The sequence below is a fragment of the Musa acuminata genome, chromosome BXJ2-11, assembly GCF_036884655.1.
Source record: "Musa acuminata AAA Group cultivar baxijiao chromosome BXJ2-11, Cavendish_Baxijiao_AAA, whole genome shotgun sequence".
Lineage (NCBI taxonomy): Eukaryota > Viridiplantae > Streptophyta > Magnoliopsida > Zingiberales > Musaceae > Musa > Musa acuminata.
The window spans coordinates 17,296,101-17,368,189 of NC_088348.1; the positions used below are offsets into that span (position 1 = coordinate 17,296,101).

Here is a 72,089-nt window from a genome sequence, read left to right on the forward strand (position 1 = left end):
ACCGAAGTTACGGTACATGCACTAGCCGGCTAGTCAAACCCGCAAACGATGAAAGTTGGAGGCCTTCTCAAATAACAACTAATCACTGTTCTCATCGACACGGGCAGTACTAATAACTTTCTAAACAGTAATGTTACTATCCAGATGGCCTTACCTATCGAGAATTGCAGTAGGTTTGACGTTAAGGTCGCCGATGGATGGATTTTGAAGTATGATCGTAGGCGCCCGCAAGTGAAACTTTTGCTGATCATAAGGCCTTACCAAGAGATAATTACATATTTCTTCCTTCTCCCTCTTGATGATCATGAGGCCATGCTCAGAATTAAATGGTTAACGACATTAGTGTAAGGATTGGAGCGGCACTAAGAGGGGGGGTGAATTAGTGCAGCGGATTAAAACTTCGGTTTTGATAAATCTTTCGTACGATGAAAAGCAATATCAATGGAAACCGATTTTAGAAAATTGATAACTTAGAAACATATGGAAGCATAGTAACTAAGTAGAGAAGTTTGTAGTATGTAAATGGCAAGAGTAGGATGCAAACCAAATAACACAAAAGTTTTTAAAGTGGTTCGGTCAAAATGACCTACATCCATCCACTTGCAAAGCCTTCTTCGAAAAGGCTTCCAACTTCCACTAGCAAATTTCTTGTAGGGGAAAGACTAATTCCCCTCTTACAACCTTTACAAGTGGTTCACACTCTTACAATTCTTTTCAACAAGATGGGAGCAGGTGAACACTTAAGCAATATGAAAAACAAGGCTTACAAAGACTATTCTAAGGCTCTTAACTTAAACTATTGTTTTTCAAAAGGTTGTGATCTCAGCTGAGATTTGAGGGGTATTTATAAGCCTCAAGAGGATTCGAATTTGGGCTCCAAAATTTGAATTCTCTTTGGTTCCCGATGCTGGCGGTGCCAACGCCCAGCTCTCGGGTTCTGAACGGTGCCACGGCCTGGCTCTCGGGTGCTAGGCGGTGCCACCGCCAAATCTAGCGGTGCCATCACCTACACTATTTCAGCTCACTAGTTGGCCTCCAAAATTGGCCCAAACCAGTCCGAACTAGAGCCCAATTGGCCCCTACTTGGTTTATAGGATTAACACCTAATCCTAACCCTAAGGAACGTGCTAACTACGAATTTAAAGACATTTTCTAAGCTATTATAAAGTCCGTAAGTCAAGACTTCTTCCGGCAAGCTTCCGACGAACTTCCGACGGTTTTCCGATAAACTCTCGGAAACCATTCTGCGGACTCCCGGCAAGCTCCTAGACTTCACGATTTGATCTTTGCGAGTTCCAACGAGCTTCTTCGGCAAGCTCCGCGAACTTCCAATGAACCTTCTGGCGAGCTTCTGAAAAACCCTTCGGCAAGCTCCCTACTCATTCTCGGCTAGTTCCGGCAGCATTCCCGACGAACCTTCGGACTTTCGTCGAACTCTCGAACTTGCAACAAATCCTTCACGCTTGACTCCGATACTTTATTTCGCTTTATGTCTTCATCGTTATAGTAGTTAATCCTGCACACATAAGCCAAAACTCTACTCCGATATAGACAATTATTACAAAGCGAATTGACATTCTGTTGCCCGACACGTCATTGGTTGGCGCTTCGTCCGATTCTTCGGCGCATCATCCTCTCTTGCGGCTTGTTGCCCAATCGGCGGTTGACCTTCGCAACCCCGATATCCTTGGCGCAATTCTGCTCTTGGCCCAATGCCCGACGTCCGAAGCCTTCTGCCATCCAATGTCCTAACGTGATCTCCTCCGGCACAACGTCAATTCCTCCTGCGTTAACTGTCTAATCCTGATCGAGTAGACCTGCATCACTCAAAATGCTTTTAAACATCTAAACACAATCAATTAGTTTCATCATCAAAATCCAAGATTCAACAATCTCCCCCTTTTTTATGATGACAACTAATTGATGACTAATGGAGTGAACCTTAACTCTCCGGAGTTTAACTAAACTCCCCCTATCAATATGCCATTGATAGAACACTTGGATTATCCCAAATCTAAGTAACATTCATCACATGTTATGAAAAACATTTAAACCATCATGCAAATATATATAAAATATTCAATTCAATGCATGAAGTCATCAATATATTTCTCCCCCTATGTCATCAACAAAAAGGAGAAGTAGCTCTAACTATTTTAAAAGATATTCAAGTTTTTGTAACATGAAGCTAGATTTTCATCACAACATATAAGCACAAAAGCATAGTAAGATTCTTAAGTTCAATCATGGCAATTCAACACTTGCTTCTTGTGCAAGATTGTACTTTGCTTTTCTTTGCATGTTCTAACTAGCAAAAGCTTTCTCCCCTTTGTTTTTGTCGAAAAGAAGGGAAGAGTACAAGCTAGCCAGCATTTGCCTTGAGCTAGCAATCTTTCTCCCCCTATGTCATTGCCGAAAAGAAGGAGAGGAACCAATGATTTAGACTTTTACATAAATTATGAATTTGCATCAATCAATATTTCAATCATCACATGATATATACAAAGACAAAAATGCAAAGAAATCATGTCATGAAAGACATTAATTATTAAACATGATACGATAATAGTCTCAAAAATTTTAATTTGCGATACATGTGATACATTGCGATACTAAAAAATTTAATGCGATGCTTTTAAGGATATCAACCTATTTTTGATACAAAGCATGGCAAGAGCAATTTTGTTGCAAGTTTTCGAAGTTTTGCACTTTTTGCTTCTTTCGATAGGCAAGATCTTTCTTCTCTTTTTGAGAAGTGCAAGCTTGCAAGTTTTACTTCCTTAGCATGCTAGGAAGTTTACTTTCATTTTCAATGCACAAGCTAGCAAAAACCTTCTCCCCTTTATCAAAGTTAAAAAAAAAAGGGGAGGACTCAATGGCTAAAAATTTCAACCACAAGCTAAATATGCAAAAAATTCATGAAATATATCAATAAAGATCAATTCATGAACACCAAAGATATGATTCAATGGTTCATTAAAATTCTTCTTAATAAGTTCACGATCAAGATTCATTTGAAAAGATATAGCACAAAAAGCAACTTGAAACATTCTTATCAAGATCACATTTTAAAATATTCCAAGTATCAAGAGGAATTAATTGGGTGATGAGATAAATATTTCACGAATACATGGAATTGTATAAAAAAAATCATATCATATGTGTTTCATACATTCATATCATCACATGAAGGAATATAAACAAAAATTAGTGATGAGATATTACTTCATGAATACAATAAAATTCATATAGCATATCATGGTTTATTAGAATTAGTCTTCCTTTTGGTGAATAGCAAAAAGAATAGTAGGAGAGCAAGATCTCAATTCATGCACATCAAATATTCAATCATCAAAATCATGATTCATCTAGAAAATTCTCCTCTTTAAATATTCAAAGAGAGAATCATGATGAACATTCTTGGTTTACATAAAGTTTCAAAACATAATTATTAAGATCATGAATACTAAAAGACTATGAAACATTTCGACGAATCTCCTTTTAAATAGAAAACAATCTTGATTCATAAAGGATTTCATGTTATAAATTTCAAGAGATCAAGATCGTGATTTCGATAAAAATTTATTCAAATTTAAATCATCAAAATCATTATCAAAATCCAAGAGATTCATAAGATGATACAAATGGATTCATCAAAATCAATAAGATCGAGCAAAATAATTTTCAAGAATGTTTCCCTCTTTTCAATTGTTTCAAAACATATGATTTTGTTTCATTTATGCCAAATAAAAACATGTATCATGTTTAAAACCGAAAGAGTAAGATTTATTACAACAAAGATTAATAAGGTACTTTTATTATGGTAAAAATCAATAATCCATAAATCGTAAGATTCATCATTCATAATTTTGAGATTTATTAAGCATGATCAATATGCATGACACTAAAACATGGTTTCAAAATGTTTAATATTTTTATTACATAATTTCATCATTATGCATCATTATATATAACTTTACAATGTCATGCATAAAATCATCAAATCATAGTATTAAAATATTAATATTTTCATTACAACTTTATGCATCATTAAGTATACAATTGTCAAGCAAGACACTTCACTATTTCATATAAGCATGCCTATTTCATTTATGTCAAATCAAAACATACATCATTTTTAAAGCCACTTTTATGTCAAATCAAAAAATGCATTATTAAGCGTGATCATTATGCATTACTTCAAATCAAACATAATTTCATTTATTTTCAAAATATTTATAATGATAGAGCATATAAGCCAAAGAAACTATTAAACATAAAGCATATTCATCAATGATGGTTTCATTGGGCATAAGGCATTTTCAAACAAAATTATTTTGTTATTTGTTGTAGTCATACATTTTTCTTTTTAGGTGAATCTATCTTTTCATGCTTAAATTTTTTAATTTTTCAAAGATGCTAAAAGAAAAACATGATATAATTTTTGAAAAACAATTTTTTATTTTCTATTCCTACTATCTAAATTAAACACTCATGAATAACTTCAAGTAATTTCAAAATAATTCAAGAGAGTTGAGTTACTTACCTTATAGTCGAAGCCCGTCAAAGCTCAATTCGCCGTTTCACCTTTGGAAGTTCTTGATTCATCCTTAGGTGCCTTCCTCTTCTTTGGCCTCTTCCTCCGTTTAAGTTCATTGTTTATTTTAGATTTTTGTTTAATAAACTTATTAAGATTTAGTGTTCGAAGTTCTAGTTTAACATTGTCCTCATCACTTGAGTCATCGCTCAAGTGGTATTCATTTGTCCGGAGTTCCAAATCCTTCCTGTTCTTTGGAAGGTGATTTTGTTCATCATGTTCATCATGTGTATTGTGAACCATTTCATATGTCATCAATGAACCAATTAGTTCTTCAAGTGGAAAAATATTTAAATCTTTTATTTCTTGTATTGCGGTTATTTTAGGATCCCACCTTTTTGGAAGGAATCTTAAGATCTTGCTCACAAGATCAAAATTCGAAAAAGATTTACCAAGAACACTTAGATTATTGACGACATCCGTGAAACGGGTGTACATGTCGCCTATAGTCTCGCTTGGTTGCATTCGAAAAAGCTCAAAATCATGCAATAAAATGTTAACTTTCCAGTCTTTGACTCTACTAGTTCCCTCGTGCGTGATTTCAAGTGTTCACCAAATATCAAAAGCCGTTTCATACGTTGAAATCCGATTGAACTCAGTTTTGTCCAAAGCGCAAAATAAGGCATTCATAGCCTTTGCGTTTAAAGAAAAATACTTCTTCTCCAAATCCGACCATTCGTTAATCGGTTTAGAGGGAAGTTGAAAACTATTTTCAATGATATTCCATAAATCCAAATTTATAGAAATCAAGAAAACTCTCATTCGAGTTTTCCAATAAGTGTAGTCCAATCCGTTAAACAACGGTGGACGAAAAACCGATAAGCCCTCTTGAAAGCCATGAAGAGCCATTTCTCTCAGGTGTAAATCCGAAATGAGAAATACCGAGCTCTGATACCAATTGTAAGGATTGGAGCGGCACTAAGAGGGGGGGGTGAATTAGTGCAACAGATTAAAACTTCGATTTTGATAAATCTTTCGTACGATGAAAAGCAATATCAATGGAAACCGATTTTAGAAGCTTGATAACTTAGAAACGTATGGAAGCATAGTAACTAAGTAGAGAAGTTTGCAGTATGTAAATGGCAAGAGTAGGATGCAAACCAGATAACGCAGCATTTTTTAAAGTGGTTCGGTCAAAATGACCTACATCCACTTGCAAAGCCTTCTTCGAAGAGGCTTCCAACTTCCACTAGCAAATTTCTTGTAGGGGAAGGACTAATACCCCTCTTACAACCTTTACAACTGGTTCACACTCTTACAATTCTTTTCAACAAGATGGGAGCAGGTGAACACTTAAGCAATATGAAAAACAAGGCTTGCAAAGACTATTCTAAGGCTCTTAACTCAAACTATTGTTTTTCAAAAGGTTGTGATCTCAGCTGAGATTTGAGGGGTATTTATAGGCCTCAAGAGGATTCAAATTTGGGCTCCAAAATTTGAATTCTCTTTGGTTCCCGATGCTTGCGGTGCCACCGCCCAGCCAAGCGGTGCCACCGCCCAGCTCTCAGGTGCTGGGCAGTGCCACCGCCTGGCTCTCGGGTGCTGGGCGGTGCCACCGCCTACACTATTTCAGCTCATTGTTTGGGCACCAAAATTGGCCCAAACCAGTCCGAACTAGAGCCCAATTGGCCCCTACTTAGTTTATAGGATTAACACCTAATCCTAACCCTAAGTAACATGCTAACTACGAATTTAAAGACATTTTCTAAGCTATTATAAAGTCCGTAAGTCAAGACTTCTTCCGGCGAGCTTCCGGCGAACTTCCGACGGTTTTCCGATAAACTCTTGGAAACCATTCTGCGGACTCCCGGCAAGCTCCTAGACTTCACAATTTGATCTTGGCGAGTTCCAATGAGCTTCTTCGGTAAGCTCCGATCTTTCTCGGTGAGCTCCGCGAACTTCCAACGAACCTTCTGGCAAGCTTCCGAAAAACCCTTCGGCAAGCTCCCTACTCATTCTCGACTAGTTCCGGCAGCATTCCCGACGAACCTTCGGACTTTCGTCGAACTCTCGAACTTGCAACAAATCCTTCACGCTTGACTCCGATACTTTATTTCGCTTTATGTCTTCATCGTTATCGTAGATAATCCTGCACACACAAGCCAAAACTCTACTCTGATCTAGACAATTATTACAAGGAGAATTGACATTCTGTTGCTTGGCACGTCATTGGTTGGCGCTTCGTCCGATTCTTCGGCGCATCGTCCTCTCTTGCGACTTGTTGCCCAATCGGCGGTTGACCTTCGCAACCCCAATATCCTTGGCGCAATTCCGCTCTTGGCCCGATGCCCGACGTCCGAAGCCTTTTGCCATCCAATGTCCTAACGTGATCTCCTCCGGCGCAACGTCAATTCCTCCTGCGTTAACTGTCTAATCCTGATCGAGTAGACCTACATCACTCAAAATACTTTTAAACATCTAAATACAATCAATTAGTTTCATCATCAAAATCCGAGATTCAACAATTAGGTGATATTTCTTGGAATTTTATGCAACTAATTATGAAATTTTACAGTAAGGAGAAACAGGTGACACTAAACGGGAAACGTGGAGGCGACGTAACGACGATTTGCACACAATAAATGGAGAAGGTTTTGCATAAAGCATACAGTGGCCTTTTGGTACAACTTGAGCAGCAAACTAAGGGAGAGCCAATAGAATTTGAAGATCTAAACCTACTTCCTTTGTTTGCTGAATTTTCAGATATATTTGATGAATCGCACAACCTATCTCTTATCCGTCGGCATGATCATTATATAACGATTCTTTCAAGCAAACCTCCAGCAAATACTTGACCATATCAGTATCTACATCTCCAGAAGGATGAAATAGAAAAGATTGTAAAAGAGATGCTCGAAACAGGAGTTATTTAGCCAAGTTGCAACCTCTACTCTTCACCGATGCTACTTGTACGCAAGAAGGACGGAACATGGCGAATATGCGTTGATTACCGAGCTTTCAATGGCATAACCATCAAGGACAAATACCTTATTCCAATAGCAGATGAATTGCTAGATGAAAGAGAGCACAAATCTTCACAAAGCTGGACCTTTGATCCGAGTATTATCAAATACGAGTGTGCGAAGAAGACATACCGAAAACCACTTTTTGAAGACACAACAACCACTACGAATTTTTGCTTTCTTCAACAGAAGGTGGAATATCTTGGGCATATCATATCAGAAGAAGGTGTGGCAGTGGACCCCTTCAAAATTGGAGCAATGTAAAACTGGCCGACCCCGAGAAACATAAAATTGTCATATGGCTTTCTGGGTTTAACGGGCTACTACCGCAAATTCGTGAAAAACTATGGAAAGATCAGTGCACCACTTACTTCCTTACTGGAAAAAGATGTCTTCCAATGGTTGGACAGAACCTCCACTGCCTTCGACAAACTTAAGGTAGCCATGACGACGACGCTAGTGCTAACACTACCAGATTTCAACCGACCCTTCATTATTGAAGCCGACGTATCTGGAGTCAGAATTGGAGCCATTCTCATACAAGATGGTCGACCACGCGCATACACTAGCAAGGCATTATCTCCCTCCCATCAAAATAAGTCAACATATGATAAGGTGATGCTCACCATTGTGCGCGCAACAACGAGGTGGAGGCCCTACTTGATTGGTCGATGATTTCAAATTAAAACCGACCATAAAAGTCTCAAGTACGTTTTGGAGCGAAAGATATCATCCCCTGAGCAGCAAAAATGGGTAACAAAACTTCTTAGATTTGATTATGAAATAACTTACAAAAAGGGGAAAGAGAATGTTCTTGCAGATACGCTTTCACATTTACCCGAGCAAGCTGAAGTTTCGGTTGTTTCACTTCTGACCAGCGACTTCCTTGCGGATATTAAGATGGAATGACAGGAAGATTTGGAGATCAGTAAGATCATAAAAATATTAGAGGAAGCATCAAGCTCCGTGGCTCATTACAATTGGGACTCAAAAGAATTACACTATTGTTGAATCTCATATTTTGATGATGAAACCAATTGATAATTATGTTTATGTTTAATTGTATTTTGAGTGATGTAGGTCTACTCGATCAGGATTAGACAATTAAGGCAGGAGGAATTGACGTTGCGCCAAAGGAGATCACGTTAGGATATTGGATGGCAGAAGGCTTCGGACGTCGGGCATCGGGCCAAGAGCGGAATTGCGCCATGGATATCGGGGTTGCGGAGGTCAACCACCGATTGGGCAACAAGCTGCAAGAGAGGACGATGCGCTAAAGAATCGGACGAAGCGCCAACCAATGACATGCCGAACGGAACGTCAATTCGCGTTGTAATAATTGTCTAGATCGGAGTAGAGTTTTGGCTTGTGTGTGCAGGATTAACTACGATAACGACGAAGACATAAAGTGAAACAAAGTGTCGGAGTTAAGCACGAAGGATTCGTTGCGAGTTCAAGAGTTCGACAGAAGTCCGAAGGTTCGTCGGGAATGCTGCCGGAAATAGCCAAGAATAAGTAGGGAGCTTGCCGAAGGGTTTTTCGGAAGCTCACCGGAAGGTTCGTTGGAAGTTCGCGGAGCTCGCCGAGAAAGATCAGAGCTGGCCGAAGAAGCTCGTTGGAACTCGCTAAGATCAAATCGTGAAGTCAAGGAGCTTGTCGGGAGTCCGCAGAATGGTTTCCGAGAGTTTATCGGAAGACCGTTGGAAGTTCGCCGGAAGCTCGCCGGAAGAAGTCTTGACTTACGAACTTTGTAATAGCTTAGAAAATGTCTTTAAATTCATAGTTAGCATATTAATTAGGATTAGGATTAGGTATTAATCCTATAACCCAAGTAGGGGCCAATTGGGCCCGAGTTCGGACTGGTTTGGGCCAAGTTTGGAGCCCAACCAGTGAGCTGAATTGGCCTAGGCGGTGGCACCGCCTAGGCTATGCGGTGGCACCACCCAGCACCCGAGAGCTGGGCGGTGGCACCGCTTGACTGGGCAGTGGCACCGCCCAGCACTGTCAATGTCTGACAATGACAGGCGGTGGCACCGCCAGCCTCGGAAACCCAAGAGAATTCAAATTTTGGAGCCCAAATTTGAATCCTCTTGGGGCCTATAAATACCCCTCAATTCTCAGTAGAGGATACAACCTTTTGAGTAGCTAGAAGTTGAGAAAAGTCTTAGGAAAAGTCTTGTTTTCAATAGCTTGAGTGTTCACCTCCTTTCTATTCATTGAAATCTTTGTAAAAGGGTGAACCACTTGTAAGAGGTTGTAAGAGGGGTGTAAGAAGGAGGTTGATCTTCACCTAGTAAAGGAAGATCATTAGTGGATGCCGGTGGCCTCGACAGAAGAGGAATCGGAAGAGTGGATGTAGGTCACGATTGACCGAACCACTATAAACTACCGTCTTCTTTGGTTTGCATTTACTTATTGTCATTTATATTACTGCAAACCATTTGCACTTTGATGCTCTACTTCTTTGTCTCCTTCTTACATATCCCTTCAAGTTAAAATGCAATCGAATCAGTTTCAAATTGTTTAAATCGTTGCTTTTATCGTACGAAGGTTCCGAAATTGTTTAAATCGTAAAAAGTTTATCGCACTTTACCGCTGCACTAATTCACCCCCCCCCTCTTAGTGCCACTCCGATCATAACAATTGGTATCAGAGCCCGGTATTTCTCATTTCGGATTTACACCCGAGAGAAATGGCTCTTTATGGCTTTCAAGAGGGCTTATCGGTTTTTCGTCCACCGTTGTTTAACGGATTGGACTACACTTATTGGAAAACTCGAATGAGAGTTTTCTTGATTTCTATGGATTTGAATTTATGGCACATTGTCAAAAATGGATTTGAAATGTCTTCTCGCCCAATGAACCATTGGAATGATTTGGAGAAGAAGATGTTTTCTTTAAACGCAAAGGCTATGAATGCCTTATTTTGCGCTTTGGACAAAACTGAGTTCAATCGGATTTCAACGTGCGAAACGGCTTTTGATATTTAGCGAACACTTGAAATCACGCACGAGGGAACTAGTAGAGTCAAAAACTCGAAAGTTAACATTTTATTGCATGATTTTGAGCTTTTTCAAATGCAACCAAGCGAGACTATAGGCGACATGTACACCCATTTCACGGATATCGTCAATAATCTAAGAGTTCTTAGTAAATCTTTTTCAAATTTTCATCTCGTAAGCAAGATCTTAAGATCCCTTCCAAAAAGGTGGGATTCTAAAATAATCGCAATACACGAAACAAAAGATTTAAATATTTTTTCACTTGAAGAACTAATTGGTTTGTTGATGACATATGAAATGGTGCACAATGCACATGATGAACAAAATCACCTTCTAACGAACAGGAAGGATTTGGAACTCCGGAGAAATGGATACCACTTGAGCAATGACTCAAGTGATGAGGACAATGATGAACTTGAACTTCGAACACTAAATCTTAATAAGTTTATTAAACAAAAATCTAAAATAAACAATGAACTTGAATGGAGGGAGAGGCCAAAGAAGATGAAGGCAACCAAGGATGAATCAAGAACTTCCAAAGGTGAAACGGAGAATTGGGCTTTAACGGGCTTCGACTACAAGGAGTACGGCATATCACCCACAAATCGACGGCCAGACAGAAGTTGTAAATATGTGCTTGGAGACAACCCAATGCCACCCACCAAATATGACTATCCAAGGAGAACTCCAGACCCAGCCAAGTGTCATTATTGATCGACGGATCGTGACTCGACACGACAACCCACTACTAAAGTGCTAATACAATGGGTGAACCTACCAACAGAAGATGCCACTTGGGAGAACTATGACGACTTGAAGATCAAATTCCCAAAATTCATGAATCGTTAGCCTCAAGGACAAGGCTGATTTGAAGAGGGCGGGTCTGTTAGGACTCTAGCTAGGAGAGTCCTAATTGAGAGGGACATTCATGTAAAACCTACCTAAGCCGACCCCTATTAAAGAGGTGAAGAGGTCGGCTAGGGTTAGGAAGTTGTTTCTTAGAGAAGAATTAGGAGTTGTAAAGGAATAGGAGTCTTGAGTAGAAGTCCTACTAGGAGTTGGTTAGAAGTAAGAGTTTTAAATAGGAGTCCTATTAGGAGTTTGTTAGGACTCTAGCTTGGAGAGTCCTAATTGAGAGGGACATTCATGTAAAACTGTTAGGACTCTAGCTAGGAGAGTCCTAATTGAGATGGACATTCTGTTAGGACTCTAGCTAGGAGAGTCCTAATTGAGAGGGGCATTCATGTAGGAGGTGTTTTCTTATAGAAGAATTAGGAGTTGTAAGGGAATAGGAGTCTTGACTAGGAGTCCTATTAGGAGTTGGTTAGAAGTAAGAGTCTTAAGTAGGAGTCTTATTAGGAGTAAGGGTTTAGAAGCCCTATAAATAGCCATGTATTCCTTCTCTTTTCATAAGCAATAGATGAATCTTTTCTGCAGCCTTTGAGCAGCAACTTGGAGGGAGGAACCCCTATAGAGTTCCAAGGAGGCCGATCCCCTAAAGAGATCAACCCCAAGTTTAGAATCTGCAAGGGTTCTAACACCTGGTATCAGAGCAACATTCTTGGCATCTCGCTGCCCTTCCACAGCCATCCATCAACCCTCCACAACTGCCCAAAGCAATTCCCACAATTGCTTAAAAGATCTTCACCGAATTCCGCCATCATCTCCACCACCGCGGATCATCCTTTGATCTCCCCGTGAATTGCAACAGGTTCTGGTTTCCTACCTTACTGCTGCTACAATTTAGTTATCCTTATTCGAAAATCAAAAAAAAAAAAATTGTTCCTATATTGCTGCATAAACTTTTCGTCACAAAGTTTTCATCTCTACGACGAAAGATACATTGCAGAATTCTAGCCGCATAGCACCATCTGTTTGATCTTGCTACTATGCGTTTTCTATCCAAATTTCTTCGAAATTTTTATGACATCTTTGAAACTTCCTAACAGTTGATTTCCCTTTGGTTTTATCAAAAAATTCTCAAAATAAACTACTGATCTTTTATGTCCAATCTGCTGCACTTGAATTGCAGAATTCAAGCCGCATAGCACCATATGTTTGATCTTGCTACTGTGCTTTTTCTATCCAAATCTCTACGAAATTTTTATGATAGCTTTGACACTTCCTAAGAGTGGAATTCCCTTTGGTTTCATCAAAAAATTCTTAATATAAACTACTGATCTTTTACGTCCAATCTGCTATACTTAAAATTCTGTGCTGTAGAAAATTTCAGCCGCATACTGTTGACTTAACCCATCTATTTGCAATCTTTTTTGAATGAAATTTCTTATACACTTCATAGATCATCTTTTCTTCCATCTAAGATTGATCTATAAAGAAATTCATCTCAAAAAATTGATTTTGTGTTGCTGCAAATTTTCGTCGTAACCCGCTGAAATTTCTCGACGAGAATTCTGCTATCGCAACTTGCACCAATTTCCTTGCTGTTATACTGCCGAAATTTTCTTGATTAAATTAGATATCCTTGCTGTCATATAAACTGTGATTTTGCTATCAATTTTCTCCGCAATTCTCTAAAGTTTTTGGTGGAAATTACATCGAGAAACCGTTGTTTCTTCGACGACAATTCTGCTCTTACAAGACAGCATATATTTGCTGCAACTTCCACTTATTTCTGTCAAACCTTTGCTATCATCTACCACAGATCCAAAACTTTCATCCACAGCCCTAAAACTCTGCTAAACCACACCCTCAAACTGCACCCAAAATAGCCACAAAACAAGCCTAAACCGCAGCCTACATCCACCAATAAACCAACCCTTTCAACCATCACTTCTCTCAACCTATACATGTCTTTAACCCAACAACAAAAGAGAGATCTTAACATCATTGATTTGGGGCTATATACTATGGCATCTAAGGAGGCAATCAATGCTAAATTTGAAGCCTTGGAGGCGCGAATGGAGGATAAGATTCGGACGCTCATTACCGAACTCAGATTGGGCCGACCACTAAGCCCGAAGAAATCATATCAAGGAGAGAGCTTTGCCCAATCACACCAAGCCCAAAGAGATGACTTCCAAGGGAGGGTGTTAGAACCCTTGCAGATTCTAAACTTTAGGTTGATCTCTTTAGGGGATCGGCCTCCTTGGAACTCTATAGGGGTTCCTCCCTCCAAGTTTCTGCTCAAAGGCTGCAGAAAAGATTCATCTATTGCTTAAGAAAAGAGAAGGAATACATGGCTATTTATAGGGCTTCTAAACCCTAACTCCTAATAGGACTCCTACTTAAGACTCTTACTTCTAACCAACTCCTAATAGGACTCCTACTTAAGACTTCTATTCCCTTACAACTCCTAATTCTTCTATAAGAAAAAACCTCCTACATGAATGCCCCTCACAATTAGGACTCTCCTAGCTAGAGTCCTAACATTTTTATATGAATGTCCCTCTCAATTAGGACTCTCCAAGCTAGAGTCCTAACAGACCCGCCCTCTTCAAATCAGCCTTGTCCTCGAGGCTGATGATTCATGAATTCTGGGAATTTGATCTTCAAGTCGTCATAGTTCTCCCAAGTGGCATCTTCTTTTGGTAGGTTCGCCCACTGTATTAGCACTTCATTAGTGGGTCGTCGTCGTCGAGTCATGATCCGTCGATCAATAATGGCACTTGGCTGGGTCAGGAGTTCTCTTTGGGTAGTCATATTTGGTGGGTGGCTTTGGGCTGTCTCCAAGCACCTGTTTAAAACTTCCGGTTGGCTGTTGGTTTGTGGGTAATATGTCGTACTCCTTTTCAATTTAGTACCCTGCATATAGAATAACTTTATCCAAAATCTGCTATTGAAGATGCAAGTAGAATTTGTCACAAGCACAATGCGTCCCTTATAGTGTATTTCTTTTGAGTCCCAATTGTAATGAGCCATGGGACTTGGTGCTTCCTCTAATTTTTTTATAATCTTACTAGTATCTGAATCTTCCTGCCATTCCATCTTAATATCCTCAAGGAAGTCGCTGGTCGGAAGTGAAACGGTCGAAACTTCAACTTGCTCGGGTAGCTGCGAAAGCGCATCTCACCCTTAAGTTTTGTAAGTTATTTCAAAATCAAATCCAAGAAGTTTTGTTACCTATTTTTGTTGCTCGGGGGAAGATATCTTCTGCTCCAAGAGATATTTTAGGCTTTTATGGTCGGTCTTGATTTGAAAGTATCGCCTGATCATGTACAATCTCCACCTCGTTGCTGCGCGCACAATGGCGAGCATCTCCTTATCATATGTTGACATATTTTGATCGGAGGGAGATAATGCCTTGCTAGTGTATGTGAGTGGTCGACCATCTTGCATGAGAATGGCTCCAATTCTGACTCCAGATGTGTCGGCCTTAATAATGAAGGGTCGGTTGAAATCTGGTAGTGTTAGCACCGGTGTCGTCGTCATGGCTGCCTTAAGTTTGTTGAAGGCAGCGGAGGCTTTGTCCAACCATTAGAAGACATCTTTTTCTAGTAAGGAAGTAAGTGGTGCACTAATCTTTCCATAGTTTTTCACGAACTTGCGGTAGTAGTCTGTTAAACCCAGAAAGCCATGTAGCAATTTTATGTTTCTCGAGGTCGGCCAGTTTTGCATTGCTCCAATTTTGAAGGGGTCCACTGCCACACCTTCCTCTGATATGATATGCCCAAGATATTCCACCTTTTGTTGAAGAAAGCAAAAATTCGTGGTTGTTGTGTGTTCAAAAGGTGGTTTTCCGTATGTCTTCTTCGCATGCTTGTATTTGATGATACCCGGATCAAAAGTCCAGCTTTGTAAAGATTTGTGCTCCCTTTCATCTAGCAATTCATCTACTATTGGAATAAAGTATTTGTCCTTGATGATTATGCCATTGAGAGCTCGGTAATCAACACATATTCGCCTTGTTCCGTCCTTCTTGCGTACAAGTAGCACCGGCGAAGAGTAGAGGTTGCAACTTGGCCGAATAACTCCTGTTTCGAGCATCTCTTTTATAATCCTTTCTATTTCATCCTTCTGGAGATGTGGATACTGATATGGCTGAGCATTTGCTGAAGATTTGCTTGGAAGAATCATTATACAATGATCATGCCGACAGGTAAGAGGTAGGTTGCGCGGTTCGTCAAATATATTTGAAAATTCAGCAAGCAAAGGAAGTAGATTTGGATCTTCAAATTCTGTTGGCTCTCCCTTAGTTTGCTGCTCAAGTTGTACCAAAAAGCCGCTGCATACTTTATGCAAAACATTCTCCATTTGTTGTGTGCAAATCGTTGTTATGTCGCCCCCACGTTTCCCGTGCAATGTCACTTGTTTCTCCTTACTGTAAAATTTCATAATTAGTTTCATAAAATTCCAAGAAATATCACCTAATGTCATCAATCATTTAATTATGAGCATGGCCTCATGATTGTTAAGAGGGAGAATGAAGAAATCTGCAATTATCTCTTGGTCCTGCAGCAATAGTTTCTCCTGCAAGCGCCTATGATCACAATTCAAAATCCGTCCGTCGGTGACCTTAACATCAAACCTGCAGCGATTCTCGATAGGTAATGATATCCGAAAGGCAAGCTTACTATTTAGGAAGTTAGTAGTACTGCCCATGTCGATGAGACAGTGATTGGTTGTTGTTTGAGAAGGCCTCCAATTTTCATCGTTTGCGGGTTTAAGTAGCTAGCTAGTGTATGTACCGTAACTTCGGTCGGTTGTGGCTCTTCTTTTGCATCTTCTTCTTCATGTTCAAGGCTCTCTTTTGGATGTTCAATGACCTCTTCTTCTATCAGTTCAATCATAAGAAGTCCCCCTTTACTACAGCGATGCTCATGGCTCCACGGCTCGTCACAATGCCAACATAACACCTTCGCATATCGCTCCCGAAGCTCTTCTCTTGTTAACCTCTTTAGTGTAGGGACTTGGTCGACAGTAGGGGGGGCTAAGGGCTTCAATATTATTAGTTGAGGAGAGGCCCTAGTCCTTCGAGCTTCATGGTTCAATTGCTCCTCTTGATGTCGTGCGAAAGAGATGGCTGCCATAAGCGTATACGGTTGTCGCGCTTTAACTTCTCCTCGGATCTCCGGCTTCAAGCCCTCAATGAAGGTCCACAATAGCTGTTTTTGAGACCAATCATGAGTTTGATTAGATAACCTTTCAAACCTGGTTTGGTACTCCTGAATGGTGGAGGTTTGTTGGATCTTTGCTAGTTGTTCGTCAATATTCTCGTAATCGGTTGGTCTGAAGCGAATCAGTAGTCCTTTGAATTGTCACCATGAAAGGACTCTATAAGTATGTTCAAACCAGTCAAATCACTGTATAGCATCCCCTTCAAGATGTATAGCTGCAATTTTCACCATAGATACAGCCGCGGTTTTGTGGTACCGAAAATATCGCTCCGGGCGCGAGATCCAACCAATCGGGTCTCCTTCTTCCCATCTAGGGAAGTCCACTCATGCATGGATAGTTGGGGTTGGTCATAGAGCTTCCCCTCTCTTGGAAGTCATATCTTTAGGGTTGGTGTGATTGGGCAAAGCTCTCTCCTTTATGTGATTTCTTCGGGCTTAGTGGTCGGCACAATCTGAGTTCGGTAAAGAGCATCCGAATCTTATCCTCCATTCGCGCCTCCAAGGCTTCGAATTTAGCATTGATTACCTACTTAGATGCCATAATATATGCCTCCAAATCTATGATATTAAGATCTCTCTTTTGTTGTTAGGTTAAAGGCATGTATAGGTTGAGAGAAGTGATGGTCAAAAGGGTTGGTGGATTGGTCGATGTAGGCTACGATTTAGGCTTGTTTTGTGACAGTTTTGGGTGCAGTTTGAGGGTGTGGTTTAGTAGAGTTTTAGGGCTGTGGTTGAAAGTTTTGGATCTATGGTAGATGGTAGCAAAGGTTTGACAGAAATCCGTGGAAGTTGCAGCAAGTATGTGCTGTCTTGTAAGAGTAAAATTGTCGTCGAAGAAACAACGGTTTCTCGACGTAATTTCCACCAAAAACTTGAGAGAATTGAGGAGGGAATTGATAGCAAAATCACAGTTTATATGACAGCAAGGATATCTAATTTAATTAAGAAAATTTCGGCAGTATAACAGCAAGGAAATTGGTGCAAGTTGCAATTGCAGAATTATCGTCGAAAAATTTCAGCGGGTTACGATGAAAATTTGTAGCAATATAAAATCATTTTTAGAGATGAATTTCTTAGATGGAAGCCAAGATGATCTATGAAGTGTATAAGAAATTTTATTCAAAAAAAATTGCAAATAGATGGGTTAAGGCAACGGTATGCAGCTGAAATTTTCTACAGCATAGATTTTCAAGTGCAGCAGATTGGACATAAAAGATCAGTAGTTTATATTGAGAATTTTTCGATGAAACTAAAGGGAAATCTACTGTTAGGAAGTGTCAAAGATGTCATAAAAATTTTATAGAAATTTGGATAAAAAAAGCACAGTAGCAAGATCAAACAGATGGTGCTATGCGGCTTGAATTCTGCAATGTATCTTTCGTCGTAGAGATGAACACTTTCTGACGAAAAGTTTATGCAGCAATATAGGAACGATTTCTTTTTTTTTTGGATTTTCGAATAAGGATAACTAAATTGCAGCAGTAGTAAGGTAGGAAACCAGAACCTATTGCAATTCACGGGGAGATCAAAGGATGATCCGTGGTGGTGGAGATGATGACGGAATTCGGTAACGATCTTTTAAGCAATTGTGGGAATTGCTTTGTACGGTTGTAGAGGGTTGATGGATGGCTGTGGAAGGGCAGCGAGATGCCAAGACCGCTGCTCTGATACCAGATGTTAGAACCCTTGCAGATTCTAAACTTGGGGTTGATCTCTTTACGGGATCGGCCTCTTTGGAACTCTATAGGGGTTCCTCCCTCCAAGTTGCTACTCAAAGGCTGCAGAAAAGATTCATCTATTGCTTAAGAAAAGAGAAGGAATACATGGCTATTTATAGGGCTTCTAAACCCTAACTCCTAATAGGACTCCTACTTAAGACTCTTACTTCTAACCAACTCCTAATAGGACTCCTACTCAAGACTCCTATTCCCTTACAACTCCTAATTCTTCTCTAAGAAAAAACCTCCTACATGAATGCCCCTCACAATTAGGACTCTCCTAGCTAGAGTCCTAACATTTTAACATGAATGTCCCTCTCAATTAGGACTCTCCAAGCTAGAGTCCTAACAGAGGGTAGGCTCTATGACCAACCCCAACTATCTATGCATGAGAGTGGACTTCCCTAGATGGGAAGAAGGAGACCCGATTGGTTGGATCTCGCGCGCGGAGCGATATTTTCGGTACCACAAAACCGCGGATGTATCTATGGTGAAAATTACAGCTATACATCTTGAAGGGGAAGCTATACAGTGGTTTGACTGGTTTGAACATACTTATGGAGTCCTTTCATGGCGTCAATTCAAAGAAGGACTGCTGATTCGCTTCAGACCAACCGATTACGAGAATATTGACGAACAACTAGCAAAGATCCAACAAACCTCCACCATTCAGGAGTACCAAACTAGGTTTGAAAGGTTATCTAATCAAACTCATGATTGGTCTCAAAAACAGCTATTGAGGACCTTCATTGAGGGCTTGAAGCCGGAGATCCGAGGAGAAGTTAAAGCGCGACAACCGTACACGCTTATGGCAGCCATCTCTTTCGCACGACATCAAGAGGAGCAATTGAACCATGAAGCTCGGAGGACTAGGGTCGCTCCTCAACTAGTAATATTGAAGCCCTCAGCCCCCCCACTGTCGACCAAGTCCCTGCACCAAAGAGGTTAGCAGGAGAAGAGCTTCGGGAGCGATATGCGAAGGGGTTATGTTGGCATTGTGATGAGCCGTGGAGCCGTGAGCATCGCTGTAGTAAAGGAGGACTTCTTATGATTGAATCGATAGAAGAAGAGGTCATTGAACATCCGAAAGAGAGCCTTGAACATGAAGAAGAAGAAGCGGAAGAAGAGCCACAACCGACTGACATTACAGTACATGCACTAGCCAGCTACTCAAACCCGAAAACGATGAAAGTTGGAGGCCTTCTCAAACAACAACCGATCACTGTTCTCATCGACACCGGCAGTACTACTAACTTCCTATATAGTAAGCTTGTTGTTCGGATAGCATTACCTATCGAGAATCGCTGCAGGTTTGATGTTAAGGTCATCAACGGACGGATTTTGAATTGTGATCGTAGGCGCCCGCAGGAGAAACTATTGCTGAAGGACCAAGAGATAATTGTAGATTTCTTCCTTCTCCCTCTTAACAATCATGAGGCCATGCTCAGAATTAAATGGTTGACGACATTAGGTGATATTTTCTGGAATTTTATGAAACTAATTATGAAATTTAACAGTAAGAAGAAACAGGTGACATTGCACGGGAAACGTGGGGGCGATATAACAACGATTTGCACACAACAAATGGAGAATGTTTTGTATAAAGCATGCAGTGGCTTTTTGGTACAACTTGAGCAGCAAACTAAGGGAGAGCCAATAGAATTTGAAGACCCAAATCTACTTCCTTTGCTTGCTGAATTTTCAAATATATTTGACGAACCGTGTAACCTACCTCTTACCCGTCGGCATGATCATTGTATAACGATTCTTCCAGGCAAATCTTCAGTAAATACTTGGCCATATCAGTATCTACATCTCCAAAAGGATGAAATATAAAGGATTATAAAAGAGATGCTCAAAACAGGAGTTATTCGGTCGAGTTGCAACCTCTACTCTTCACCGATGTTACTTGTACACAAGAAGGACGGAACATGGTGAATATGCGTTTTTTACCGAGCTCTCAATGGCATAACCATCAAGGATAAATACCCTATTCTAGTACTAGATGAATTGCTATTTGAAAGGGAGCACAAATCTTCACAAAGATGGACTTTTGATCCGGGTATTATCAAATACGAGTGTACGATAAAGTCATACCGAAAACCACCTTTCGAACACACAACGGCCACTAGAAATTTTTACTTTCTTCTATAAAAGTTGGGATATCTTGGGCATATCATATCAGAGGAAGATGTGACGGTGGACCCCTTCAAAATTGGAGCAATGCAAAACTGGCTGACCCCGAGAAAAATAAAATTGCTATATGGCTTTCTAGGTTTAACAGGCTACTACCGCAAGTTCATGAAAAACTATGGAAAGACTAGTGCACCACTTACTTCCTTACTGAAAAAAGATGTCCTCCAATGGTTGGACAGAGCCTCTACGGCCTTTGACAAACTTAAGGCAGCCATGACGACAACGCCGGTGCTAACACTACCAGATTTCAACCGACCCTTCATTATTGAGGCCGACACATCTGGAGTCAGAATTAGAGCCATTCTCATGCAAGATGGTCGAACACTCGCTTACACTAGCAAGACATTATCTCCCTCCTATCAAAATAAGTCAACATATGATAAGGAGATGCTCGCCATTGTGCGCGCAGCAACGCGGTGGAGACCCTACTTGATTGGTCGACGATTTCAAATTAAAACCGACCAAAAAAGTCTCAAGTACTTTTTGGAGCGAAAGATATCATCTTCTGGGCAACAAAAATGGTTAACAAAACTTCTTGGATTTGATTATGAAATAACTTACAAAAGGTGGAAAGAGAATATTGTTGCATATGCGCTTTCGTAGCTACTTGAGCAAGCTGAATTTTCAATCGTTTTACTTTCAACCAGCGACTTTCTTGAGGATATTAAGATGGAATGGCAGGAAGATTCAGAGACTCGTAAGATACAAAAAAAATTAGAGGAAGCACCAAGCTCCGTGGCTCATTACAATCGGGACTCAAAAGAATTACGCTATAAGGGACACATTGTGCTTGTGACAAATTCTACTTGCATCTTCAAGAGCAGATTTTGGACAAAGTTATTCCATATGCAGGGTACTAAATTGAAAAGGAGTACGACATATCACTCACAAACCAACAGCCAGACGGAAGTTTTAAATAGGTGCTTGGAGACAGCCCAAAGCCACCCACCAAATATGACTACCCAAAGAGAACTCCAGACCCAGCCAAGTGCCATTATTGATCGACGGATTGTGACTCGACGACGACGACCCACTAATGAAGTGCTAATACAGTGGGCGAACCTACCAATAGAAGATGCCACTTGGGAGAACTATGATGACTTGAAGATCAAATTCCCAGAATTCACGAATCATCAGCCTCGAGGACAAGGCTGATTTGAAGAGGACGGGTCTGTTAGGAATCTAGCTTGGAGAGTCCTAATTGAGAGGGACATTCGTGTAAAACTGTTAGGACTCTAGCTAGGAGAGTCCTAATTGAGAGGGACATTCTGTTAGGACTCTAGCTAAGAGAGTCCTAATTGAGAGGGGCATTCATGTAGGAGGTGTTTTATTAAAGAAGAATTAGGAGTTGTAAGGGAATAGGAGTCTTGACTAGGAGTCCTATTATGAGTTGGTTAGAAGTAAGAGTCTTAAGTAGGAGTCCTATTAGGAGTTAGGGTTTAGAAGCCCTATAAATAGCCATGTATTCCTTCTCTTTTCATAAGCAATAGATGAATCTTTTCTGCAGCCTTTGAGCAACAACTTGGAGGGAGGAACCCCTATAGAGTTCCAAGGAGGTCGATCCCCTAAAGAGATCAACCCCAAGTTTAGAATCTGCAAGGGTTCTAACAGAGTTAGGGTTTAGAAACCCTATAAATAGCCATGTATTCCTCCTCTTTTGATAAGCAATAGATAAATCTTTTCTACAGCCTTTGAGCAGCAACTTGGAGGGAGGAACCCCTATAGAGTTACAAGGAGGCCGATCCCCTATAGAGTTCCAAGGAGGCCGATCCTCTAAAGAGATCAATCCCAAGTTTAGAATCTGCAAGGATTCTAATAGTCGGGCTGGAGGATCGGTTGACGTGTCGACAGAAGGCTTCATGCCATGAATTCAGGCATCAAGCCGAAGGAGCGGACATTACGTCAAGGAGATCGAAGTTGCGGAGTCAACATGCCTATTGGGCAAAAGGCCGCAAAAGAGGACGATGCGCTGAAGGATTGGACGAAGCGCCGATAAACCAATGACATGCCGGACAAAGGATTCATGCTTTGTAACTATTTATCTAAGATCGAAGTAGTTTAGATGGCTAATTGAGTTAGCTTTTGAAGTAATTATGCTAACTCAATTAGGAGCCAATTAGGCCTAAATTAGGACTAATTTAGGCTCATTGTGAGGCCCATTTAGTGACCAAAATGTTGGGTCAGGCGGTGGAACCGCTAGTGAGTTGGAAAACTCAAAAAACTCAATCTCCGAGGCTATCAAGCGATGGTACTACCTAGTGACAGTGTGTCAGGTGGTGATATCGCCCTGTCATGGACAAACTTCTAAACAGGATGTTTAATGTAATGCTTATGTATGTCTGTGTCTTTTGGTATGTTCATGTTTTGTACAGCATGTAGAGGGACGGCTGAAGGCTTAATAGTCCCATTTTTATTGGGTTTGGCGGCTGCTTTAGGCTTGTAAATAAAGGTTGTGTCATGTGGACACTTGTGAGAGATTCTCAGTCTATAGTGGACCATTTTGACCCTTTGTTGTGCAACTGTTCAGAGCTTATAAATTCTATTTGTAATTTGCATTGTCTATGAAGTATTTCCTAGAATATTTACTTGTGAATCCCGAGTGAGGCGTTCTCTCTAACCCGTTTTTTCTTTTGTAGGTCCTAAGGGACCATGGGAGGCTTCACATAGGACCTTTATGGACGGACATGCAATGGTGCCACACGACTTGGGCAAAACCAGCTAAGTCCATGACAGATGGTATCAGAGTGGGACAAGCACTCATAGAAACACTTAGCATGCAAACGTGGGGGACCTATCGGGGCTGCGTTAAGGGCAGTCAGCACACGTGCGACCGTTTGGGGGAAAACAGGTATGGAGATATAGGGAAAAAGGAGTCGCTCGGAGGAACGGGCATCTGAGATTGGCATTCAGAGGAATGGCCACGCCACCCCTTCGCGCAAGAGGCATCATAAGAACAGGCAAGCTTGGAAGAATGCAGAGCGCACAAAGGTTGAGATGGTTGAGTTTAAGCTACGGCTCAACGTTGACAACTATACTTGATGGTGCTCAAGGCAAGCGAGGCGCTTGGTAAAGGATGAGACCATGCAAGGTGGAATGAGTTACATAGCAACCAAAAGAGTTGTGCAAAGCTTATAGAGGTGAGGGGAATTACTAACTCAAAGAATTCTGTACTCATGCATGGGCTTATATGCGGACGATGGAATGTTTGCGGCCATCCCAAGGTGACCGAAACTCCGAAACTTAGTGCCATGGAGCATTGGAACTTTCTCTTTGGCATGTGAAGGATACGTTTGTAGGAGGCTGAAGTGTGCAATGAGTTCAGCATGTTGCTAGGCCTTGAGTGGTGCAGCGGGGGCTATATTGACGTAGAGTCGCAATCTAGCAAGTGCGTTTGCAGGAGGCAGAATAATGCATAGTTTATTCAGCAAATCGGAGTAGTCCAAGGGGATGGTGGTCTCCGAAATAAAGAGAGATGTTGCTCCAACGGGACAGTTATCCAGGAGGGATAAGTCCCGGCTCTCTAGAGGGAGAATCATATGGGACGGATTGCACATGTTGAGGAGGGGTACCTCAACAAACAACTCCACGAAGCTCAATAGACCGAGCAAGCGGTGAGGAGCCATCGCATGATCTCACTTGAGAGAATACATTGGTGGATGCATTGCGAGATCAAGTGGGGGAGCGACCCAAAGCAACACAAATGAAGGCACACTTGGAGTCGATATGAAGATCGGACTCAAGAGAGGCCTGACCCGTGGAATAGTGGGCGCGAGGGCCACCATCAACTCAATGCAAAAATGAGGAGCGAAGCAACTTGGGTGTAACTTGGCGAAGTACCCAAGTCGTATGAAGGGAGCCAGCATAGAAGATGGAACATGGAGCGAAGGCACAGTGCTTTCCTTGGACAAAGGTCAAAGACATGAACTCTTGCAAAGGCAAGAGCAGGATCATGTTGTTCCATGAGTCCTTCATTCTGAAGGAGCGGACTCATCTTGAATGGTGCCAAAGACGAAGGGAGCTTTTGGGCAAATGCACCTTATCTTGGAGAAGCATTTGATGGAGGAACTAAGGTGACTCAACTTGGGGAGGCGAAGTTGGGTTCAGAAGGCCTTGGCATGGGGCAAGAGGACGCAGAGGCGGGTACTCTTGAAGAATATGTCATAGTGTTGCCAGTCAAGTTGCTAGGTAGGAAGCGGTGCACAGCGGAGATTGTGCTAGTAGGGGCAGAAGCCCAAGATCTAGACAATGGTGTACCATTTTCAGCGAAGTCGTTGGACTTTGGAGCTACTAAGTGATAGATTGTCCTAGAGCAGTGCTTCATCTAGGTGTGACCAAAGAGTGAGTGGATGAAGGTCAATTGCCAAAGGAGCGAACAAAATCGAAGGTGGAAGAGACTTTGCGACGTGGCAGAGGCCACACATAGAGGGATCACAATTCGAGTTCATCCCACACGGATCAGAATGCAATAGAGATGTCACCAGGAGACGACATGGTGTAGCAGATCGTGGTGGAACAGTTCGTGGTAATGCGATACACATGACAGTCCCGTGAGGGACTAGATCATACGGAGGTATGATTGGGAGCTACTGGAAGCTCCACTTCAATGAACAACACGATGGCAAGAAGGGCTATGGATTCAAGGAGTGAAGGCCATGGTACCGCAGAGGCAAGTCTTCCGTGTGTGCATCGAATTTTGCATCAGATGAAAGCCTTGGTCATCAGCATATGGGGGCTGTGTTCCACCAAGGAAAAAGTTTGAATGCATGTACCGGTGAGTCCCATGGGAGGGACTTGATCATGTAGAGGTTGTTAGGATCAAGAGCACTAAGAGGGGGGGGGGGGGGGGTGAATTAGTGCAACGGAAAACCTTCTGCGATTAAAATCGAAAACTGCTTTCGTTCGATAGAAGTGATTTTGGTAAGAAAGCCAATTCGTAAATCACTTCAACTTTTGACTAGGAGAGATGCAGCAAAGATACGAATGCAGTTTGCAGTAATGATGGAAATCAGAATATAAGTGCAAACTGAAATACGACGTTCGTATGATAAAAGCGATTTCGATATAAAAGCTGATTAGTAAACCGCTTTAACTTGAGATAAGGGGAGATGCAGTTAAAGCAAAGATATAAAGTTAGTTTGCAGTTATAATGGAAATCAGAATGTAAGCGCAAACTGAAATACGACGTTCGTACGATAAAACTGATTTGTGTTTTAAACCCCGATTCGGAAAGCACTGAACTTTGAAACACGTTCGTAAAAACATAGAAGGCAGTAAGCTATTGAGGAGGTTTGCAGTAAAGATAAGATGCTCAAAGTAAATGCAAACCGAGATTTGTTAGGATCAAAAGCACTAAGAGGGGGGGGTGAATTAGTGCAGCGGAAAACTATTAGGACTCTAGCTAGGAGAGTCCTAATTGAGAGGGACATTCTGTTATGAGATTTTTTCTTAGAGAAGAATTAGGAGTTGTAAGGGAATAGGAGTCTTGAGTAGGAGTCCTATTAGGCGTTAAGGTTTAGAAGCCCTATAAATAGCCATGTATTCCTTCTCTTTCAATAAGCAATAGATGAATCTTTTCTGCAGCCTTTGAGCAGCAACTTGGAGGGAGGAACCCCTATAGAGTTCCAAGGAGGCCGATCCCCTAAAGAGATCAACCCAAGTTTAGAATCTGCAAGGGTTCTAACAAAAACTTTCTGCGATTAAAACGAAACTGCATTCGAACGATAAAAACAATTTCTGTGTGAAAGCCGATTCTAAGCTAGATGATGTTAAAGTCAATCTATAAAGGCAGTTTGCAGCTATGATGAAAACCATATTATAGGCGCAAACTGAAATACGATGTTCGTACGAAGAAACTGCTTTACGTCTAAATGCTGATTCATAAATCACTTGATTAGGCAAGATGCAGTTTAAGCAAGAGTATAAAGGTAGTTTGCAGTTATGGTAGAGCTAAAAACGCAAACGCAATCTGAAATATGATGATCGTACGAAAATGCAGATTTACGTCTAAACGCTGATTTGGAAAGTGAAAGGCTTGAAACCCGATCGTATATGCGCAGAAAGCCGTAAGCTTCAGAGGAGGTTTGCAGGAAAGATAATATGCTCAATGTAAATGCAAACCGAGATTTAGAGTGGTTCGGTCAATCTTGACCAACTCCACTTTTGGCTTCCTCCACCGACGTCAACTAGAGGCCTTCCTTCAATAGGCGAAGGCCAACCACCCTTTTACAGTTTCACTCCTTTTGACGGGCTTATGAGACAACCCTTACAGAAATTTTCTCTCCTCTCTTTACAACTTAGAACTTGGAAAAACAGAGGGAGAAGAACTTTTGGCCTTTACAACAATTTTGAGCTCTAAGAATCACAGAAAAGAATCAAGATTTCGGTGTTGAGTTGCTGCATTTTAGTGCTGAATGGGTGGGATATTTATAGGCCCCAACCCAGTTCAAATTTGGAGCTCAAAACTATCAATTCCCGGAATTCCGGGATCAGGCGGTTGCTCCTCCTGACTAGAGCGGTTGCACCGCCTAGCAGAGCTTGAAGACTGAGCCTCTGGGCAGTGCTACCTCCTGTCAGGGGCGGTTGCACCTCCTGACTAAGGCGGTTGCACCGCCTGGCAGAGCTCGAAGACTGAGCTCAAGCGGTGCCACCTCCTATCAGGGGAGGATGCACCTCCCAGTCTCGCTCAGAGACTGAGCCCCAGGCGGGGCCACCGCCTGGCTGGGGCGGTTGCACCTCCCAGTCTCGCTCGGAGACTGAGCCCAGGTGGTGCAACCTCCTGCCTTGGGTGGTTCAACCACTTGGCAGAAATCAAGGTCCGAATGGGTTGATCCATTCGGCCCGATTTGGGTTTTTCAAGGGCCCAATTGCCCCAAGATTAAGTTAATGGGATCACCTCCCATTTCCAACTTAATCAATGTGCTAACTATGATTTTTCCTAAGACATTTATTGCAGCTTGCTCCGATGCGTCAATCGCTTCTTCCGGCGAGCTTCCGGCGAACTTCCGTCGATCATCCGATGAACCCTCGGTGATGCTCCTGCGGACTTCCGGCAAACTCCTAGACTTGCGACGATTCACTTGGCGAGTTCCGATGAGCTTCTTTGGGAAGCTTATGGACTTCTCGGATTTGTTCCCGCAGAACTTCCGACGACTGTCCGAACTTCCGTCGAACTCTCGAACTCCCAACATGATCATTGTCTTGACTCCGGCGCAACTCCTACTGCATGTCTCACTTTCAACGTAGTAAATCCTACACACTTATCTCAACATATAGATTAGATAACAAATGACAATTGACTTCATCATCAAAATCCGAGATTCAACAATCTCCTCCTTTTTGATGATGACAATCAATTGATAATAGAGTTAACATTAACTCCCCCTGTCTATATACCATACTTGAGATAAGTCATTCTTGATTTCAAGACCTAAGAATTCAAGCGACATATTGATAGGTTAAATCATTTGAACTTATCAATACTCCCATCATGATTCCCATCATGATGTATCTCTCTGAAGATGATGTCAAGGCTTGACATTCATTTTCATAACAATTTTGAATGATGGTAATTGTAGCAATTCTTCATATTGTAAGATATCAACATGTAAAGCTGTGAAGTAAGATTTTGATATCATTACATGATGTACTCATTTCAAATATTTTAGCAAGTGTTGCATTTCTTCACATGGTAAGATATCAACTCAAGGCAAAATGCAATTTAATGCATGGCATCTGTTCATATATCTCTTGGTGATGCAAGCATGGCATAGTCATAGCATCAGTGTTTATAGCATCAATTCATATATTTCTCCCCCTTTGTCATCAATAAAAAGCATGGTAGATGTGATACCAGGAGAACAATATAAGCAAGTTATCAAGCATATAAAGGAAGGCATGATACGTAGATTGCTTTGAATACTTCTTCCTTTTTTTTTCTTGTTATAATCCATTGTGCATGAAGGAGGAAAGCCATTTGTGATTCCAGCTATTTGTGAGTTTACTTTGAGTCAAGATATGTGTTTGAAACAGCTTTTTGCAAGTAAAAATTATATCATCCATATTTCAAGATGGAATTCATAAGCAGGAATCATTTCATCAAATCCATTTCAAAAATATTTTTCATAAGAGTGTATGAGAAAATTTGATTTTTAGCATTCCAACTGTTAAGCGAATCCGAAAATGAGATGAACTCTTTCATGCATTCGGACAAGACTATGCTACAGATTTTCAAATACAATCATGAAGACAAAACATTTCAACACATGTTATGTAATGGCAATCAAGTGATTTGATCATTCAATAAATTCTGAAAAATAATTTTAACTAGTTTATCTATTCGGACACATCAACATTCCTAATTCTCTTCTTATGAAATCAAATTGTTCTTCATTTAGACGTTTTGTAAAAATGTCAGCTAGTTGATGTTTAGTATCAATGGCAATGACTTATCAACTGCATTAGTATATCACTTTTTCAACCTATATTTATCATGAAAATCAAGGCACAAGGTTTTCAAAATATTTAGTTAGTTTTAATGTAAAATCCGAGATAAACAACGATAGATGTTTATAACTCTGCATATGCTCAAAATATATCAAGTAACCATATCAAGGATCAAGGCAAAGCTCATCATGGTGAATAACATAAGGAGCTTATAATAACAATAGTTTATAATAACATAGGATTTGATCTTGTCGATGTTCAAGCCGTTCTTGTCTTTGTTCGAATCGGTCCATCCGAATCCCAATATCTTCGACAAATGATGTATGAGTTTGCTCAAATAGATGTGTTTCCTCAAAGGGACAGATCAGAGGAGATTGGGTACCCCTAAAGACTAGTGTTGATACCGGGGAGGGAAAAATGCAGAATGGATGTCGATAGAAAACCGATATAACAGTTGTTCAGATAGAAAATGTCACAAAAGGCAAGGAACGCACGTTTGAAGAAACTTCGATAAAACGATATATAGCTCACCACCAAGTTTAAAAATCAAAAGGGATACAGAAGATCACCACCCTAATGATAATAAACAAGGATACAGAACTGAAAGCGAAAGACTCACCACTCAAGGACGCATCCAAGAGATACAGAGTTCAAAAGAGCACTCCAAGAGAGCTTCTGCCAATATCCTCAGTTTTCTAAAAATCCTTTCTAAGTCCTAAACACCAAAATAAATACTAGTGCATGAAACAACCCTTCATGCATAGGGAATTTCGAAATTTAGTGTTTACAGCTTCTAACCAACTATTTTAATGCCCTCATTGGTAATGAAGAAATGTTCACAGCTGCCAACCAACTCCTTTCATGCATTCCTTTATCTTGAAGAAAAGCACATTGAAACAGCTTTAACTTTGTGCAGAGAATATGCTGATGAGCTGTCATTTTTTAGTGTGCTGAGATAAAGATTATGAGGCATCATTATTGACTGAAAAAGATACTAGATCATAATCAAGGCTCAAATAATCAGATTGTAGTAAATTAGACACTCCCGTGTCAATCTCCCCCGGTTGATTGAGACTTGTCCTCAAGTCTTCGTTTGATTCATCAACATGATTATAAAAAGGACTCAAATCAGCCACATTAAATGTTGGGGATACTCCGTAATTTTCAGGTAGCTCTATCTCATAAGCATTTCTGCCAATTCTCTTAAGCACCTTGAATGGACCATCAGCCTTTGGTTTCAATTTTCCAAATTTGCCCGGTGGAAACCTCTCCTTCCTTAGATGAATCCAGACCAAATCACCTGCATTAAACTCCACATGTTTTCTGTGTTTGTTGGCAGCATGCATGTACCTCTCATTTTGCTTCTCAATGGTTGCTTTCACACCCTCATGTAGCTTCTTTATCTGCTTAGCTCTTTCATCAGCATCTCCACTAAATTGCTTTGTTATAGAGTGAGGGATTAAGTCCAATGGACCAGCAGGATTAGCACCATAAACTACCTCAAAAGGACTCTTACCAATACTATGATGCATAGAACGATTGTAAGCAAACTCAATTTGTGGAAGAATGACATCCCATTGCTTAATATTCTTGCCAACATAGCTTCTAAGTAAATTTCCCAAGCTTCGGTTTGTTACCTCAGTTTGCCCATCGGTTTGTGGATGATGCGAGCTACTGAAATTCAAAGAAGTACCAAGCTTCCTCCAAAGAGTTCTCCAAAAATGACTAACAAATTTTGAATCTCGATCAGACACCATAGTTCTTGGAATACCATGCAATTTAACAATCTCCATAAAATATAAATCAGCAATATGAGATGCATCATTTGATTTGTTGCATGGAACAAAGTGAGACATTTTTGAAAATCTATCAACAACAACCTTGATAGAATCCTTGTTCCTTTGAGTTCTTGGCAGTCCCAAAACGAAATCAAGACTCACATCCTCCCATGGAGCATTTGGCACTGGCAATGGAGTGTACAACCCAGAATTTTGACTTATTGTTTTTGCCAAATGACATAATCGGCATTGCTTCACATGTCTATCCACATCTCTGAACATTTTAGGCCAGTAGAAATTTGATTGAACAAGAGCTAGAGTCTTGTCCCTACCGAAATGTCCTCCTAAAACACCACCATTTAGCTTCAGCTAGAATTACTTGTCTCAAAGAACAAGTTGGAACACATAAAGCATTTGCTCGAAAAAGAAAACCATCAAAGATTGAAAATTGTTGAAAGGAACCTGATTTGCAATTCTGCCATATCAAGCCAAAATCCACATCATTCTCATATAGATCTTTGAATGTTTCAAATCCAACCACTTTGACTTCCATTGCTGATAATAAAGAATGCTTTCTGCTCAATGCGTCAGCAACTACATTTTGAACACCAGATTTGTGCTTGATTGTAAAGTTGTAAGATTGTAAGAACTCCACCCAAGCTGCATGCCTCTTGTTTAGCTTGTGCTGATGATTAATTAACTTTAATGCCTCGTGATCAGAATATAGAACAAATGGCTTGGCGAGAAGATATTGACTCCAATGAGACAAAGCTCGATAAATCGCATAAAACTCCTTATCATAAGTAGAGTATTTCTTTCTTGTATCATTCAGCTTTTCACTAAAAAATGCAATGGGCCTTCCGTCTTGACTCAAAACAGCACCAATTCCCACATTAGATGCATCACATTCAACTTCAAACACATTATCAAAATTTGGTAGAACTAAGATAGGAGGCTCAGTAACCTTTCTTTTCAAAAGCTCAAAAGCATCGTTAGCCTCACTAGTCCATTTGAATTTGTCACATTTCAGACATTCGGTGATTGGAGCGACAATAGAGCTGAAACTCTTGATGAATCTTCTATAAAAAGATGTTAAGCCATGGAAACTCCTCACATCATGTAATGAAGCAGGTGTTGGCCAATTGAGAATAGCTTCCACCTTACTTTGATCCATCATGATTCCATCTTTTGAAACAACATACCCCAAAAACACCACACTAGAAGTAAAGAAATCACATTTGTTTAGATTAGCATAAAGTTTTTGCTGCCTCAAAATAAGAAAGATTTCTTTCAGATGACTCAAATGCTCCTCTTCACTCTTGCTGTACACCAATATATCGTCAAAATAAACGACAACAAATATTCCAATGAAGGGCTTAAGTATGTGATTCATAAATCTCATGAATGTGCTCGGAGCATTAGATAGTCCAAATGGCATAACCAACCATTCATATAAGCCTTCTCTAGTTTTAAACGTTGTTTTCCACTCATCTCCGGGCCTCATTCTTATTTGGTGATAGCCACTCCTCAAATCAATTTTTGAGAAAATACAAGCACCACACAATTGATCAAGTAAGTCATCTAACCTTGGAATAGGAAAGCGATAGTCCACTGTGATTTTGTTGATGGTGCGACTGTCCACGCACATTCTCCAAGAACCATCTTTCTTATGCACCAACAAAGCTGGAACTGCACAAGGACTCATGCTCTCCCGAATTAACCCCATTTTCACTAATTCATCAACTTGCCTTTGAAGTTCTTCATGTTCTTTAGGACTCATTCTGTACGCAGCCTTATTAGGTAGAACAGCCCCCGGAATAAGATCAATGTGATGTTGAATGTCTCTCAAAGGTGGAAGGCCATGTGGAATCTCTTCCGGTATAACATCTTGAAATTCTTCTAGGATTGGTTGCATGATTTTCGGTGTCTCCTTATGCTGTTCGTTCTCCTCTACTACCATTAGGGCCAAAATATGACCGCCCTTGTCTAATTCATGTCTGCATTCTCTATAAGAAATAAAAGCACTAACTTCCTTCTTTGGCGCACTGATTTCGGAAGGTTGTAATGGAGCTAAGATAATCTTCTTTTCATTCACTTTAAAAGAATAAATATGTTTATAACCATCATACAACACTCTTCTATCATAATGCCAAGGTCTTCCCAATAGTAAATGACAAGCATCCATAGGGGCAACATCACACCACACTTTATCTTTATAATACTTGCCAATAGAAAATGAAACTAAACATCTTTTAGTTACCTTGTTGTCATTTCCTTTTTGCAACCAACATAATTGGTATGGATGTGGATGAGGGATCGTATCCAACTTCAGCTTCTGCACCATCTCCAAAGAAACCACGTTCTCAAAACTGCCACTGTCGATGATCACCAAGCACACCTTGCCAAGAGAAGTGCATTTAGTGTGAAACACATTTTTTCTCACCCAAATTTCATCGTCGGCCACATATGACACTTGTAAACTACGTTGCAATACAATAGACAAACCATGATCAGCATAAGTAATATCTTCCTCATCATCATCGTATTTTGGTTCGTCGTCAGCTTCATCTTCGCCTCCATCACTATGATCTTCAACCAAAGTTACAATCCTCCTATTTGGACAATCCGAAGCAATATGCCCAAAACCATGACATTTGAAGCATTTTCGACCACTTGGGGTAGAAGAATTAGGTGTTTTTTTGTTGCCAAAAGACTCTTCACCCTTTTCTTGCACCTTCGATATCACCTTGCTTTGGACAGTAGGCTTGGAACTTCCTCCTTTTATGTAGCCTTCTTTTGAGCCATACCGAAAACTCTTTTCAAACTTCTGTTGTTTTTCAACTTTTAATGCCAGCTTGCTCACATCATTTAAAGACCAATATGGCTGTAGCTGAACAACTTTAGCAATCTCATACTTCAGACCTCCTAAGTATCTTGCAATTGTTTGCTCTTCCGGTTCCACAAGCTCTCCTTTTAACATCAAATTATCAAATTTTGCAGTGTACTCCTCCACACTAAGATCTTTTTGCTTGAAATCATGTATTTTGAGAAAGATCTCTTGTCTATAATTATCAGGTAAATATTTTCTCTTTAGCTCCCTTTTCATTTTCTCCCATGTAACGATCTTACTCTTCCCCTCACGTTCTCTTTGTTTCTTCAGATTTTCCCACCAAAAAGATGCATTCCGCCTGAGTTTGAGTGCCACAAGTTTGACCTTCTTTTGTTCTGGTGGTTCATGAAAATCGAAGATTCTTTCTACTGTATTAAGCCAATCGATAAAGTCATCAACATTTATTTTCCCTTCAAATTTTGGAATATCAAATCTGGGATTATATTTATTCTGCCACTCGTCTTGGACTTCATTTCTTCTCCGACATCTTCTTGACTCCCTTGGAAGATGAGGTGTTTCATCATCAGAAGTAAACTCTCGAGCTTCATTTTCATATTTGTTATGTCTACTCTGAAGTTCATCGATTATCTCATTTTTTTCTTGTAGGCTACGCAGCAATTTTCGTAGCTGCAGCCTCAACGACTCAGCGTCATCTTCGTGATCGCTACCTTCACCAACTACATCTTTTCCATTCCGCCTTGCCATGATCTCTTGCCTTTAGCTCTGATACCAAACTGATACCGGGGAGGGTAAAATGCAGAATGGATGTCGATAGAAAACCGATATAACAGTTGTTCAGATAGAAAATGTCATAAAAGGCAAGGAACGCACTTTTGAAGAAACTTCGATAAAACGATATATAGCTCACCACTAAGTTTAAAAATCAAAAGGGATACAGAAGATCACCACCCTAATGATAATAAACAAGGATACAGAACTGAAAGCGAAAGACTCACCACTCAAGGACGCATCCAAGAGATACAGAGTTCAAAAGAGCACTCCAAGAGAGCTTCTGCCAATATCCTCAGTTTTCTAAAAATCCTTTCTAAGTCCTAAACACCAAAATAAATACTAGTGCATGAAACAACCCTTCATGCATAGGGAATTTCAAAATTTAGTGTTTACAGCTTCTAACCAACTATTTTAATGCCCTCATTGGTAATGAAGAAATGTTCACAACTGCCAACCAACTCCTTTAATGCATTCCTTTATCTTAAAGAAAAGCACCTTGAAACAGCTTTAACTTTGTGCAGAGAATATGCTGATGAGCTGTCATTTTTTAGTGTGCTGAGATAAAGATTATGAGGCATCATTATTGACTGAAAAAGATACTAGATCATAATCAAGGCTCAAATAATCAGATTGTAGTAAATTAGACACTCCCGTGTCAAGTGTTTCCGGTTCTGGTTCAAGTTGAGGGGGATCGGTTCTTCTTGGCATTCTAACCCAGTTACCGTTTCTATAAAAACATCTTAATCGGTGAAGTAGATTTTTATTTATTATGCTAAATCTATCTACTTTTATTACTTCTTCTTCCGGTGGTATTAGAATATCGTAGGCTTTCATTATTCTAGTGATTATACCACCATATGGGAGCATCATGTCTTTCTTAGATAGTTCTAACATGTTTTGTTGGACAAGATATCCAAGACAGATGTCATGTCCTTTCATGATCAAATACATAGTTCCTAATTCTAATTGGCTTACGTCATCATGATGGTATTGTTTAGGGAGAATGATGCTAGTTAGGATATGATGAAGTACCTTAGTGTTTAGAGGCAGTAGATGTTCACAACTTTTAGGAACAAATGCTAAGTTGGGATTGGCAAAAATTGTTCCTAAGACTTCAACATATGTTGTTCCAACAGTTTCATCATCCCATGATCCTCTAAAGTAAAGTCCTCTACTTTTCATGGGAATGCCTATCATTTCGCAAATGAATTTATCCGTAATTGAGATGTGTTGTCCTAAAAGATAGGTAGACATTCTTTATTCTTCATCTATTTGTACGTTATTGTAAAACAATCTAACAAGTCTTGGATAGATGGGTTCGTTAATTTGTAATATAAGAAGTAGATCTAAGTTTGCAAACCATTGGATTGTCTCTAAGTCTCTTAGTTCATTTAAATCTACATATTTTCCCTTATTAACACTCCTAAGTTCGAAAGAGGAAAATTTTTCAACATGGTATTTTGAATCGAAAAGGGTGAGATCAAAATCTTCTACTAATCTCCTCTTTCCTTTGTCCCTTGAAGATCTTCTAGATCCCATAACTACTGCTGTTTAGAAGAATAGTGATGAGCAAGAGTAAATGAATCAAAAAATAGAGTTTAAGGGCTTTTTAGAGAATACCTTGACTACTCCGAAATGAGGGGTATTTGGGATGCTATGAGGGGTGAAATGGGGATGGAGGAGGCTTGGAGGAGTAGAGAGGGGAAGGGAGTGAGTTGGGGTCGGTTTCACCGCTAGCCCTAGCTTGGGTTAAAAAGGGCAGAGTTACGGGCGGTTGCACCTCTGGCTGTGTAATATCCCCCACTTTTAAAAATGTATTAATAAGGATTTATATGTAAATTGGGGGACCTATATGTAAATATAGAAATTACAAGGACTAAACTGCTAAGTTGCAAAAAGAAAAAAAAAAAGAAAAGGAAAAACCGAAAATTCGGTATTATCCCACCGCCTCCCACGCACTCTGTTTCTTTCCAGAAACAGAGAGAGCGGTGGGGCGTGAGGAGAAGAAGGAGAGTGGTTGAAGAAAAGAAGAAGAAGAGGGAAAAGAAGAGAGGAGGAAGAAGAGAGGAAGAAGAGGGAGAAGAGAAGAAGATGAAGAAGAAGAAGAAGAGGAGGTGGCTGCAGCGAGGGCTGCAGCGAGAAGCTGTGGGGCGTGGGGAGAAGAAGAGAGGAAGAAGAGGGAGAAGAGAAGAAGAAGAAGAAGAAGAAGAAGAAGAAGAAGAAGAGAGGAGGATAGCTGCGGCAAGGCTGCAGCGAGGAGGTGTGTGGCTTTGGGGAGGAAAAGGGAAGAGGAGAAGAAGAGAAGGAGAAGAAGAGGGAAAAGAGAGGCAGCTGCAGCAGCCAGGGCTGCAGCACCTCTGTTTCCACCTGCGGGAAACAGAGGAGAGGATGTGTGGGGCGTTGAGGATGAAAAGGGAAGAAGAAGAAGAAGAAGATAGCTGCGGCAAGGCTGCAGCGAGGAGATGTGTGGCCTTGGGGAGGAAAAGGGAAGAGGGGAAGAGGAGAAGAAGAAGAAGAGGAAGAGAAAGAGGTGTGATACCTCTGTTTCCTGCAGAGGAAACAGAGGAGAGGGTGTGTGTGACGCCGGGGAAGAAGGGGCTGCAGTTGCGGCGATGGCAGCTGCAGCTGGAAGAGAAGAAGAAGAGGAAGATGAGCAGGGGAGGAGGGAGAGGTTGCGGCCGTGGCTGCGGCCGCGACTGCAGCAGTTGCAGCGGGGAGAGAAGAAGAAGAGAGGAAGGAGAAGGAAGAGGAGAAGGGAAAGAAGTAGCTGCGGCTGCGGTTGTGGCAGCTGCAGCTATGGCAGGGAAAGAGGAAGAGAAAAAGGAAAGGAAGAAGAAGAGAAAGGGAAGGAGAGGAAGAAGAGAGGAAGAGGAGAAGGGGCTGCAGCTGCGGCGATGGCAGCTGCAGCTGTGGCAGGGAAAGAGAAAAAGGAAAGGAAGAAGAAGAGAAAGGGAAGGAGAGGAAGAAGAGAGGAAGAGGAGAAGGGGCTGCGGCTGCGATGATGGCAGCTGCAGCTGTGGCTGGGAAAGAAGAGAAGGAAAGGAAGAAGAAGAGAAAGGGAAGGAGAGGAAGAAGAGAGGAAGAGGAGAAGGGGTGGCAGCTGCGGCAGTGGCAGCTGCAGTTGGAAGAGGAGGAGGAAATAGAGCAGGGGAGGAAGAAGAGGCTGCGACGTTGAAATCAGTTTGTTGCAAACTCTGAGTGTGGTGGCTGCGGCCGTGGCTGCGACTCCGGCTGCGGCTACGACGTTGGCTGCGGTAGCTGCGGCAGCGGTGGTGGCTGCAGTAGCTACAGTAGCTGCTTTTGGGAAAGAGAAAGAGTAGGAACGATAGAAGGGAAGAAGGAAATAGTGCAGTGGAAGGGGGCTGCGGTTGTGACCGCAGTTGCGATTGTGGTAGCGGCAACGGCGGCGGCTATGGCAGCTGCGTTTGGGAAAGAAAAAGAAGGAATGAGAGTAAGAGAGAGCAGGTGACTGTGCCTCGATGTTCGACACGTGATGTAGTTACGAAGAAAGGAAGAAAACGGGAGCACAAAACGAAACAGAGAGAGGACACGGAGGAAAAGTAGAAAGATTGGACTGGCACCTTCCTTGGATATTCAGATCAAAATATTTGAAAGGCAAGTTTCCCACTTGTTTCGATCCTTTCTATTGCAAGTTTCCCACTTGTTTCGATCCTTTCTATTGCAAGTTTCCCACTTATTTCGATCCTTTCTATTGCAAGTTCCCTGATCGTTTCTCCTATAATTGCTCTGATATGTCTTATTGCAAGTATCCTGATCTTCCTCACTGCCATTTTTATCTCTACATTTGCTTTGAATATGAGGAACTTTGAATTGTTCTAGCCTTGCATTTGTTATATCTCCTGTTTAAACGTAACGATTCGAATCTGTGCAACTTTTGAGATTCTGACCTTTTGATACCGAGCTGCCTATAAGTCTTTGTTGGAAACTCTGATTTGTTCAAAACTGATTTCATTGGAAACTAGACTCGTAGACCTTTCTTTGATATATGGATTGAAAGATTTGGAATCCAAACACCTGCCCAGTTATCTGTTGAATCTGACATTATGAATTCTGCCAACAGAGATTTTGTTCTACGACACTTGCTTACCAAATTATTTGTAACTCTCTCTGTTGGACAGTTCAATTCCTATGAAGCCTGTCTTATCTGAAAGTATTATCCAATGATTATTTCTGAGTAAATTGGAGCACGATTGATAGTTTGAATCATTTGTTCAATGTGCCTCTTGCATTCTGCCAGAAATCGAGCTTTGGTCGATTTCTCATATTCTGGTTTCATTCCTTTGGAAGTTGATATCCTTTAGCTTTCTTATTCAATTGAGCTTTATATTACTGCTTTAAGTTCTTGTATACTCTTGTCCTTAAAATTATTGCATTCTTGAAAACCATTGTGGAACGTTTATGCTATATCGTATTGACCCATATAGGCACATGTGTATTCCATTGTTCCGCATTTGCTCCCGATATGTGCCTATTCCAGTTCATTCATTTTGACATTGAATTTATCTAACCTTCTTATTTGAATTGAGCTATATATGATTGTTTGGAATCCTTGAATGCTCTTGCTTTCATTTCGTTTCCAAATCTGAATACATTTGTGAGAGATTTGTTCCTTGCATCATATTTGACTCGTAAAGGCACATGTACGTTTGTTGTTCCGCGTGTGCTTCCGATATATGCTATTTATTGTTCGTACTGCCCTTTTGTACTCTGGTGTTTGTGGGATTGTCTGGACCTTTGCCAGAAATGGTAAAGGGTATGCGCTGATTTGCCCGCTTTGTGGGGTCCCGCTTTGTGGGATATTCTGGTATGCGCTTATTTGCCCGCTTTGTGGGGTCCCGCTTTGTGGGATATTGCTTAGAGCCTGCGATGCTCTGCCGGCCCCTTTGACTTCACCTAGACGTGGGTGGATGGAGCTCCCAGACGTGGGAGACTTTTGTCAGGTGGTCATTCAGAAATGGATGAATCACATTCTGACTGAGATCCCACTACACCTTCTGTATGATTGATATGATATCCAGAGCTTTGGTTATGTGTTTCTGTACATGCTTTGGATAAGATTGATATGTTTGCAACGTCAAAGACGACGTTTGAGCTTCTGTACGATATTTGTTTTCGATATGCTCTGAAATGCTTCATTCACTGATGATATGCTTCGAAATGTTCCATATGCCGTTGATATGCTCCGGAACATTTCATATGCCATTGATATGCTCCAATTACTCTGTGCTCCATTTGCTATGAACTGATATGTTCTGAAATGTCCTATCTACCATTGATATGTTCCAATTACTCTGTGCTCCATTTGCTATGAACTGATATGTTCTGAAATGTCCTATCTGCCATTGATATGTTCCAATTACTCTATGCCCCATTCGTTATTGATCAAATATGTTTTGAATGACATGATACGTATGATTTGGTATCTATTGAGATGGTATCCTTGAGAATTCTTGTATTCTGCCTTGCATTATGATACCTTACTCGTTTGAAACCGTTCCTTTTGTTCTGAATATGCTTTGTCACTTGCTGAGCCGTTTTTGGCTCACTCCGTTGTTATATAAATCTTTCAGGTCAGCTTGTCACTCTTCGAGATGTTTGATTTGGGCTGAGGCAGTGGATAGCTATTCAGAATAATGGGCAAGTCTGGTTGGTTATTACGATATTGTTGTATAAGTATGCCTTGTATGTAATGAAATGTTGTCGATGAACCGAAATGGATATACTGTGTCAAAGTGTTAGGAGATCTCTCTTATTTGGAATTTCTGAATGTTAAGCCTAATTTATAATGATATGAACTTGTGGTGAATAGTTGGAGTTCTGATTGTATAAATTATTTAGCTTGTGGATTCATAAATATTGTTCATGTTTGTCAAGTTGGCTTGGGTTGCCATAAATGTGAATTATTGAGTGATGTGATATATGATTATAAACTGCACAGGTTTTATGGATGTGAATATGAATAGAATGTTTTTCAGTGTCCTCAAACGTTAGTTTGGATCCTGGATTGGTCTGTGATGAAAAATTTTAAAAATCATGGATATTTTGAGGGGCGTGACAGAGGTGGTATCAGAGCATTGTTTGAGGATTACTGAAATATTTGATATGTTGACGTGCAAAATATATTGAGGTCTAATGAACTATAGTGATTGGTGGAAATTTTCTTTGCTGCATTTTAGGAATCTGGGATGATGAGGACATTGGTCCTCCTATATCATTTGTTTCTGATTAATTAAGGGGAATGAAAGGATTGATTGGGGATATTGAAATCAGAGTGGCGCAGCAGAAGCATGATGAACCTAATTTCATTGGTGGTAGAAAAATGGATGATGCAAATGGAGAAGATATTTGATATACAAAATTGTTCTGATACTCGAAAGATTTCTTTTGCCACGTTATATTGGAAGTAAAGACTTATTATTGACGGCAACAATGAAAAGAATTTTTGAGGATCAATGGCAAGAATGACAAGAACAAGTTTACCAATAAAAATATGATTGGAAATGAATCAGTAAGTAACAACAAGAGAGTCAAGACATTTGGATTTGAAATGGGAAGTCACCACAAAAGACTCAATCAGGTGTGAATTGCAAGTTAAATTAATTATGTTTGTGCGTGACTAGAGCCTATTTTGCTTATGGAAAGTTTGATCATAAAATAAAAGTTTGCCCTTTGAACAAGAAGAAAGAGTCACTGCCTCCTAAATCATCAGCCCATGTCAGAGTGTATGCTATCACTGAATATGATTCTAAGACTTCTGAATTAGTGGTCGAAGGTATTATGTATGTTTATGAAAGAATGTAAATATTTGTTTGAACATGGGTTCTATCTACGATTTGATTCGTAACATATTGCCTATCACTTGGGTATTCAACCTAGACCACTGTATTATGTGATATATGTAAGTACAATCATTGGAGATTCTTTGATAACGAACTTGAATCTGGTCCTCTTGTCTGGATTTTGTTGGAGAACTTGAACTTTTGCTGATTTAGTTCTCCTAGAGATTTGGAGTTATGATATTATACTTGGTATGCATTGGCTATCTTCTTATCATACCAGTATGGATTGGTATATAACAAATGATCACTTTTTGCATATTTGATCAACCGATCTTTTATTTTGAGAGTATTGGACATTATTTATCTCCTTGCCTAATGTATCCCAGGATGACTTGTTCGGATTACCTCCAAATGTGATTTTACTTTTGATTTGGTCCTTGGGACAATCCTAAAATCTAAGCCTCTCTACAGAAAGATATCATCTGAGTAAGTGGAATTGGAAAAGCAACTACAAGGATTATTAAATGAGGATTTTATTTGGCTAAATATTTTATCATGGGGTGCTCTGGTGTTAGTTAAAAAGATGGATGGAACATGGAGGCTTTGTATTGATTATGGATATTTGAATCAGGTGATCATCAAAAACGAGTATTTTCTGAAGTAACGATTTGCTTGATTAATTACAGGTGCGCAAGTATTTTTGAAAGATTGATTGAAGGTCGGGTTTACCATCTATTGAGAATCAAGAAGGAGAATATTTCAGTCACTCTTGGAAAATTGTGTAATTGTATTGAATTGATGAAATTATTTAAGAGTAGGAGGAGGAAATAAAGAAATCATAATCCTCATCTTTTCATCGATTGAGCTATGACCAATTTAGAGGACTAAATTTTCTTTTAAGGGGGGGAGAGTGTAATATCCCCCACTTTTAAAAATGTATTAATAAGGATTTATATGTAAATTGGGGGACCTATATGTAAATATAGAAATTACAAGGACTAAACTGCTAAGTTGCAAAAAGAAAAAAAAAAAGAAAAGGAAAAACCGAAAATTCGGTATTATCCCACCGCCTCCCACGCACTCTGTTTCTTTCCAGAAACAGAGAGAGCGGTGGGGCGTGAGGAGAAGAAGGAGAGTGGTTGAAGAAAAGAAGAAGAAGAGGGAAAAGAAGAGAGGAGGAAGAAGAGAGGAAGAAGAGGGAGAAGAGAAGAAGATGAAGAAGAAGAAGAAGAGGAGGTGGCTGCAGCGAGGGCTGCAGCGAGAAGCTGTGGGGCGTGGGGAGAAGAAGAGAGGAAGAAGAGGGAGAAGAGAAGAAGAAGAAGAAGAAGAAGAAGAAGAAGAAGAAGAGAGGAGGATAGCTGCGGCAAGGCTGCAGCGAGGAGGTGTGTGGCTTTGGGGAGGAAAAGGGAAGAGGAGAAGAAGAGAAGGAGAAGAAGAGGGAAAAGAGAGGCAGCTGCAGCAGCCAGGGCTGCAGCACCTCTGTTTCCACCTGCGGGAAACAGAGGAGAGGATGTGTGGGGCGTTGAGGATGAAAAGGGAAGAAGAAGAAGAAGAAGATAGCTGCGGCAAGGCTGCAGCGAGGAGATGTGTGGCCTTGGGGAGGAAAAGGGAAGAGGGGAAGAGGAGAAGAAGAAGAAGAGGAAGAGAAAGAGGTGTGATACCTCTGTTTCCTGCAGAGGAAACAGAGGAGAGGGTGTGTGTGACGCCGGGGAAGAAGGGGCTGCAGTTGCGGCGATGGCAGCTGCAGCTGGAAGAGAAGAAGAAGAGGAAGATGAGCAGGGGAGGAGGGAGAGGTTGCGGCCGTGGCTGCGGCCGCGACTGCAGCAGTTGCAGCGGGGAGAGAAGAAGAAGAGAGGAAGGAGAAGGAAGAGGAGAAGGGAAAGAAGTAGCTGCGGCTGCGGTTGTGGCAGCTGCAGCTATGGCAGGGAAAGAGGAAGAGAAAAAGGAAAGGAAGAAGAAGAGAAAGGGAAGGAGAGGAAGAAGAGAGGAAGAGGAGAAGGGGCTGCAGCTGCGGCGATGGCAGCTGCAGCTGTGGCAGGGAAAGAGAAAAAGGAAAGGAAGAAGAAGAGAAAGGGAAGGAGAGGAAGAAGAGAGGAAGAGGAGAAGGGGCTGCGGCTGCGATGATGGCAGCTGCAGCTGTGGCTGGGAAAGAAGAGAAGGAAAGGAAGAAGAAGAGAAAGGGAAGGAGAGGAAGAAGAGAGGAAGAGGAGAAGGGGTGGCAGCTGCGGCAGTGGCAGCTGCAGTTGGAAGAGGAGGAGGAAATAGAGCAGGGGAGGAAGAAGAGGCTGCGACGTTGAAATCAGTTTGTTGCAAACTCTGAGTGTGGTGGCTGCGGCCGTGGCTGCGACTCCGGCTGCGGCTACGACGTTGGCTGCGGTAGCTGCGGCAGCGGTGGTGGCTGCAGTAGCTACAGTAGCTGCTTTTGGGAAAGAGAAAGAGTAGGAACGATAGAAGGGAAGAAGGAAATAGTGCAGTGGAAGGGGGCTGCGGTTGTGACCGCAGTTGCGATTGTGGTAGCGGCAACGGCGGCGGCTGTGGCAGCTGCGTTTGGGAAAGAAAAAGAAGGAATGAGAGTAAGAGAGAGCAGGTGACTGTGCCTCGATGTTCGACACGTGATGTAGTTACGAAGAAAGGAAGAAAACGGGAGCACAAAACGAAACAGAGAGAGGACACGGAGGAAAAGTAGAAAGATTGGACTGGCACCTTCCTTGGATATTCAGATCAAAATATTTGAAAGGCAAGTTTCCCACTTGTTTCGATCCTTTCTATTGCAAGTTTCCCACTTGTTTCGATCCTTTCTATTGCAAGTTTCCCACTTATTTCGATCCTTTCTATTGCAAGTTCCCTGATCGTTTCTCCTATAATTGCTCTGATATGTCTTATTGCAAGTATCCTGATCTTCCTCACTGCCATTTTTATCTCTACATTTGCTTTGAATATGAGGAACTTTGAATTGTTCTAGCCTTGCATTTGTTATATCTCCTGTTTAAACGTAACGATTCGAATCTGTGCAACTTTTGAGATTCTGACCTTTTGATACCGAGCTGCCTATAAGTCTTTGTTGGAAACTCTGATTTGTTCAAAACTGATTTCATTGGAAACTAGACTCGTAGACCTTTCTTTGATATATGGATTGAAAGATTTGGAATCCAAACACCTGCCCAGTTATCTGTTGAATCTGACATTATGAATTCTGCCAACAGAGATTTTGTTCTACGACACTTGCTTACCAAATTATTTGTAACTCTCTCTGTTGGACAGTTCAATTCCTATGAAGCCTGTCTTATCTGAAAGTATTATCCAATGATTATTTCTGAGTAAATTGGAGCACGATTGATAGTTTGAATCATTTGTTCAATGTGCCTCTTGCATTCTGCCAGAAATCGAGCTTTGGTCGATTTCTCATATTCTGGTTTCATTCCTTTGGAAGTTGATATCCTTTAGCTTTCTTATTCAATTGAGCTTTATATTACTGCTTTAAGTTCTTGTATACTCTTGTCCTTAAAATTATTGCATTCTTGAAAACCATTGTGGAACGTTTATGCTATATCGTATTGACCCATATAGGCACATGTGTATTCCATTGTTCCGCATTTGCTCCCGATATGTGCCTATTCCAGTTCATTCATTTTGACATTGAATTTATCTAACCTTCTTATTTGAATTGAGCTATATATGATTGTTTGGAATCCTTGAATGCTCTTGCTTTCATTTCGTTTCCAAATCTGAATACATTTGTGAGAGATTTGTTCCTTGCATCATATTTGACTCGTAAAGGCACATGTACGTTTGTTGTTCCGCGTGTGCTTCCGATATATGCTATTTATTGTTCGTACTGCCCTTTTGTACTCTGGTGTTTGTGGGATTGTCTGGACCTTTGCCAGAAATGGTAAAGGGTATGCGCTGATTTGCCCGCTTTGTGGGGTCCCGCTTTGTGGGATATTCTGGTATGCGCTTATTTGCCCGCTTTGTGGGGTCCCGCTTTGTGGGATATTGCTTAGAGCCTGCGATGCTCTGCCGGCCCCTTTGACTTCACCTAGACGTGGGTGGATGGAGCTCCCAGACGTGGGAGACTTTTGTCAGGTGGTCATTCAGAAATGGATGAATCACATTCTGACTGAGATCCCACTACACCTTCTGTATGATTGATATGATATCCAGAGCTTTGGTTATGTGTTTCTGTACATGCTTTGGATAAGATTGATATGTTTGCAACGTCAAAGACGACGTTTGAGCTTCTGTACGATATTTGTTTTCGATATGCTCTGAAATGCTTCATTCACTGATGATATGCTTCGAAATGTTCCATATGCCGTTGATATGCTCCGGAACATTTCATATGCCATTGATATGCTCCAATTACTCTGTGCTCCATTTGCTATGAACTGATATGTTCTGAAATGTCCTATCTACCATTGATATGTTCCAATTACTCTGTGCTCCATTTGCTATGAACTGATATGTTCTGAAATGTCCTATCTGCCATTGATATGTTCCAATTACTCTATGCCCCATTCGTTATTGATCAAATATGTTTTGAATGACATGATACGTATGATTTGGTATCTATTGAGATGGTATCCTTGAGAATTCTTGTATTCTGCCTTGCATTATGATACCTTACTCGTTTGAAACCGTTCCTTTTGTTCTGAATATGCTTTGTCACTTGCTGAGCCGTTTTTGGCTCACTCCGTTGTTATATAAATCTTTCAGGTCAGCTTGTCACTCTTCGAGATGTTTGATTTGGGCTGAGGCAGTGGATAGCTATTCAGAATAATGGGCAAGTCTGGTTGGTTATTACGATATTGTTGTATAAGTATGCCTTGTATGTAATGAAATGTTGTCGATGAACCGAAATGGATATACTGTGTCAAAGTGTTAGGAGATCTCTCTTATTTGGAATTTCTGAATGTTAAGCCTAATTTATAATGATATGAACTTGTGGTGAATAGTTGGAGTTCTGATTGTATAAATTATTTAGCTTGTGGATTCATAAATATTGTTCATGTTTGTCAAGTTGGCTTGGGTTGCCATAAATGTGAATTATTGAGTGATGTGATATATGATTAAAAACTGCACAGGTTTTATGGATGTGAATATGAATAGAATGTTTTTCAGTGTCCTCAAACGTTAGTTTGGATCCTGGATTGGTCTGTGATGAAAAATTTTAAAAATCATGGATATTTTGAGGGGCGTGACAGGCTGGAGCGGTGCAACCGCTTGCAACGCGTGACAGCTGGAGGTGCTACCTCCAGCTGGGGTGGTGCCACCGCCTGCAGGAGGTGAGCACTTGTTCTGATCCCAGTGTAATCTGATTTGAGAGTTTTTGTCTTGAGAAGAATTTTCATTCAGAGCAATCAACTTTACTTACGTAATTACATAAGAGTTTTCATTTTAAGACAAGAACTTTTGCACGATCAAGATAAATCTTTTAACGTGCATACTCTCAATGTCGTACACATGTTTGTGACAGTTTGTTCAAGTTGGTAAGCCTTGCAAGTTTATGATAGACTTAGTCAGTTCATGATACAGAGTTGGGTTCGAAAGTTATGAACGAATGAAGTTGATGGGTTCAAAAATCTAGAGGATATGTGAATTGAGAATCATACGTTTCTAATTTTGAAAAGTCAAATAGGATTGTATCTAAATCGCATTTGTGATTTATAATCTCCATCTGTTATTTAGGCTAGAGAGCATTGCGAGTTCCTTTTTGGATCTTGGGTCATGAATATCGAGAATCCAAGGAGCAGAATATTATTTCTTGCTCCAGCTTAATATATATATATATATATATATATATATATATATATATATATATATATATATATATATATATTTTTTTAATTTAATATTTTTGCAGGAAAGGATGATTTTTAGGTACCCATTTGCTTTTGGGTGCCTCACAAATGGATCTACATTGTCTATCATGTTGCATAGAATTTATCATGGTTCCTTTAGGAACCCAAATCAATTTGTTTGGACTAATTTTCTTGAATGGACAATAATGCGTCTTGTGTCCAAATTTGCAACAAAAGTTACGTTTGTTTTGGTGTCGAACATGTAAGATGGGGCATTTTATGAAGGTGGTTGGATTTTGGTGAGAACCTCTCACAAATCCAATTCAACTTCTTTTGGGAACATGACCCTTGTTTGCAAGGATCATGTTCAATGACTTGCTACCAACCTCGAATTTCTTCAAGGTGTCCTTAAGTAGCAAGTTTTCCTTTTGGAGAGTTTCTAGATCATGGCATTTGATGCATGAATTTAAACTATCATGATATTCAGTTTTTAACTTATCAAAATTACAAGTAAGACTATCATGCTCCTTTTTTAGCAATTTGTATTTTCTATTAATAATCTTGCATTCATCAAATAAGTCATGGAAGGCATTTAATAATTCATCAAATGATAAATCTACATCTATTAAATTTGTTACCTCATCTCCGATGGCCATTAAGGCGTAATGAGCAACTTGCTCGGTGTTGGACCCCTCTTCTTCGTACGCGCTCGAGTCATCCCATGTTGCTTTGAGTGCCTTCTTCTTTGAAGTTCTCTTTTTGACTTGGGGACAATCACTCTTGTAGTGTCCCGGCTTTTTGCATTCATAGCAAATAACTTGGTCCTTCTTGGGTTCAAGTTTATTTTTTACGTCATTCTTAAACTTGTTTCTTTTAAAGAATTTTTTAAATTTTCTTGTTAGAAGTGCCAAGTCATCATCACAGTCCTCATCACTTGAGTTTTCTCTCAAGTGGCCTTCTGACATTTTAAGTGTCATATCCTTCCTATTCTTTGGAAGGATATCTTCTTGCTATTCATGAGCTTTACAAGTCATCTTGTAGGTCATTTATGACATGATTAGTTCTTCAAGAGGGAAGTTGCGTAGATCTTTTGCCTCTTGAATAGCAGTGACTTTAGGATCCCAACTCTTAGGAAGGGATCTTAGAATCTTATTTACGAGCTCAAAATCCGAAAAACTTTTTCCGAGTCCTTTTAGACCGTTGACGACATCCATGAAACGGGTAAACATGTCGCCAATGGTTTCACTCGGTTTCATCCGGAAAAGTTCGAAAGAATGTAACAGAAGATTGATTTTAGACTCTTTCACTCTACTTGTGCCTTCATGAGTCACTTCGAGTGTGTGCCAAATATCAAATGCGGTTTCACAGGCTGAAACACGGTTAAACTCGTTTTTATCAAGTGCACAAAATAAGGCATTCATAGCCTTTGCATTAAGAGCAAAAGCCTTCTTCTCCAATTCATTCCAATTGATCATTGGAAGAGAAGACTTCGAAAATCCGTTTTCGACAAGATTCCAAAGTTCAAAATCCATAGAAATAAGAAAGATCCTCATTCGGGTCCTCCAATAGGTGTAGTCCGTCCCACTGAACTGTTAGAAAATAGACAGATAAACAAGTTGTAGAAGAAGTTGATTGTTATTAACATATCCTCCTTCCTTTTATATAGGTTAGAAGGGAGAATTTTCCTCAATAGGTTAGAGGATTTTCCTCAACAGAGTAGAGAGATTTCCTCAAACAGTTAGGAAAATCTCATCTACTTATCATGCCCCCGCAAGATGGTGCTCCGATCAAGGAGGCCAATCTTGGACTGATGTAATGCAAAAAGTTTACGAGCTAGAGGCTTCGTAAATGAGTCGGCCAATTGATCAGCCGTATGAACATGAGAAACACGAAGTTGACGGCGAACAACTTGATCGCGTACAAAGTGAAAATCGATAGCAATATGTTTCATGCGGGAGTGGAATACCGGATTAGCGCACAGATAGGTAGCTCCAATGTTATCACAATATATTGTAGGGGTGGAATCGATGTTGAGTTCCTGGAGTAGATTCGTGATCCAATTGAGTTCTGCAGTGGTAGCGGCAATGGCACGGTATTCAGCTTCAGTTGTAGACCGAGCGACTGTCTTTTGCTTCTTAGAACTCCAACTGATTGGATGAGCACCAAGGAAGATAATATACCCTGATGTGGATGTTCTATCATCAAGGTTACCTGCCCAATCAGCATCGGCAAAGGCATGAAGACAAAGTGGAGAGTGTTTACGAAAAAAGAGTCCATGATTTAGGGTCCCTTTAAGATATTGTAGAAGTCTCTTGACCGCAGACCAGTGTAGAGTAGATGGTTGATGCATAAACTGTGATAATTTGTTGACAGCAAATGAGATGTCTGGACGCGTGAGAGCTAAGTATTGTAAAGAGCCTACAACTTGGCGGTATTAAGTGGGTTCTGTAGCAGGACTTCCATCCGATAATTTGAGAGAACCACTAGTAGAGATGGGGGTTGTAACTGCATTTGCATCCTGCATGTTTGTCTTTAATAACAAATCTTGAATGTACTTGCGTTTTGATAAAAGGAGACCGGAAGATGTGAAGGTACTTCGACGCCCAGAAAGTAGCTCAAGGGTCCGAGATCCTTAAGCGAGAATCGAGCTGCCAGCTGTTTGATGAACGCTTGGATGCTGATGGGATTGTTGCCTGTGACAATAATATCATCCACATATACCCGAATATACATTGTGTTTCCATGATAATGTCGCAGAAACAACGAAGTGTCAGATTTGGAGTTAAGAAAGCCGACAGAAGTAAAAAATGAGCTAAGTTCAGTGTACCAAGCTCTCGGAGCCTGACGAAGTCCATAAATGGCTTTCCAAAGTTTTCAAACATGTTGTGGATACTGAGGATGAATAAAACCGGGGGGTTGTTGCATAAAAACATCTTCGGATAGAGATCCCTGTAGAAAGGCATTATTAACATCCAATTGTCGTAATTGCCAGCCTTTAGTGGTAGCCAAACTCAAGATGAGCCAGATTGTAGTGAGTTTAACAACAGAACTAAACGTCTCAGTGAAATCAACCCCAGGTCGTGATGAAACCCTTTGGCGACCAGGCGAGCCTTATATCGGGCAACAGAGCCATCTGGGTTCCGCTTAATTCTAAAGACCCACTTACACCCGATGATGTTTTGTGAAGGATGGAAAGGAATGAGATCCCACGTTGAATTATGGAGGAGGGCATTATATTCCTCACTCATGGCAGTACGCCAATGTGGAGATTTTTGGGCTTGAGTGAAGGTGGTGGGTTCAACGTTGGGGGATGAGGAATTCATGATAGCTTGTAGGTTAAGTACCTGACGAGGTTTAAAAATACCATGCTTAGAGCGAGTGGTCATAGGATGATTAGAGACGACAGGATTGGGAGGTGATGTTGGGTGAGGATCTGTGGCATAAGTCGGGTCAAGTGGAGACACGTCAGGGGCACTTGGGCAAGAAGGAGGTAAAGAGGATGGTTGTGTTTCGGAACATATTGCCCCATCAATTGGGGAAGAGTGGAGTGGAGTAGGAACGGGCAAGTGTTGAACTGGAGTGATATAGTGCGGATCAGGAGGGGAGAAAGTAGACGAAGTCATGGGAGGCTCGTCCGATTGGACCGAAGGTATACCCCAGTGAGATAGTGAAGTGGTCTGTATGGCAGGATATGGAAGGGTTTGGAAAGGAAAGTTAGACTCAACAAAGACAACGTGACGTGATATGAAGATTTTGTGAGTGTGGAGATTATAGCAGCGGAAAGCATTATGTTCAAGTGAGTAACCAATAAAGACACAAGGAGTAGATCGGGATGTTAACTTATAAGAGGCATAGGGACGTAACCAAGGATAACATAAACAACCGAACACTCGGAGTTTACGAAGGTTAGAGGGTTTGTGAAATAATGTGTCAAAGGGGGACCGGTATTGTAGAACTGGTGTAGGCATTCGATTAATTAGGTAGACAGCAGTTTGAAAGGCTGCTGTCCAAAAAGTTGAAGGCATGGAAGCCTGATGTAGAAGTGTGAGTCCAGTTTCTACTATATGCCGATGTTTGCGTTCGGCAGAACCAACTAGTTGAGGAGTATGTGGGGGAGACTTGAGGTGTTGAATGCCACAAGCTGAGAGATGGGATGCTAGGGCTTGATATTCACCACCACCATCAGAGTAGACTGTTTTAATGGTAGACTGAAAATAGTTTTCGACCAACTTCTGGAAAGTGGAAAAAATGAGAGAAACGTCAGATTTATAGGAAAGAGGATATATCCATGTGTACTTAGAGAAGTGATCTACAAAAATAACATAAAATCGGAACTTATCAAAAGATAAGATTGGAGCAGGACCCCAAACATTTTTTTGGTAAGTAAAAGTAAATTGATTATGTGTAAAGTTTCTACAACTAGCTTTATCTATACAAGTCATAGACAAAGCCAAGTAACTCATAGAGTGCGAATGCGATAGTTATGACTACACATGCTGTAGACTATAACTACCAGTGGGTACATTATTTGGCATCATTCCCAAGATCTTTAGCTAATAGCAAAATTAAATTTGATAAAAATATCTTTTTCTCTTCGGGTGAAGTGCTCGGTTTTGAGATCATGCTCCATACAGGATCTTGAGTCTCTAATAATCTCTTTCAAGAGCTGAACATTGTTTGTGTGTTGACATTCAAAGATTCTATTACATCTCTCCTTCCACATCCACCAAATAGCGCATCTGAAAGTAACCTTTGCCAGTTGTGTAAGAGGCCCTTTTCTTGAGAAACATTGCATAAGGTCGCCTAGTTCTTGGTGCAAGTTTGGTTGCGGCAGTCTATTGAGTTCAAATCGTTGGAGAATCTCCTTCCATATCCATTTTGTATAATCACAAGCAAAATAGAGGTGGTCAACTGTTTCTTCTTGTTGCAAACAAAGGGAGCATCGGTTAACATGATAGATACCTCTTCTTTTCATATTGTCTATTGTAGGTAGTTTATTGAGAAGGGCCTGCCATGTACATAAGGAGTGTCTTTGTGATCCCGGTCGATCCCATGTCCAACTGCTTGGGACCCACTTGTTATTTCTTTGCCTAATTTGATTCCATGCGGATGTGGCACTAAATTTGCCATTGTCATGAGGCCAAATAAGTGTATCTGAAGAGTTGTTCCTGATTGGAATAACTATGATAGTCGGCCAAAGTGATAACATTTCGGGAGAAATAGGATTAGGGAGACACCAAGTACCGTTAGCAATGAACTCGAAAACCTTCCAATCTTTGGGAGCCCCAAGATCTTTTCGTATTCTGTCGCCATATAATTGAAATATACTCTTCCCATTCACCCAAGGATCGTACCACATATTAGTACTAGTTCCAGAAGAGATTGCATACGAAATGTGTTTGATTAGCCAATTCCTTGCCTTTAAAATTCCTTTCCAAGCTGCAGAGTGGTATGTTCTTGTTGAAATTTCCCAGATTGATTCTTTTGAAAGATACCTAGCAGAAACCCATTGTGACCATAAGGAACATTTGTTTTGCAAAAGATCCCACAATTGTTGTACCAGGCTTGCTTGATTCCAATCTCTAGTATTTCTCAAGTTTAGCCCCCCTTCATCTTTCGGTTTGCAAATGCTATCCCAATTTACCATATGCATTGCCTTATCATTTGTGCCATTCCAGAAGAAGTTCATTAATAACCGTTCAATATCTTGGAGAAGTCCAGCAGGCAAAAGAAATGCATTACACCAATATATAGAGTAGGAGTGCAATACAGAACGGATGAGTTCGAGTCGTCTTGCTTTTGATAGAAGCCTATTTTTCCAAGAAGAAATTCTATTCTTTATTTTTTGTAGGATAGGCTGACAGTGGGTTTTGTGAATACCTGTGGATATGAGCGAGAGACCCAAATAAGGAACTGGCAGGCTTCCTTCACTAACCCCCAGAGTTTGTGCAATAAAGACCTTATCCTCAACGTAAGGGCTCATATATACTTTACTTTTCGCATGATTTAACTGAAGTCCAGAAACCATACCAAAGTCATTCATAATAGTAGCCAGGTTCTTTACTGAAGTTGGATCATTTAGGAGAAAGATAAGTAAATCATCTGCAAATGTTATATGTGATATATGAATAGAGCCAGCATTGGGTACCTTAATGCTGCCATTTAAGACTGCATGTTCCAACATACAGCTAAGTCCTTCCATCGCAATAGTAAAGAGATACGGAGAGAGTGGATCACCTTGTCGGATGCCATTCGTGCTCCCAAAAAAACCAATAGGTGAGCCATTAAAGAGTATCGAAAACTTTGGAGTTTCCAGGCAAGATTGAATCCAATTAACCCATTGCTGTGGGAAGTTCATATCGAGGAGCATCTTATAGATAAATTTCCTATTAACTGAATCAAAGGCTTTCCGTAAATCAGCTTTAAAACATATTTTTGTCCCTCTTGCTTTTGAATGCAAATCTTTGACCAAGTCATTAGCAAGCAAAATGTTATGATGTATAATTCTCCCTTTGATGAAAGCAGCTTGATTTGGGCTAATGATCTTGTGTATTACCTTTTGCATTCTATTTGCCAATACTTTGGAGATGATCTTGTAAATAAAGTTGCATAATGATATGGGTCGATAGTTCTCTAGTGAATCTGCCCCTGCATTCTTCGGGATTAAAGAAATAAAAGTACAATTCATCTCTCTAAGAATTTGACCTGAAGAGAAAAAATGTTGGCAAGCCTTGATCACATCATTTCCAATAATAGACCAAGCAGTTTGGTAAAATTCAGTTGGAAATCCATCTGGACCTGGGCTTTTGTGCTTTGGTGACTTAAAGACAACACATACAATTTCGTCGTCTGTAATTGGGGCATTGAGGATTGAAATAGCTTCCGAATCAAGTTTTCTAGTCGGCTCCACATGAATGTTATTAGTTTTCCCAGCTTGATTGAGTAAGGAATAAAAAAATTGCTCTGTGTGTGCTTTAACCTCATCTAAATTCTCAATAAGATTATCATCTTTGTCTCTGCATTTGCTGATACGGTTAACAGCCCTTCGAGTAGCAATTGAAGCATAGAAAAATTTAGTATTGGAATCTCCTAGTGTAAGCCAATGCTGTCGAGACTTCTGCTTTGCAAAGCTTTCCTCCTGTTTTAAGGCTTGCATTAAGTTATTTCTAGCTTCTGTCTCTTTGTAGATAATATTCTCATCATTTGGCTGAAGTTGCAGCTCATGTTGCAATGACATTAGTTCCTTCCTGCAAAATTGAACTGTGGTGGTAATATTGCCAAAGGTATTTGTATTCCACTCCTTTAGTGCTGCTTTACAGGCTTTGAGCTTTTGACATAAGATGTAAGGGGGGGATCCATGCACGTTAACATTCCAAGCAGATCTGATAACATCAAGAAATTGAGGATGAGTACTCCACATGTTAAAGAATCTAAATGGTTTCTTGCCTCTTGGTGTCGCTTTGTCTGCGTGTATATACATTAAATAATGGTCAGAAAACAAAGGAGCACCATACTCAAGAAGTGAATCTGGGTAAACTGTTAACCATTCATGATTAATCAAACACCTATCAAGTCGAGCCATTATTTTTCTGTTAGCTGCACCTTGATTACTCCAGGAGAGCCAATTACCCACAGATTTCATATCAAACAAAGCTACAGTGTCAATGTAATCATTAAAACTTTGAAGCTGGCTTTCTGAAAGTTGTCTACCCCCCTCTTTTTCATTTGTGTACCGAACAGTATTAAAGTCTCCAAGAACAATCCAAGGTACATTGAGACAGCCATTTGCAATATTAGTCAGGTCAAACCAAAGAGTATTTCTTTCTTGCATACTATTTGAAGCATATATACCAGTGAAATTGAATTGACAGCTATTCTTTTTGTCCTCTACCTTAAGATGGATGAATTGATCAGTAGCAGAAATAAACCAAGCATTAATAGAGTTAGGATGCCATAAGACCCATATTCTACCAAAAGTTTCATTTGAGTCATTGGTAAACAGTTCTGCGTCCGGCCATATTAAATTCTTTTGAGCTTGAACGCGCGATTGTTTAATTTTCGTTTCTACTAGAATAACAATATCACATGCGGCAGACTTGATTATTCTGTTGAGCTCCCGACATTTCTCCGGCTTATTAAGTCCGCGAACATTCCAACATGTTATCTTCATCAGTAATAAAGAAATGAAAAGGTGGTAAGGTATTAATCTTACGACTTTGGATGGGCTGTACCATCCTTTTTCTTATCCTTCGGTTTTGTATTTTCCTCCCGCACAATATCCTTACCTTTTATGGCTTTATTCCTATATTTATCCACTTCATCTACAGCTTGCAGATTTTTAAACTTTAAAATACCTTGAATCATGTGGTCTTGATTGGCAGGGTTTGTTGGGGCATGAGTTCGTTGAGACAGAATATCCTTGTTAGCGATGTTTGTTGTGGCCTGAGTTTGTTGAGGAAGAATATCCTTGCTGGCGAGATTTGTTTGGGCCTGAGTTTGTTGAGTTATTGTGGACGGATCCAATGATATTGGAAGAGATTAAGTTCTTGACTTATGTTTCTCCTGTCCACTAGTACCAAGGGAAACCTCTATTGTGGAAGACTCCGACATTATAGGAAGAGATATAGTTTTGGATTTGTCCTTCTGTCCGCGGTGCTGTCCTTGTGAGTCGGAATGCTCAATAGTCTTCGCCACCATCGGTGCTACTTCCATTAGAGAAGACTCGCTTTGTTGCTGAGGTGCTTGACGTGGTCGATAGATCTTTGTGATTTGTTTTGGAGTTTGCTGACAAGCTCCATTTGCATGACCAAAAGATAAGCAATGCTGACATCGTTGTGGCTTCCAAGAATATGAGACATGTACCTTCCGAGTGTTCCCGTCAAGATCACGATAGAAAACCTCATTTGGAAGATCTTCGTCGGAAGAAACCAGTACACATGCTCGTGCAAATGCTAATCTCGTCTGAGCAGCTGTTGCTTTGTCGATGTAGAGTGGCTGTCCCAGAGTGCTGCATAACTTTGCAATAAAACGTCGACTCCAAAGATGTAGAGGAAGACCTTGAAAGGATACCCATAATGGAATAGACTGTAGGCTATCTAACTCCAAATGGACATTAGGAGACCAGCGTCGTAGAATCATTGGATGGCCGCGAATAGTCCAGAATCCTTCGAGGACCCGTTGTAAATCTTCTTCAGAGTATAGCTTGCAAACAAAGAATCCGTTCTCCAGCATATGAAGATCTAATGACGATATTCCCCATCGAGTTTTGATAAATGAGGATAGTGGGAAATAAGATGTTTTGAGACCTACCACATAGCCAACAATCGCCATAGACCATGTCTCAATAAGCTCTGCTGAATCAGCAGTCTCGTATACATCATTCTTCTTATCAGCCTGAACTTCTGGAGTAAAGAATTCCAAGCTTAGATCCGGACTTCCAACCGGAGCCTTGAAGAGGCTAGTCCAAGGCCTAGGATCACTGGAAATGAGGGCAGGCTGCCGCGATCTAGAGCGCGACCTACTTCGATGCTGTTTCGTCGAAGGAGTTTCTCTCTGGAGAGGATATGGAGAAGGAGCCAATTGAGGGGTAACGGTAGGGAGTCTTACCATCGTATCAACCCTCCCGCCACCGTCGCCAGCCCTAGGGGCCGTCGCTGCCATGTTTGATCCCTCTTCTGGTCACGGCTATAGAATCATCTCCATAGGGAAAAGCCACTGTCGCAGTATATCAGATCGCCGATACAGTACCGTCTCCCTAGGAAGATCTGGTCGCGTTAGATCGCCAAAGGGAGATCTCGTCGCCGCTACAGTATCGTCGCCGCTACAGTCCATCGCTGCTACAGTGTCGTCGCCGCCGCTACAGTACCGTCGCCCTTGGGAAACAGCCGACGCTGCAGGAAATCAGATCGCCGCTACAGTCGCCCGCCGCCTGTGGGAGAAAGCCGACGCTGCAAGAGTCAGATCGCCCTAGAGAGATCTGGCTGCCGCTACAGTGGTCGCCCTAGATCTGGTCGCCGCTACAGTGTCTTCACCGCTACAGTGGTCGCCCTAGATCTGGTCGCCGCTACAGTGTCGTTGCCGCTGCAGGAGTTAGATCGCCTTAGGGAGATCTGGCCGCCGCTACTAGGACCCCAAACATCAGTATATATAATTTCAAAAAGGTTTAGAAGAGGAAATGGAAGATGAGCCAAAAGGCTGCCGATGACTCTTATTACTAAGACAAGCATCACAATGCATCATAGAATTAGTGGACTTAAAAAGAGGAAGAGAGTGACGAGATAATAATTTCTGCTGAATAAAGGACGAGGGATGACCAAGCCGACGATGCCACACATCAATTGGAGTCGCAACAGAAGAATGAACAGTGGGCTGGGATATTCGAGAGGTTGACGGCCATTCGTAAATGTTGTCTTTATTCGGGCCTTGGACCAATGATGCCCCCGTGCTCAAGTCCTTAACAAGAAATGAATCAGGAAAGAATTCAATGGAAGTATTGTTATGTTTGCAAAATTGAGAAACAGAAATGAGGTTGCGTTTAATATGAGGGGCACATAAAACATCATCGAGGGTAAATGTATTAGAGTCAAAATTAAGCGTTGTGGAACCAGTATGAGTTATAGGAAGTCCTTTACCATCACCGATGATGATATCTTCATCGCCGCCATAGGGATTATGAAGAGACAAATTCTGAAGATCAGCGGTGATGTGATGAGAGGCACCAGAGTCGACAATCCAGTTGGACTGGCTAGGTGTCGGAGAAGTTAGGAGATTTGCCTGAGGCCAGTGTGACGGAGCAGGGAGGCGGGGACGAGACCGGCAAACTTTAGCGGAGTGGCCGACTTTATCACACAGTTGGCAAACGACCCGTCTTTGATGGCTCGGTAGGGCAGGACGCCAAGACGGATGATGGCTGGAGTTGCCACTTTGCGAGAAGTGATGACTAGGAGGATAGGAGGGGTGTTGCATGGAACTCACAGAATCAAGAGGCGCATTAGCCAAACCTTGGGTGATGTTCGGCGAGTACCGAGTGCTCGTCCGTTTAGACTTATGACTGACTTGAGCAGTGACAGTTGATCCAGGCAGTTTGTCCGCACGCTTCAAGTACATATCGTAGTCAGTCAGCTTATCATAGAGATCTTCAAAAGAGACTGGCGAGTCGCGTGCCCGAATTGCAGCAGCCAATTCCTTGTAGTCGGTGTCGAGACCATTGAGGGTATGAATGACAACCTCTTCGTCACATAGGGAATGACCTATCAAGGCCAAGTCATCAATGATAACCTTGATATGTTGTAGATAATTAGAGATACTACTTCCCTCTTGTTTTGTCACCATAAGCTTGGATAGAAGACTGAGCTTGCGAGTACGCGAATGATTTTCCAGGGTAGTTTGCAGTGTAGACCATGCATCAGCAGCTGTCACACATGAAGATATCAAGGGAGCAACGGATCCAGCAACTGAAGCTTGAATAGCATGGAGGATGAGACGATCTTGACGTAGCCACAGATTGTGAGCTGGATTGGGTACTGGACTGGGATCGCCGGGGATGTTGAGCATGGCCGGAGGACATCTGAAGGAGCCATCAATGTAACCTAGCAAGTCGTATCCAAATAAAAGATTAAAAAATTGAGCTCGCCAGGATGCATAGTTGCCACCCTTTGATAACTTAAAGGGTATCAGCGTGGCAGCATTGATGGAGATAAGCCCTGTAGAAGAACAAGAAGTGGGAGTCCCTACAGGAACCGAAACATCAGAAGAAGTGAACGAAGACTTTTTTTTGTTCCTCTTCGTTTTTTTTTTTTTTTATTTTTTTTTAGAAGAGGTGGAGAATGAGGGAGGGGGCTGCTGCTATAGATTGCTGCAGCATATTGGGCAATCTACAACAGTGCCCAAAGTTGTCGGCAGCTGTTGTGGATTGCTGCTTGCTACAGCAGATTGTAGAGGCTGCAGTTCGCCGAAAGATGGCCGCGAAAACTGCAGCGATACTCAAGACTGTGGTTCGCTGCTGTAGATTGCTGCTTGCTACAGCAGATTGTAGAGGCTGCAGTTCGCTGGAAGATGGCTGCAAAAACTGCAGCGGTACTCAAGACTGCGGTTCGCCGGGAAATGGCCGCGAAAATCTGTAGTGTTACTCAAGGAAACTGCAGTGAGAGAAATCTGCAGCAATTAGATGTAGACTGTGGTTTGCTGCTGTGGATTGTTGCTTGCTGCAGCGGATTGTAGAGGCTGCAGTTCGCCGGAAGATGGCTGCGAAAACTGCAACGGTACTCAAGACTGCGGTTCGTCGGGAAATGGCCGCGAAAATCTGCAGTGTTACTCAAGGAAACTGCAGTGAGAGAAATCTGCAGCAATTAGATGTATAGAGCAAAAGCGGCAGCGAAAGCTGCTGTGGTAGAGGAAGGAAGATGCAGCGGTTGCGGTTGCTGCTGGCTGGGAAGCGGTCGCGACAGCGAAGGAGGAAGATGCGGCAGCCGTCGTTCGCCGTTCGTAGCTATTGAGGAGGAGGACACCGCCGTTAAGGAGGCACCGTTGTGTAGAGGGAAGCGGCAGCGAAAGCTGCTACGGTAGAGGAAGATGCAGCAGTTGCGACTACTGCTGGCCGGGAAGCGAGGAAGACACCGCTGTTCGTCGTTCACCGCTATTGAGGAGGCAGTGAGAGAATGTTTTCCTCCTTGCATGACAACGACGGAGAGTGTCTGCTGTAGGCAGCAAATAGGAGAGGGAGCAAGGCCGGCGAAGAAAAGCAAGATCGGCGATGAAGAAAGAGAAGAAGTGGATGAGCAGAGCCAAGACGATGCTCATTAGCACTGGCTCTGAATCCCTATCTTGTGCTTCTTCAATGACTCCGCTTGAGGCAGCATGTTACTGTGGCCGCTTGGCTAACACACAGCGATACTATTGTCGCCAAGGAGGAACTACTCTGATACCATGTTAGAAAATAGATAGATAAACAAGTTGTAGAAGAAGTTGATTGTTATTAACATATCCTCCTTCCTTTTATACAGGTTAGAAGGGAGAATTTTCCTCAACAAGTTAGAGGATTTCCCTCAACAGAGTAGAGAGATTTCCTCAAACAGTTAGGGAAATCTCATCTACTTATCATGAACATGGGTGGACGTAATAGAATGGCCCTCTTGGTTTCCGGCATATGCCATCTCTCTTGGGTTTTAATCTGTTAGAGAGTTAACCCCACTCTGATACCAATTGTTAGGATCAAGAGCACTAAGAGGGGGGGGTGAATTAGTGCAGCGAAAAACATTCTGCGATTAAAACGAAACTGCGTTCGAACGATAAAAACGATTTCTGTGTGAAAGCCGATTCTAAGCAAGATGATGTTAAAGTCAATCTATGAAGGCAGTTTGCAGCTATGATGAAAACCATAATATAGGCGCAAACTGAAATATGACGTTCGTACGAAGAAACTGATTTACGTCTAAATGCTTATTCATAAATCACTTGATTAGGCAAGATGCAGTTTATGCAAGAGTATAAAGGCAGTTTGCAGTTATGGTAGAGCTAAAAATGCAAACGCAATATGAAATATGATGATCGTACAAAAAAGCAGATTTACGTCTAAACGCTGATTTTGTGAGTGAAAGGCTTGAAACCCGATCGTATATGCGCAGAAAGCAGTAAGCTTCAGAGGAGGTTTGTAGTAAAGATAATATGCTCAAAGTAAATGCAAACCGAGATTTAGAGTGGTTCGGTCAATCTTGACCTACTCCACTTTTGGCTTCCTCCACCGACGAGGTCACCGACGTCAACTAGAGGCCTTCCTTCAATAGGCGAAGGCCAACCACCCTTTTACAGTTTCACTCCTTTGACGGGCTTAGGAGACAACCCTTACAGAAAATATCTCTCCTCTCTTTACAACTTAGAACTTGGAAGAACAGAGGGAGAAGAACTTTTGGCCTTTACAACAATTTTGAGCTCTAAGAATCATAGAAAAGAATCAAGATTTCAGAGTTGAGTTGCTGCCCTTCAGTGCTGAATGGGTGGGGTATTTATAGGCCCCAACCTAGTTCAAATTTGGAGCTCAAAACTGTCAATTCCCGGAATTCCGGGATCAGGCGTTTGCTCCTCCTGACTAGAGCGGTTGCACCGCCTGGCAGAGCTCGAAGACAGAGCCTCTGGGCGGTGCTACCTCCTGTCAGGGGCGGTTACACCTCCTGACTGAGCTTGAAGACCGAGCTCAGGCGGTTGCACCTCCTGACTGAGGCGATTGCACCGCCTGGCAGAGCTCGAAGACTGAGCTCAGGCGGTGCCACCTCCTATCAGGGGAGGTTGCACCGCCCAGTCTCGTCGGAGACTGAGCCCCAGGCGGTGTCACCGCCTGGCTGGGGCGGTTGCACCTCCCAGTCTCGCTCGGAGACTGAGCCCAGGCGGTGCAACCTCCTGCCTTGGGCGGTTCAACCGCCTGGCAGAGAAATCAGGGTCCGAATGGGTTGATCCATTCGCCCCGATTTGGGTTTTTCAGGGGCCCAATTGCCCTAAGATTAAGTTAATGGGATCACCTCCCATTTCCAACTTAATCAATGTGCTAACTACGATTTTTCCTAAGACATTTGCTGCAGCTTGCTCCGGTGCGTCAATCGCTTCTTCCGGTGAGCTTCCAGCGAACTTCCGTCGATCATTCGATGAACCCTCGGTGATGCTCCTGCGGACTTCCGGCAAACTCCTGGACTTGCGACGATTCACTTGGCGAGTTCCGACGAGCTTCTTTAGCAAGCTTATGGACTTCTCGGATTTGTTCCTATAGAACCTCCGACGACTATCCGAGCTTCCGTCGAACTCTCGAACTCCCAACATGATCGATGTCTTGACTCTGGCGCTACTCCTGCTACATGTCTCACTTTCATCGCAGTTAATCCTACACACTTATCTCAACATATAGATTAGATAACAAATGACAATTGACTTCATCATCAAAATCCGAGATTCAACAAGATTTAGAGTGGTTCAGTCAATCTTGACCTACTCCACTTTTGGCTTCCTCCACCGACGAGGTCAACGACGTCAACTAGAGGCCTTCCTTCAATAGGCGAAGGCCAACCACCCTTTTACAGTTTCACTCTTTTTGACGAGCTTATGAGACAACCCTTACAGAATTTTCTCTCCTCTCTTTACAACTCAGAACTTCGAAGAACAGAGGGAGAAGAACTTTTGGCCTTTACAACAATTTTGAGCTCTAAGAATCACAGAAAAAGATCAAGATTTCAGTGTAAGTTGATATCCTTTCAGTGCTGAATGGGTGGGGTATTTATATGCCCCAACCCAGTTCAAATTTGGAGCTCAAAACTGTCAATTCCTAGAATTCCGGGATCAAGCGGTTGCACCTCCTGACTGGAGCGGTTGCACCGCCTGGCAGAGATCGAAGACTGAGCCTCTAGGCGGTGCTACCTCCTGTCAGGGGCGGTTGCACCTCCTGACAGAGCTCGAAGACCGAGCTCATGCGGTTGCACCTCCTGACTTAGGCGGTTGCACCGCCGAGCAAAGCTCGAAAACTGAGCTCTAGCGGTGCCACCTCCTGTCAGGGGAGGTTGCACCGCCCAATCTCGCTCTGAGACTGAGCCCCAAGCGGTGCCACCGCCTGGCTGGAGTGGTTGCACCTCCCAGTCTCGCTTGGAGACTGAGCCCAGGCGGTGCAACCTCCTGCCTTGGGCGGTTCAACCGCCTGGCAGAAATAAGGGTCCGAATGGGTTGATCCATTCGGCCCAATTTGGGTTTTTCAGGGGCCCAATTGCCCCAAGATTAAGTTAATGGGATCACCTCCCATTTCCAACTTAATCAATGTGCTAACTACGATTTTTCCTAAGACTTTTACTGGAACTTGCTCCGGTGCGTCAATCGCTTCTTCCGGCGAGCTTCTGGCGAACTTCCGTCGATCATCCGATGAACCCTCGGTGATGCTCCTGCGGACTTCCGGCAAACTCCTAGACTTGCGACGATTCACTTGGCGAGTTCCGACGAGCTTCTTTGGCAAGTTTATGTTAGGATCGGAGCGGCACTAAGAGGGGGGGTGAATTAGTGCAGCGGATTAAAACTTCGATTTTAATCAAAATCTTTCGTACGTTAAGAACGAAACTTGAGAAATTTAACTTGAAGGCGTGTTCTTAAAGTTGCGCAGCAATAGCAATAAGGAACTAAAGCAGTAAGAAGATTTGCAGTAATGTAAATGACAATAATAAAAAGCAAACCAGAGATTACGCCGATTTTTAGAGTGGTTCGGTCAAATGACCTACTCCACTTGCGAGGCCCCTCTTCGATGAGGCTCCCACCTTCCACTAGCAAGTCTCTTGAAATGGAAGGGTAAACACCCCTCTTACAACCTTTTACAAGCAGCTCAACCTCTTACAAATTTTCAATAAGAAAGAAGGAGGAGAACTCTCTAGCAAATTGAAAACAAGACTTGCTAAGACTTTCTAAGACTTTTCTCTCAATCAAAATGCTTCTCAAAAGTTGTAACCTCAGCTGAGATTTGAGGGGTATTTATAGGCCTCAAGAGGATTCAAATTTTGGGCTCCAAAATTTGAATTCTCTTAGGGTTCCCGGTGCTGGCGGTTCCACCGCCCAGCCAGGCGGTGCCACCGCCCAGCGCTCGGGTGCTGGACGGTGCAACCGCCCAGCCAAGGAGGTGTCACCGCCCAGCACTCGGGTGCTGGGCGGTGCCACCGCCCAGCCAGGCGGTTCCACCGCCTGGCTTTCCGATTCATTGGTTTGGCTTATTTTTCGCCCAAACCAAATTTGACTTTGGGCCCAGTTGGCCCCTAACCAGGATATAGGATTATCTCTTAATCCTAATCCTAATTACAGGTGAACTACATAACAAAAACATCCTAAGCAAGTTTTTTAACCGCGAACGTCGAGTCTTGTTCCGGCGAGCTTTCCGACGAACTTCTTCCGACGGACTCCCTGCAAGCTCCCAATCTTTGTGATGACTTTAACGAGTAGCCGAGCCTTCTTGGTGATCTCCGCGAGCCTCCGACGATTTCTTCGGCGAACTTCCGACACGTTCCCGATTTCTTCTCGGACGGTTCCAGCAGCATCTCCGATGATTCTTCGGTCTCTTAAACGTCCATCGAGCTCGACTCCGGTATCCTTGCTTTGTGTTTTCTGGTTATCGTAGTTAATCCTGCACACTTAACTCAATAATATGGATTAGATCAAATAACCCATCAATTGATTTTATCATCAAAATCCGAGATTCAACAATCTCCCCCTTTTTGATGATGACAATCAATTGATGACGGAGTTAAACGTAACTCCCCCTATCTATATGCCATATTATGAGAAGATAAAACACTTGAATTTCATCATTGAATTCAAGTATAAACCTATAAGCTCTAACCGTAGAACTTATCGTTATTCTCATTAAGCATAATGTAAATGCGAAACTTTGATGAAAATCTTTTTCAAGTCGAAAGATAAGAGACAAATTTTACTATGACAAGAGATAAAGATTTTCAACTTGAATTGCATGATTATACATTTTAGACATGCATTCAATATGATCAATCAATCTTACAATATTTTCAAGGATTTTGCAAGGCATATAAGATAATCATCGATCGATCACTTTTCTCAAGGATTTTGCAATTCATATTTTGTCATGCTATTAAGAATGATATAAGTCATCACTTTTCTCCCCCTTTGTCATCAACAAAAAGGAAAATGAGACTTGAAGCACATATTTTGTCATACAACGATTTTATCATTGAAAATTAAGTATGCAAAAATATTTACGCAGAGTTCATTTTAGAGGAAAATTCAGCATGCATTCATATTATCTAATCTCTTCTTCCTATGAATAACAGAAATTGTAGATGTATAAGAGAGAGATTGGGATAAAAAAAAATTCAAGTAGTAATTTCACGAAGTCAAGATCATAATTCGAATACAAACTCATTCAAATCGTCAAATTCATGAAAATCTCAACATTACTTTTTAATCATCACATAAGGCATTTAAAGAATTTTTGAAACATAGGAGAATGATTAATTTAAGCATACAATGTTTCAATCAAATTCAAGTCATGAATTGCCAATACTTTCATATTTGTAAGTATCAATTCATGAATGCCAAAAGATATTATTTGTGATTCCAATTTTGCAAGATCAAGATTATGATTTAGATAAAACTTATTTAAATCAAATCGCTAACTTGAAATTCATTATCAAGTCATCAAAGTCGATTTCGAGATTTCACAACATGTCATATGGAATGAGAGATGGAAAGAAGATGAAAAACTTTACGGAAAATCCAATCAAACAAGTTTATTGTTTAGGGACAATTTAACATACCTAATTCCCTTCTAATGAATTCAAATTGGTCTTCATTCAAGGCTTTTGTGAATATATCCGCTAATTGATGCTTTGTGTCAATGAATTCTAGAACAATATTATTGTTAAGGACATGATCGCGTATGAAATGATGCCTAACGTCGATGTGCTTAGTTCTAGAATGCTGAATTGGATTTTTAGTAAGACATATGGCACTAGTATTATCACATTTTATGGGAATATTTTTAAAGTGAATTCCATAGTCTTCTAATGTATTTTTCATCCAAATGACTTGTGCACAACATGCACTTGCAGCTATGTATTCGGCTTCTGCCGTAGATAGTGCAACTGAATTTTGTTTCTTGGAAGTCCAAGAAACAAGTGCATGTCCTAAAAATTGGCATGTTCCGGATGTACTTTTTCTATCTATTCTGCATCCGCCAAAATCGGCATCCGCATAGGCTATTAAATCAAAATTTTCAGATTTTGGATACCACAATCCTAAATTTGAAGTTCCTTTAAGATACCTAAATATTCTTTTAACACTCTTAAGATGAGATAATTTAGGATTAGATTGAAACCTAGCGCAAAGTCCTACACTAAACATAATATCCGGTCTAGTCGCAGTGAGGTAGAGTAGACTACCTATCATTCCCCTATATGTTTTTTGATCGAAACTTTCACCATTTTCATCCATATCTAACTTAGTCGCAGTACTCATAGGGGTGTTTATTGCTTTTGAATTATCCATGTTAAATCGTTTTAACAATTCTAATGTGTATTTAGATTGGTTAATAAATATACCATCCTTAAGTTGTTTGATTTGTAATCCTAAAAAGAAAGTTAATTCACCCATTAAACTCATTTCAAATTCAAGACTCATACATTTGGCAAATGATTCACATAGTGATTCATCCGAAGAGCCAAACACAATATCATCAACATAAATTTGCACAATAAGAAAATTATTTTCAAAATGTTTAATAAACAATGTAGTATCAACCTTGCCTTTGGTAAAATTATTTAAAATAAGAAAGGAACTAAGCCTTTCATACCAAGCTCTAGGAGCTTGTTTTAAGCCATAGAGAGCTTTAGTCAATTTGAATACATGATTAGGAAGAAGAGAATTTTCAAATCCGGGAGGTTGTTCGACAAATACTTCTTCGGAAATAAAACCATTCAAGAAAGCACTTTTAACATCCATTTGAAATAGTTTAAAATTATTACTACTAGCATAGGCAAGGAGCATCCTTATGGCTTCTAATCGAGCCACGGGAGCGAAGGTTTCTTCGTAATCGATACCTTCTTCTTGGTTGAAACCTTTGGCCACTAATCTAGCCTTGTTTCTAACCACAATACTATTTTCGTCTTGCTTGTTTCTAAAGACCCACTTAGTACCTATGACTAAGTGGTCACTTGGTCTAGGAACAAGCTTCCATACCTCATTCCTCTCAAATTGGTTCAATTCTTCTTGCATTGCAATGATCCAAAAATCATCTTTTAAGGCTTCGTCAATGCATTTAGGTTCAATTTGAGAAAGGAAGGCGGCGTTAGCACAAAAATTTTTGAAAGAAGAACGAGTTTGAACCCCTTTTGATGTATCTCCTATAATTTGCTCTTTTGGATGAGCATCTACATACTTCCATTCTTTTGGTAAAGAAATTTCGGAAGAAGATGCATTCAAATGGCTATTTTGAGGAGAGGGTTCATTTAAATTCAAATTATCAAGACCAAGATCATCATCAAAATCATTTTTCTTTAAATCGGAAATTTCATTAAAAACTACATGAATAGACTCTTCAATTACTAAAGTTCTTTTATTAAAAACCCGAAAAGCTTTAGAAACGGAAGAGTAACCAAGAAAGATGCCTTCATCGGATTTAGCATCAAATTTTCCTAAAGCATCCCTTTCATTTAAAATAAAGCATTTACAACCAAAAACTTTAAAATAGGAGATGTTTGGTTTTTTGTTATTCCATAATTCATAGGGAGTTTTGGATAAGGATGGTCTTATTAGGACTCTATTCATGATGTAGCAAGCCGTATTTACAGCTTCGGCCCAAAAGTACTTAGGTAAACTTTGTTCATTCAACATAGTTCTTGCCATTTCTTGTAGGTTTCTATTTTTCCTTTCAACTACTCCATTTTGTTGAGGATTTCTTGGAGTTGAGAAGTTGTGATTGTACCCATTACTTTCGCAAAAATTTTGAAATTCACGGTTTTGGAATTCACCACCGTGATCACTCCGAATTGATGAAATCATGAAGCCTTTTTCGTTTTGAGTGAGTTTACAAAATTTAGAGAAACACTTGAAGCAATCACTTTTGTGAGCTAAGAAATAGGTCCAAGTATATCTAGAGTAGTCATCCACAATCACAAAAGCATATTTGCTTCCACCTAGACTTGTTGTATCAATTGGTCCAAATAAGTCCAAATGGATCAATTGTAATGGTCTAGTAGTGCTAATTTGATTTTTTGGTTTGAAGCTTGTTTTTATTTGTTTGCCTAGTTGACATGCATCGCATATTTTGTCCTTAATAAACTTTAAATTTGGAATTCCTCGTACTAATTCTTGAGATGAGATCTTAGATATTGTTTTCATGCTTGCATGGCCTAATCTCCTATGCCAAAGCCAAGCATCATCATTTACGACGGAGAAGCACATTTCATTACTTAGTTCATCAAGATTGATGGTATAGACATTATTTTGTTTTAAAGCAATCATAGTCATGTTATGATTTGGTTTTTCAATAATGCACATATTTGATTCAAATCTAACGATGTAACCTTTATCGCATAGTTGACTAATACTCAAGAGATTATGTTTCAATCCATCAACTAGTAAGACATCATCAATGGAAAAATTAAATTTGTTACCAATAGTTCCCTTGCCAATGATTTTGCCCTTGTTGTTGTCTCCGAAGGTAACGTACCCTTCTTCTTTGCTAGTGAGCATAGAGAAATGAGATGGATCTCCAGTCATATGTCTTGAGCATCCACTATCGAGATACCATCTCTTGCTCCTAGCTTGTGGGTTTGTCTACAAAAGAGGATGATTTTTAGGTACCCATTTGATTTTGGGTGCCTCAAAAATTGACCCACTAACTTTGTTATTTATGATTGAATTCTTTATAGTTCCTTTAGGAACCCATATTAATTTTTGTGAACTAATCTTCCTAAATGGGCATTTGTAGGCAATATGTCCGGATTTGCAACAAAAGTTGCATTTCATATAAGAGGAAACATGTAATGTAGGTCCTTTTATGAAAGTGGTAGGATTTTGATGCAATCCTTTTACAAATCCAATTCCATTTCTATTTGCGATGTGACCCTTGTGTGCAAGGATCATATCTAATCCTTTGCTACCAACCTTAAACTTGTTTAAGGTTTCCTTAAGAAGCAAATTTTCATTTTTTATTGCTTCTAAGTGCTCACACTTAGAGCATGGAGGAGTTTGAATATTATCAAACTTATCTTGTAGCAAAGCATGCTCTTTCTTTAAGATACTTAACTTCTTGCTAACAGTTCTACATTCATCAAATAATTCATGAAAAGCGATAGAGAGTTCTTCAAAAGATAAATCTTCATTAAGTAAATCACATACCTCTTCTCCTAAAGCCATTAGCGCGTAATGAGCAACTTGCTCGGTGTTGGACTCCTCTTCTTCGGATGTGCTTGAATCATCCCACGTTGCCTTGAACGCCTTCTTCTTTGATGTCCTCTTTTTGGCTTGAGGACAATCGTTCTTGTAGTGTCCCGGTTTTTTGCATTCATAGCAAATCACTTGGTCCTTCTTTTGTTCAAATTTATTTTTTGTATTATTTTTAAATCTGTTCTTTCTTAAATATTTTTTAAACTTTTGAGTCAAAAGTGCAATGTCATTGTCACTGTCCTCATCACTTGATGTTCCTTTCAAGTGGTCTTCTTGTGATTTGAGTGCCATATCCTTCCTGTTCTTTGGAAGGGGGTTCTCGAGCTCGTCATGAGCTTGACATGTCATTTCGTAGGTCATTAGAGACCCAATGAGTTCTTCAAGAGGGAATGCTTTAAGGTCTTTGGCCTCTTGAATGGCCGTAACTTTTGGATCCCAACTTTTAGGGAGGGATCTTAAGATTTTAGTTACTAGTTCAAAGTTAGTAAAATCTTTACCAAGAGCTTTGAGTCCATTGATGACATCCGTAAACCGGGTGTACATGTCTCCAATGGACTCACTTGGTTTCATTCGGAAAAGTTCGTAAGAGTGCACAAGGATGTTGATTTTGGACTCTTTCACTCGGCTAGTGCCTTCATGAGTGACCTCAAGAGTTCTCCAAATATCAAAAGCCGAATCACACATTGAAACACGATTAAATTCGTTTTTGTCTAGTGCACAAAACAAGGCATTCATAGCCTTTGCATTTAAAGCAAAAACCTTCTTCTCCGATTCATTCCATTCGCTCATCGGAAGAGAAGATTTTTGAAATCCATTCTCGACAATAGACCAAAGCTCAAAGTCCATAGAAATGAGGAAGATTCTCATGCGAGTCTTCCAATATGTGTAATCCGACCCATTAAACAAAGGTGGTCGTGCAATAGAATGGCCCTCTTGCATGCCGGAGTAAGTCATCTCTCTTGGGTATTAAACCAAATATGAGAGATAACCTGGCTCTGATACCACTTGTTAGGATCGGAGCGGCACTAAGAGGGGGGGTGAATTAGTGCAGCGGATTAAAACTTCGATTTTAATCAAAATCTTTCGTACGTTAAGAACGAAACTTGAGAAATTTAACTTGAAGGCGTGTTCTTAAAGTTGCGCAGCAAGAGCAATAAGGAACTAAAGCAGTAAGAAGATTTGCAGTAATGTAAATGACAATAATAAAAAGCAAACCAGAGATTACGCCGATTTTTAGAGTGGTTCGGTCAAATGACCTACTCCACTTGCGAGGCCCCTCTTCGATGAGGCTCCCACCTTCCACTAGCAAGTCTCTTGAAATGGAAGGGTAAACACCCCTCTTACAACCTTTTACAAGCAGCTCAACCTCTTACAAATTTTCAATAAGAAAGAAGGAGGAGAACTCTCTAGCAAATTGAAAACAAGACTTGCTAAGACTTTCTAAGACTTTTCTCTCAATCAAAATGCTTCTCAAAAGTTGTAACCTCAGCTGAGATTTGAGGGGTATTTATAGGCCTCAAGAGGATTCAAATTTTGGGCTCCAAAATTTGAATTCTCTTAGGGTTCCCGGTGCTGGCGGTTCCACCGCCCAGCCAGGCGGTGCCACCGCCCAGCGCTCGGGTGCTGGACGGTGCAACCGCCCAGCCAAGGAGGTGTCACCGCCCAGCACTCGGGTGCTGGGCGGTGCCACCGCCCAGCCAGGCGGTTCCACCGCCTGGCTTTCCGATTCATTGGTTTGGCTTATTTTTCGCCCAAACCAAATTTGACTTTGGGCCCAGTTGGCCCCTAACCAGGATATAGGATTATCTCTTAATCCTAATCCTAATTACAGGTGAACTACATAACAAAAACATCCTAAGCAAGTTTTTTAACCGCGAACGTCGAGTCTTGTTCCGGCGAGCTTTCCGACGAACTTCTTCCGACGGACTCCCTGCAAGCTCCCAATCTTTGTGATGACTTTAACGAGTAGCCGAGCCTTCTTGGTGATCTCCGCGAGCCTCCGACGATTTCTTCGGCGAACTTCCGACACGTTCCCGATTTCTTCTCGGACGGTTCCAGCAGCATCTCCGATGATTCTTCGGTCTCTTAAACGTCCATCGAGCTCGACTCCGGTATCCTTGCTTTGTGTTTTCTGGTTATCGTAGTTAATCCTGCACACTTAACTCAATAATATGGATTAGATCAAATAACCCATCAATTGATTTTATCATCAAAATCCGAGATTCAACAGTTTATGGACTTCTCGGATTTGTTCCCGTAGAACTTCCGATGACTGTCCGAACTTCCGTCGAACTCTCGAACTCCCAACGTGATCATTGTCTTGACTCCAGCGCAACTCCTGCTACATGTCTCACTTTCATCGTAGTTAATCCTGCACACTTATCTGAACATATAGATTAGATAACAAATGACAATTGACTTCATCATCAAAATCCGAGATTCAACAATCTCCCCCTTTTTGATGTTGACAATCAATTGATAATGGAGTTAACCTTAACTCCCCCTGTCTATATGCCATACTTGAGATAAGTCATTCTTGAATTCAAAAACTAAGAATTCAAGAGACATAATGATAAGTTAAAATCATTTGAACTTATCAATACTCCCATCATGATTCCTATCATGGTGTATCTCTCTGAAGATGATGTCAAGGCTTGACATTCATTTTCAAATATAACAAGTTTGAATGATGGTAATAGTAGCAATTCATCATATAGTAAGATATCAACATATAAAGCTGTGAAGTAAGATTTTGATATCATTACATGATGTACACATTTCAAATATTTTAGCAAGTATTGCATTTCTTCACATGGTAAGATATCAACTCAAGGCATAATACAAATTAATACATGGCATCTGTTCATATATCTCTTGGTGATGCAAGCATGGCATAATCATAGCATCAGTGTTTATAGCATCAATTCATATATTTCTCCCCCTTTGTCATCAACAAAAAGCATGGTAGTTGTGATACCAGCAAATTATCAAGCATATATAAAGGAAGGCATGATACGTAGATTGCTTTGAATACTTCTTCCTCTTTTTTTTTTTTGTTATAATCCTTTTTGCATGAAGGAGGAAAGCCATTTGTGATACCAGCTATTTGTGAGTTTACTTTGAGTCAAGATATGTGTGTGAAACAGCTTTTTGCAAGTAAAAATACTATC

General features: G+C 41.0%; 1 protein-coding gene across 1 annotated transcript; it reads left to right on the forward strand.

Moving 5' to 3' along the window:
- The first annotated feature begins 36,188 nt into the window (after window positions 1-36,188).
- LOC135626206 (vicilin-like seed storage protein At2g18540) lies at window positions 36,189-46,143 on the forward strand. The gene is made up of 3 exons (XM_065131350.1): window positions 36,189-38,009; window positions 39,986-43,931; window positions 45,908-46,143. The coding sequence occupies exon 1, from the start codon at window positions 36,486-36,488 to the stop codon at window positions 37,590-37,592; it is 1,107 nt and encodes a 368-aa protein (XP_064987422.1). The 5' UTR covers window positions 36,189-36,485; the 3' UTR covers window positions 37,593-38,009; window positions 39,986-43,931; window positions 45,908-46,143.
- The last annotated feature ends 25,946 nt before the right edge of the window (window positions 46,144-72,089 follow it).

Excerpts from the sequence above, each read along its gene's own strand:
- LOC135626206 (XM_065131350.1), top strand. The coding sequence starts at position 36,486 with ATGAAGAAGAAGAAGAAGAGGAGGTGGCTGCAGCGAGGGCTGCAGCGA.